The following is a 72,089-nucleotide window of genomic DNA, read 5'->3' as shown; positions in this document are numbered from 1 at the left end:
CTGGGCTGATTTTTTGAGATACCAGTGAATGTCAGTATCTGTAGGTCTTTTCTTTGAGATAGTAGATTTAAACATAGAAAGATTCACAGTCTCCTGCCTGGGGCTGGGGGTGGTGCATAAATCCTGCTGCAGAAGTGAGGGAGCTGTGTTGGTGGAGGGGACTGCATTCTCCCCTCATTTCATTCACCTGTTTACCGTCTGGAATTCCCCTCCCGCTATCCTTGGTTGCTCCCCGTGCTGATGAATTCAGAGCTTCTCTGTTTCAATCTCTTTAGAGAGGGAAACTAGTCTTCTGCCAGGCTGAAAGAAGGTATTTGGGCATCTAATTATCCCTCATAAAGACTTTCAATTGAATCTCTTATTTTCAGCTCCAACTTCATCTCCCTTTAAGAGGGTTACTGATTCTTCTAATTCTTAGATTTCTCAGGGGCTCTGAAACCCAATTAACCTATCTATAATCTTCCCCAACAATTCGTCTGGGTTTCAGCTTTCCTCAGTATTTTGTCAGGTACCATTTGATTGTCTACTCACCAATTTTCGATAGTGACGATTTACTCCTCTTCTATTCTATTTGTGAGTTTGTGCCTGAAAAAATTATCTTACTTTTGTATTAGTGTGACTTCCAGGGAGAGTGACTCAGTCTTCCATGTTTAACTAGAAGTCACAGGGGAAATTATTTGGTCTTTCATAACTAGGAAACTCAAGCTCACAGGATGTGAGTTATGCAAAGGCACACAAGTGAAGGGACTTAAACCTAGATCAAGTTCTTGTGCTGTTTCTACAATACCACATTTGTGTGACCACACTGCAGTCATTTCCCCAGTGAACATTTGACATAAGACAAGTTTGTATAGCAGGATTTACTGAAGGTTCAAGGGGATCCTGGAGCCAGGGCTACATCACACTGAGTATTTGATGTTTAATACACAGTAATGCCCTCCACTGGCACCCATGTCTCTCAGGTTATCTGTCCTTTCCCCATTTCTCTCCACATTCAGGTGATGTCATTCCTCCCCCTCTCTCAAGCTGTCCACGAAAACTCATAGTTTCTCTCACAATTTTCTGCAGAACAAGAGTTTTCTTCTGAGCTCTTTTCCTATCATGGAAGGTAGGGGATGGGGAGGAATTGATTTTGACTCATCAAGAATTACATTATATTAGGGTAAAAGGATAAATTACTGGGAAAAAACACTTCAAAAATCCGTGTGACCAAAAACAATTAATTTATGTCATTTAAGGAGAGTGAATGGGGGGTGGGGGTGGGCCTCTGCTCCAACCAATCTTTCAGGAAACCAGGCTGATGGGAGTTTTGCCATCTTAAGCATTGACCTCCAAGGATGTTACAGTCCTTAACACCTCAGTCAGCTGAAGGAATGTGGACAGGTGGGCCAGTGGAGACGTGGCTCAGGCTTGGCAGTAGTGTGTATTACTTCTTCTCAGATTCACTGTGAGACTGGTCTTGTGGCCTTGCCTTGGGGCAAGGGGAACTGGAGAGTGTAGTTTAAGGCTGGTATCTGCTTCCCAGATAGGACTATCACTGTGGAGGAAAATTGCATTTTGATAGATAGCTAATAGTTTTTGCTATAGCTATCAAGATATTATTAGCCAAAATGAAAATTATCTTGCTAAACGGAATGACACCCTCAGGCAGGCAAAGTGACTCAAACCATAGCTGTATTTTTGAAATATCTTTTTTTCTTTTTGGTATTTTTACCCATCCATCCATCTATTCACCCACCTACCCTTTCTATATCTGCACTAGCTCTTAAAACATGGGAAGGAAGCCATTAGTCAACCAGGAAATTACTGGGTAGAATTGAATGTTGTGTTTCTCAATATCTTTGCCCTTGCCAAGTTTCCCTATCCTACCATCTATGTATTGCCTGTCAAGAAGATTTTGTCGAGTTTTGCTCTAACTTTATGTGAATTCAAGACTTGAATATTCCCTTTCCTATTGTATATGCTCCATCCCCAACTCCTCTCTTCCTCTCCCCACGTGTTTTCTGCTAGGTTCCCTTAGGAGGCAAGACTCTTGGGGTTTGAGAATTATTAGGATTGTGGGAGGTGTAGCAAGCTTATGTCTTCTATGGGAAGGTTACCCAAGAGATCTAGAAAATACCCAAGCTTAGAGCAAAGAGATAGAGTTGAGGGCTAGTTATGAAACAATTGGGATGCTGCTGTGGATTCTGGTAGAGATGGAGAGAGGGCAGGAATTTCAACCCCACAAATGATTTTCAAAGATGAGGCAGGTGCCCGTGCTGAAAAAGACTGGCTAAGGCCAGGGGCTGCAGCCTGCACTTGCTGGGAATATCTTTGACTTCGTTGTTTTAGTTAAGCAAGGGGTGCAGTGACTCAGGCCACCTTAGGGCACCACAGTGACCATCAGAACAGAAACTTCTTTGCATGAATTCCTTGCTCCTCACCCAGTGCATCCTCCTGCAAATGGAAGCTGCCCTTCACCCAAATCTAGGAGAAGAAAGCAGAGAAAATATCTGTTTTATCTGGGACTAAGCAATTTGAATGGGAGCCAATGCATAAGCAACTGTTGACAGGCTCTGTTAGAAATCTTAGTCCTGGACAAATATATATACCCTTGGTATGAGCAAGCAATACGCCAGACACATAAACTTATTCAGCAACTCTAAATAAAACCTCCACTAAGAAAAATAAGAAAATAGATGTTCCTATGAAACAAATTTACTCCATTAAAAAAAGAAATCTCTGCATTCCTATCCCCAGTGAGATGAAGGAAGGATGCCATGAAATCAGGATCCAGCAGTAACTGAATCTACTTTTGAGATTTTTGGTCATGAATAACATAAGTTTTCTTTTCTGGTAGAGCCCAGATACTCAAGAATCTGTCTCCTGTCATCTTTCAGCTCTGGGTTACTTTGGTTTGGCTTCTTTCTCAGGTGGTGATCTGAGAAAGTCCACGTGGTGACCTAGTTGGTCAGCAGCAGCTCCAAGGCTTCTGTTTTCTAATAGTTCAGCAAAACCCACTCTTATTGGCCTAACATTAGCCATTGTCCACCACAGGATCAATCACAGGGCCAGGAGAGTGCCATGCTCTCATTGTTACCTATCTGTCCACCCTTGGGTTCTGGGCATGGTGCCTCTCCACCCAGTGAACCCACATGAACAAAGAATGGGGGAGGATGGTTCCCAAAAGTAAGCGATGGATGTTGGGCCAGCAAACAAAGCAAAACAAAGCAACTGCTCACTTACTCAGTCTAGTAACCTAATTATTATTCATGTGGAAGGTACACAGAGATAGTCTCAGATATATTAGAATTCAGAAAGTAAACAATTCATCCTGAAAAATTGCTTGAGGAAATAAAACTGAGAAATAAATCAAGGTAAGAGCACCCGTATGGAAGATGTGCTGTAAAATAAATGGTGGCAAAAAGTAAAACCGTAAAACTTAAGTGTTAATGTATAAATTATTGCTGGTAACATAGTTAGAAATTTAATTTTTAAAAATCCAACTCTTTAGAGAGCTAACCAAGGCAAAAAGAAATTTGTAGTAGTAGCCTCAACCAAAACTCTCTGGTTACTCCAATGAAACTGCCCAGATTAGGAGAAGGGAAGGGAGAGGGACGTGAAGTAGGGGAGAGTAAGGGCCAATGAGAGCTCACCAGGACAAACAGGAATCTGCGCCTGTCTCTTGCTGCCTGTAATAAACCGGTGCTCATGCAAGAGGACATGATTCTGAGAAGCAGGAGACTCAGTTGGAGCTGAGGGCCTGGTTGCTGCCCACACCAGCAGGGTCAACCAATAGATGCTCAACAACTGGTAAACTGAGGTCTGCAGTACCTGGCCCTGTAATGACCTTTGATTAAAAATAAATAAATAAGACTGTTCCTTCACTTCTGCCTTACAGATCTCATGTCAATTTCCCTTGGAGCCAACTTTAACCAGCAACCAAAGAAGGAAGGGAATTCTGTGAAATATAGTTTTTCAAGCTTAGCTCAGTGGTCCAAGTACAAAGCCATCACAATAATTGAATAAGAGCAAATGAAAACAAAATTTATCCAACAGTTAACTTAAAAAATTAGAGAAGAGTAACGAAATAAGTCTAGTGAAAACAAACAAAAAATTAATGAAGACAAAAGCAAAGCCTGATGAATTAGAAAATGAAGACTTAATAGACTTATTAAACAAGCCACTGTTTGTGTAAAGGCTAATAAGAAAACCTTTAGCAGTTCTAATAAAACAAAAAAGGGCAACACATAAAATATTATAAATAAGAAACAGCATAGGACCCTAGAAAAAATTCTAAAGAAAAAGATAGTGATAAACAATTGAAAATGGAAATTAAAAAAATACCCATTGCAAGAGCATTACAACCTTAAAATAATCGAGGATAAATATAGCAAATTATGGACAAGGCCTGTACACTGAAAATTATATTCTCTCTGCCGAGAGAAATTTAATGCAACTGAAATAAAAAGAAACATATACCATGTGCATTAATTAGAGAACTCAGTATTAAGATTTCAGTTGTCTTCTGCATGCTCTATAGATTGAAAGCAACCCAAATTAAAATCCCGGCACATTCTTGGGGAGATGGGAGAAGAGGAAGTAGAATAACAAGCTGATTCTAAAATTTATACAGAAATGCAAAAGACCTAAAATACCCCAAACAATTTTGTGAAAAAGGATAAAGTTAGAGGACTTAAACTATTTGATTTCGTGACTGTAAAGCTGTAATAGTCAAGATAGTATAGTGTTAATATGAGGATAAACACAGATCAATGTAACATATATGGTCTGTTAACTTTCCACAAAAGTGCCAAGGTAATTAAGTGGAGATACTTTTTCCGATACATGGAATTGAAACAATTGGATATTCATATGCAAAAAGTGAAATTTGATCCTTAATTCACATCACCACAGAAAAATTAATGTGAAATAGATTATAGACCTAAATGTAAGAGATACAACTCTAAAGATCCTAAAAGAAAGCTTGAAAGAAAATTCTTGTGATGTTGAGTTAGGGAGATTTCTTAGGACTTTAAGGCACAAAGTGTAAAAGAAAAAATATTAAATTGAAATTCATTAAAATTAGTAATCTGGCTATTTGAAAGACATTGTTAAGAAATTGAAAAGACATGCTATAGTCTGGGAAAATATATTTGCAAACATATCTGCTATATGAATAATTCTTATACCTCAATAATAAGGTAAACAACTAAGGAAGCAGATAAAAGATTTAAATAAACACTTCATCAGAGAAGATGTATGAATGAGAAAAAATGGCCAGCATCATTAGGTAACAGAGATATGTGAATTGTAAGTGTAATGAGATATCACTGGGCACAAACTAGAATGGCTAAAATTGTGAAAAGAAAAATCATTCCAAGCACTGTGACTTGAATGTTTGTGTTCCCTCCAAAATTCATGCTGAAACTTAATTCCCAGTGCAACAGTATTAAGAGATATGGCCTTTGGGGAGTGATGAGATCATGAGGGCTCTGACTTTATGACTAGATTAGTGCTCTTATAAAAGAACTGGGAGGAACTAGTTATGTCCTTTTTCACATAGCATTCAATGTGTCATTTTGGTAGCAGATACCAGGCCCTTACTAGGACCAAATAAGCTGATGCTTGATCTTGGATCACCAAATAAGCCTCCAGAACAGTGAGAGATAAATTTCTATTATTTATAAATTACCCAGTTTCATATTTTAAATTATCGAACGGACTAAAACACCAAGTATTATTAAGAATGTGGAACAATAATAACATTTATATATTGCTTTGAAAAACAGTCAATTTCTTATGTAAATTTAAACATATATCCCAACAATCTCATTATTATTTTTCCAAGAGAAATGAATACTATGTCCACACATAGACAAAGGTTTATAGTGGCTTTATTTGTAATAACCCCTGACTTAGTTTCCTGATGTTGCTATAACAACTTACCACAGACCTGATGACTTAAAACAACTTAAACTTATTCTCTCACTGTTCTGGAGACCAGAAGTCAAAAAGCAGCTTCACTGGGCTGAAATCAGGGTGTTGGGGTGGCTGTGTTTCTTCTAAGGCTCTAGAGTAGAACCCGTTCCTTGCTCTTTTAGCTTCTGGCATCCCCTGACTTGTGACTCTATCACTCCAGCATTTTCAAATTTCTCTCTGATTGATCTTCACATTATCTTCTCTGTGTGTTGCCAAGTCTCTTTCGCTTTCCTCTCATACAGATCCATGTGATTGCATTTAGGGCCACTCTGATAGTCCAGGATCAGTTCCTCATCTCAAGATCCTTTAATCTAATCACCTCTGCAAAGGTGCTTTTTGCATGTAAAATAACATTTACAGGTTCCAAAGATTTGTATCTGAATATCTTTGGGGGGGGGTCCATATTTTTTAGCCTACCATAGCTTCAAACAGAAAGTAATCCAAATGTTCATCAACTGGTGAATGAATAAACAAATCTGGTATATCCATACAATATACTACTACTCAGTAAAAAAGCGGCAAACTACTGAGACGTGCATGGATAAATCTCAAAAACATTACTCTATGCAAAAGAAGTCAGACACAAAAGACAAATTCTGTGAGATTTTATTCATAGGAAATTTTAGAAAAGGCACAGCTATGGTGATAGAAAGCAAACTAGTAGTTGCCTGGGACAGAGGTGGGAGGATGATATTGATTGTAAAGAAAACTTTTTGGCCTGATTCTAAAACTAAAAATTACTCTATATTTTCAGTGGAGGTTACAGGAATATGTTAATGTGTTAAAACTCATTGACTGTACACGTAAAATGGATACATTTTAAAATGTAAATTATACTTTAGCAAAGCTATTTTAAAAGACTGTGATGGGGCATTGGAAAATTGAGGTGAATTGGTTGTTTTTTGAGAAATGTGTAACTACAATAGATTCAAAAGGAATAAGAAGTCTGACTATAGCAATAAATATAAAATAAATTGAGAAGTCTGTGAAGACATTTGCTACCCCTTTCCATCTTCTCGGGAGTAAGGGGACAGAAAGTAGATCTGTTTGCATGTGATTTATTTCAAACCTGTGAGAATTTTTATGCAACTTAAATTGCTGTAGTGTTCAGATAAGGAAAAGTTTTCAATTTATGTAATAAAATCTATTTAACACCAGTACAAAAACTTGATGAAACAGCACAAAATGGAAAGTCAATGAATAATATGCTTATGAATAAGCCATCAGTAAAACATTAGCAAATCAAGAGCATTCTTATGTGAAAAGAATAATACACTCTGCTAAAATAGAGTTTATTCCAGAAATGCAAGGTAAGTCTGAGGCTCTAAGAAAAACAGGTAGAAGCGAATGAACTTTGGACATTTGTTTTCCCAACCCTCCTTCTCCAAGTCCCCAGGGCAGGTGAGTTATATTGGGTGGGGAGGGATGGGGTCTTCTCACAATGAAGCTTCTTTCTGGAATCCAAAGGGTGAATGAAGCCCTGTCCTAAAGAGTTGTTTTCTGGAGTGACCAATGATTGAAATGAGTTTCTGGTCCTGACCTCACCCATTATAAGCTTGACCTGTTGGGCATTTATAAAATCCTACACCCAAAAATGCGAAAGTACACATTTTTCTCAAGCATACCAGAAATATTTATAGTTTGAAATAATATATATGATACAGATGTATCATATATATGACCCCTTTCACAGTGAATTTAAGTTAATAACAAAAATGTAAGAAATCAAGCGTATTAGAAATTTGAAAAATACACGCTGATTAGGTCATAGATGAAGAAGAAATCATGATAGAAATTTTTAAGTACCTAGATCTGTATAATCATGATATATAAATACCAGAACTTGTGGAGCTTTTTTTTTTAAAGTATACCTTTAAATATGTATGAGAAAAAAAGCCTCAAAGTGATGAGTTATGTGCCTAGCTTAAGAATGTGAGAAAAGCACAATAAAATAAAACAAGAGAAAGATGAAACAAGTACAAATAAGAATAAAAACAATGCTAGCTGGGCATGGTGGTATGCGCCTATACTCCCAGCTACGAGAGGCTAAGGTGCGAGTATCTCTTGAGTCCAGGAGTTCAAAGCTGCAGTGAGCTATGATCACACCATTGCACTCCAGCCTGGAAGACAAAGCAAGACCTTATCTCAAATAAATAAATAAATAAATAAATGAAATGAAATTGGAAAGAAAGATACAATGAAGAGTATCAACATAACCTAAAGTTGGTTCTTGGAATGATCTAAGAAGATAAATCTCTAACAGACTAACCAAAAGAAAAAAAAAAGACAAATATAAACACAAACGAAGGAAGGGAAGTAATCTCAACTGGAGATTTAAAAATAAGAGGATACCCTCAGCAAATATATGCCAATCATTTGAAAAATGTGGACAGAATGGATAAGTTTCTAGAAACCTGCAACTTCAAGCACTGCCCGAAAAATAATTCAAACAGTTGTTCAAAATCTTCCCACAAAGAAAGCATCAGTCCCAGACAGTTTTCAGGTGAGTTTTGCGATACCTTCAAAGACTTCATCATTCCATTTTATGCAACTCTTCCAGCAGTGGAAGAAAGGTTGTAACTTACTCTGTACTATGCTGTGCCAACTCCAGACAAAGACAGATTGAGGAAAGAAAGAAGGAAAGAAAAAAGAGAGACCGGGAGAAGGAAGAAAAGAAGGAAGGAAGAAAAGAAAAGCCCTGGTCATATATTACTAAAGAGCACGAATGCAAAAATTCTAAAGAAAATATTATTGAAAAGTGGCCAAAAGAATCCAACATTATTTTAAGAAGTTTTACACACCACTGCTAAGTTGGATTATTCTTAGGTGAACAAAGATGGCTTAATATGATAAAAATCTATAAACATTAACAGATGAAAAATACATACTCATTCCAAAAGATGCAAAGTCATTTGATAAACTCATTTAGGATAAAACTTACAATAAATAACATTCAAAAGGAAATTTTCAAGCCTCATAAAGAGTACATACAAAAAACCTAGAGCAGATGTCATCCAGAATACAGAAATTAGTGGGTCAAAATATACATAGAATGAACAAAACTAATGATCCAATGTACACATAGGGATTATAGTTAATAACATTGTATTATAGCTGGGATTTTGGTTAAATAAGTTGATTTTAGGTACTCTTGTCACAAAAAAGCCAGTGGATGAAATGATAAATATGTTAATTTGCTTCACTGTAGTAACTATTTTATTATCTATATATGTATCCAATATGCATATAGATTTACACAATAAAATGTATTGTATAGGCCAGGCTTGATGGCTCAGCCTGTAATCCCAGCACTTTGGGAGGCCGAGGCAAGTGGACTGCCTGAACCCACGATTTTGAGACCAGCCCGGGCAACTTGGTGAGACCGCGTCTCTACAATAAAATCAAAACTTAGCCAGGCATGATAACGCACGCTGTAGTTCTGGCTACTTGGAAGTCTGAGGCAGAGGGATCGCTGGAGCCCAGCAGGGAGACAGTGGGGTGGCTGTGAGTGTGCCGCTGCATCCAGCCTGGAGGGCAGAATGAGACTCCAACTCAAAAAAAAAAATGTATTGTGTAAAATCATTTCCCCCAACTGAGGAAACAATTTATTTATAGCCAAGAACAAGACAAAGTTGTCAATAATGTCCAGGAATAGAAATTAGAGGCATAAACTAGGTGCAGTGGCTTACATCTGTCAACCCAGTACTTTGGGAGGCCGAGGTGAGAGAATTTTCTGAGTCCAGGAGTTTGAGACCAGCCTGGGCAACGTGGCCAGACCTCATTTCTACAAAAAATCAAAAAAAGTTAGCCAGGCATGGTGACACACGCCTGTAGTTCCAGTTACTCGGAAAGCTGAAGTGGAAGGATTGTCTGAACCCAGCAAGTCAAGGCTGCAGTAGCCGTGAACACACACACACACACACACACACACACAGACACACACACACACACACACACACACACACACACACACACACACACACACACACCCCAAAGACATAGTAAGGATTAAAAAAGAGAAATTTAAACCGTCATTATTTGTGGATGATCTTGTCATTACACAAAAATATCACTGTTTACAATATTATCAGAAAATGACAAATATCTAGGTATAAGCCTAACAAATAATGTCTAAGACTTCTATAGGGATAATTACAGCACTTTCTAAAGAGAATTTTAAAAGATAAATATATGGAGAGATACATTGTTCAAGAATAATAAAATAATAGTGAAGCTGTCAATTCTCCCCCAAATAATTTATAGATTCAATGTAATTCCAAAAAGAATTCCAACAGCACTTTTTCTTTTTGTTTGAATTGAAACTTAATAAAATAATAAGTTTTATTTGTCAAAGTAAAGGGTCAAGAATAGCCAGGACACTTCTGAAAATGGCGAGCAAAGAGGGGGATAATTGCTCTACCAAATATGAAAACATTGCAGCTATAGCAATTGGGGTTGTGCGATATTGGTGCAGGAACAGCCTCGTTTACTAATGGAACCGATTAGGGAGCCCAACTCCAGCCCAGATGTGTGGAATTTGGGTACAAGGAGGAAGGGGCATGTCAGATCAGCAAGGAAGTGAGCATAGCTAGAAAATAATGGTTATCCATGTGGAAGAAGATGAAATTGGAATCCTACCTTTTATTACATATAGGAATTAATTCAAGATGCTCTGAGGACTTATGCATTAATATACACAATTTAAAACTTCTAGTAGAAAAATATTTCTTAAACAAGACACGAAAAGAATTGATTCTAAGGGAAAAGATCAATAGATTTGTCCATATTAAAATTAAGAAATGTAGTTGCCTAAAAGACATATAAGAGAAAGTATAAAGACAAGGTAGAAACCGAGGGGAGACATTTTCAATATCTACAGATGATAATAGATTTATGCTAAGAACATATAAGGAACATTCACAGATTAACAAGGAAAGCATATGTAGCCCAATAGAAAATTGTCTAACGCTGTAAATGAACATTACACATATGAGAAAACACTTCTGCCCATAAACACATGAAAAGATGTTCAGCATCATTAGTGATCAGAAATGCAAGTTAAGACCACAGCAGAATATTACTTAATACACATCCAGTAGGTAAGAATTTAAAAATCTTACAGTACCAAAAGTTGAAGAGAATATGCATCCAAAGGATCTGTTTCTTATATTTTGCTGGTGGGAATTTAAATGGATATAACGAATGTGTAGAATAGCATCACCTCCTAAAATCTATACCGCCTTTTGAGCTAGCAGTTCTAGTCCTGCATGTATACCTCATGTACACCTAAGAGAAACCTGCACACGTACAACAGGAAGCATGTATGAGAATGTTTGTAGCAGTATTGTTGCAGTATCAAAAGTTTACATGTCCTCAATGGAAGAGTGAATGGATGCATTTTTTTGTGACATAGTCACATAATGAGATATTACATAGCAGACAAATGACCTAAAATGACATACAAACAAACTGGCAAATCATAGTGATATGATATGAAGTGAAATATATTAATTTCCAAAAGATTTCATTCAGTATGATACCATTTTTATGAAGCTAAAATAAAAATATGTAAAATTTTAATGAATAGGAAAGAAGGCATTAAAAAAATTTTTTTTAATGTTGAATAAAGGCCAGGTGTGGTAACTCATGCCTATAATCCCAGCACTTTGGGAGACTGAGGCAGGTGTTCAAGATCAGCCTGGGCAACATTGTAAAACCTTGTCTTTACCAAGGAAAAAAAAAAAAAGAAAACTAGCCAGGTGTGGTGGCATGTGTCTGTCATTCCAGCTATGTGGAAGACTGATGCAGGAGGATCACTTAAGCCCAGGAATTGGAGGCTGCGGTGAGTCATGAGCCATGATTGTGCCATTGCACTGCCACCTGAGTGATAGAGTAAGCCCCTGACTGAAAAAAAAAAAGATGATGAATACAGGATTATGGATGATTACTAACTTGAGTTGGGACAGACAGGGAAATAGGATGGAGGGAGATCATATGTTTAGATGCAATTTATTGTCATTGGGTGGTGGCTTCATAGATGTTTATGTAATTGCTAACACTAAAACTATCCATTTCAATTATTTATTGCCGCATAACAAGCTACCCCAAGCTGAATGACTTAAAATAACTTTTGTTGTCACTATACCTCATGATTCTTTGGAGTTTAGACAGGGCACAGATGGACTTATTTCTGTTCCACAATGTCTGGAGTCTTGGTAGGGATGAGTCTAATAGCTGGGCACCGGAACAGCTGGGGGCTTGTCAGGCATTTCTCCCTTTCTCTTCATGGGGCTAACTTAGGCTTCTTCATGGCGTGGCAGCCTCAGAGTAGCTGAACCTCTTACATGGTGGCTCAGGACTCTATGAGTGACTGCACTGAGAGGCCCAGGTGGGAGCTGCAGACCTAGTCTCAGAAATTGAGGTAAGGGGAGAAGTAGGCTCCACTTCTTGAAGGATGAAAGATACGTAATCCAAGAAAGGGAAGGATGATGGCAACCATCTTGGAAACAAGCTACCACACAACCTACCTAACATACATATAAACAGGTCATGTGTGGACCAATGAGAGTGAGTCATAAACTAACAGTATTGATTAATTCCATTCTCTGAACCCAAGTTCCACTGAGACAATGAAAAAAACAATTTTACAAAAAAAAAAAAAATCTCAAGTGCTATTATGTTGAAACATATAAAACTTCAGTTTTTGTGGGTCCAAAATGTTGACATCAGCAGTTTTATATAACTCAAACTAATAGTAATGATAGATATCCCACATTTAATTTCTACATGGGAAGACTGTGTCATAAATAGATAAATTTTTCCCAAATAAATATTTCAAATTCTTCCCTATTAATTAAATAGAACTTCCACTAAAACTCAGTGATTTTTTTCAATCTAAAAATATATTCTAAAGTTTATGGAAAGATTCAGTATGAAAGAATAGTCAACAAAATTATGACCAAGAAAAGTAATGAGAAGAGACTTGTTCTACCAGATAATAAAATATATAGTATTTTAAAACTATAATAAATAAAAGAGTGTGGTACCAACATCAGAATACAAAAATGTAAAAGCAGATGTAAATAGAAAATTCAAGACAAGTACAAGTGTTTATAATTATTTAGTATAAGGTAAAGATGAGATTTGCTGTCAGAAGGGTAAGCTAGCTGATAAATGCTATTTGCATAATTGGCTTTTTTTTTAAAGAAAAAATGATTGGATTTTCTTTTTCCCTTACAAAAATAAATGTAATAGTGATTACATATTTAAATGAAAATATTGTCATTAATATGTTAAAAGATAATATAGTGTATTTCTTCTACTGTCTCAGGATGGGGAATCCTTTCTAATTTTTTTTTTTTAATTTTTAGTTAGGGTCTCACTCTGTTGCCCAGGCTGGAGTTCAGTGGCACAGTCATGGTTCACTGCAGCATCCATGTCTTGAGCTCAGCTGATCCTTCCACCTCAGCCTTTTGAGCAGCTAGGTCTACAGGTGAATGCCACCATGCCTGACTAATTTTTTAATTTTATTGTAGAGGTAAGGTCTTCCTATATTGCCCAGGCTGGTCTGGAACTCATGGGCTCAAGTGATTCTCCTGCCTCGGCCTCTCAAACTGTTGGGATTACAGGTGTGAGTCACAACTCCTGGCCTTTTTTCTACTCTTGACAGCAAAGCAAAAGAAATAAAGTAACCTACTGATAAATTTGGCTACACAAAAAGTATAAATTCATACCATGAAAATTATTATGATAAAAAATTAAAAGATGAAAATGTCAAGGTGGGAATGTTTTTGAAATAAAAATATAGGAGTCATCATTCTCTGTATAAAGTACTCAAAAAAATCAGTAAGAATATGAATGTCACAGTTGTAAGAACTTGCAAATTGCATGATCAGGCAATTCATAAAACTAAAATGCAATAAATATATGAAAATATTAATATTTCTGTGGTAAAATTAAATAAAAAATGAGGTGTGTTTTTTCTCCTTAACAGATTTGCAAAGATGAAAAGGAATAATACTCCACAATGCTTGTGATGTGTTTTGAAGAACTAGTTTTTGGTTTTATTTATTTTTTTCTGTTGTTTTTCCGTTTTCTTTTTCTTCTTTTGTTTAAGAGACGAGGTCTTACTATGTTTCTTTCCCAGGTTTGTCTCAAACTTCCGGGCTAAGTAATCTTGCCGCGTTGGCCTCCCAAAGTACTGGGATTACAGGCATGAGCTTTATTTCCTTTTTAAAAATTGATTCCTGCTCATAATTATTTTCTTCTTTTTTCTTATTTAGGGTTTAATTTGTGTCTTTGTTTAGTTTCTTAGGTGGAAGCTTTAACCAATTAGTTTATAATCTTTCCCACCAATATATAAGCATTTAATGCTACAAATTTTCCTTGATGCGTTTGCTTTTTCTGTGACCCACTCATTTTGGTTGATTCCGCTTTCACATTTATTCAGTTCAAACGATGTTTTTATTTCAATTGCGACTTTTTGAAGTACGGATTATTTAGAAATGTATTGTTTTGTTTCCAATTATTTGGAGATTTCCCAGACATCTTTCTGTTTTATTTCTAGCTTAATTCTTTTGTGATAAAAGAATTTTGCATTATTTCAATACTCCTAAATTTACCAAGATTTGTTTATGGCCCAGAATATGTTCTCTCTTGGTCAATATTCCATATGTACTTGAAAATAATTTGTCTTTTGTTGTGGTTGGATTGTGTGATCTATAAATGTTTATTAAGTCAAGTTGGTTGATAGTGTTATTCAAGATTTCTATATTCTTACTGAGTTTCTGTCTATTTGTTCTGCCAATTACTGGAAAACATGTGCTGAAATCTCCAATTATAATAATATATTTGTCTATTTCTTTGTTTGATTTTATGTTTTTACTTCATATACTTTGAGTCTCTGCTATTAGGTGCATACACATTTAAAATAGCTACATCCTCTTGATAACTTTACCCCTCTATTCTATTTTTATCCTTGATAATATTCCTTGTTCTGTAGTCTACTGTATATGATATTAAAATAGCCTCTCCAGCATTTTAATGCATAGTGTTTGCATGATATCTCTTTTTCATGATTTTATTTTTAACCTATCAGTCTTTACATTTAATGTAGGTTTCTTCTAGGGAATATATTAGTTGGTCTTGCTTTTGAAAAACAATATAATATAACATTCTTTTCCTTTTAATTTGTGTGCTTAAACCATTTACATTTAATGAATATTTCAATATTTTTCAGTTTAAATCTACCAACTTGCTATTTGTTTTCTTTTTGTTTCATCTGCTCTTTGTTTTCTTCTTTCGCTTTACTTCCTTCTTTTGGGTTAATTTTTAAAAATTCCATTTTACCTCCACTATTGGCTTATTAGTGGCATGTCATTATTTTACTTTTTGTTTATTGTCCATGGACAATGGATGTTAACTATAAACAGTCTAATTTAAAATATCACATTATATATAGTTGTACGAATATTGAAACAGTATACTGCCATTTCCCCCTCCATCCTTTGTACTGTTTTGCTTACATTTCCTTCTACATATGTATAGACTCATAAATTCAGTTATGTTATTGTGATTTTTACTTTAAACAATATGCTGTACTCTCAAGAGATAAAATGTGATTTTTGCCCTTTATATTGTTCTTCATTCTTTTTGTGGATCCATTTTACTGGTATCATTTTCCTGCTGTCTATAATCTTCCTTTAACTTTCTTTATAATGCAGGCCTGCTGGCAATACATTCTCCTAACTTTTGGTCTGAAAAAATTATTTTCTTTTCATTTAAAAAAAATGCTCTCTGGGTAAAAATCTTAGATTGAGAAATTTTCACTTAATAATATCTCTCTGCTGTCTTCTGTCTTACATAGCTTCCAACAAGAAGTCAGTGAACTGGTAAAATAATAGTGCTCGTTTTGTTTTTCTCCCTTCTGTCAGTTATTAACGTTCTGTGCTGCTTCTTGTTCAAAATAAATATTTTTTCGTGGTGTATGTGGTGTCTTGCACCTAAATTGCAGCACTTTAGAAGGCCAAGACAGAAGGATTGCTTGAAGCCAGGAGCTGGAGACCAACCTGGGCAACATAGTGAAACCTTGTCTCAACAAAAAATAAAAAAAATTCGTTGGGAGTGGTGGTACATGTCTGTAGTCCCAGCTTCTTGGGAGGCTGACTTCTTGGGAAGGATCACTTGAGCCCAGAAGGCCAAGGCTTCGGTGAATCATGAATCGTTCACTGCACTGCAGCCTGGGCAACAGAGTGAGACACTGACTCAAAAAGCAAAGTAAAGGAAAACAAAACAACAGCAAACCCACATTGTTTTTATATATTTGTCTGGTTTTCTGACTGTGTAAGGTGATAAGGTAGATCTTGTCATTGTTACTCCATATTGGCTAAAACCTAAACTCTACTGCTCTGACCATTTTTAAGTTTCTATTATGATTTTTTTCTGAGCCATTAATTAGAAATGTTTCTACAAAATTTTTGTTATTGAGTTTTTTTTTTCTTTTTTCTTTTTTTATTACAAAGATGTGGGGTACAATTCAGGGTTAGGTATACAAACATTGACTATGCAGGTACCCTTGTTGATGTTCTATTTCACTTGCATTGTAATCAGAGATTGTTTTTGAAATGATAGCGATTCTTTGAATTGTGTTAAGGCTTACCATTTGTTCTGATGTATAATCTGTTTTTGTAAATTATTCATGTGTACTTAAGTAGTAAATGCATTTTCTATTGGCCTAGACAGAGCATTTATGGTGAAGACACAAAAAGTAATTGCAACAGAATCAAAAATAGGCATTTGGGACTTAGTTAAATGAAAAAAATTATTTCTTTTAGACAGTAAAATAAATAAGCAATAGAGTGAACGAAAATTGATGGAACTGGAAAAAATGTTTGCAAATTATGCCTCAGACAAAAGACTAATACCCAGAATCTTACAAGGAACTCAAACAACTGAACATAAAAAAACTTTACCCATCAAAAAGTGGGCAAAGGACATGAATAGACACTTCTCAAAAGAAGATCCACAAATGACCAACAAATGTGTGAAAAAATACTCAACATCACTAATCATCAGATAAACGCAAATTAAAACCACAGTGACATATCTTATTACACCAGTTAGAATGGCTTTTATAAAAAAGTCAAAGAACAACAGATGTTGGCGTGGTTGCAGAGAAAAGGGAAAGCTCACACACTGTTGGTGGGATTGTACACTAGTTCAGCTTCTATGGAAAACAGTATGGAGATTTCTTAAAGAACTAAAAATAGAATTATTGTTTGACCCAGGAATCCCACTATTAGGGATCTACCCAAAGGAAAAGAAATCATAACATAAAAAAGACACTTGCATATATTCATTGCAGCATTGTTCACAACAGCAAAATCATGGAACAAACTTAAGTGCCCACCAGTGATTGACTGGATAAAGAAAAAGTGGCATTATACACCATATAGTACTACACAGTCAAAAAAAATTGTATCATGTCTTCTGCAGCAACATGATGCAGCTGGGGAATATCATCCTAAATAAACTAACTCAGAAAACCAAACACCGCATGTTCTCATGTCTATGTAGGAGCTAAATGGCCACAAAGATGGAAATAATAGACACTGGGGACACTAAAAAGGAAGGAGGCAGGAAGAGTTCCAAAATTACCTATTGGGTATAACAGTCACTATCTGGGCACGGGGTCACCTGGTGCCCAATCCCTACCCCTACACAGTCTGTACATGTAATAAACATGCACTTGTACTCCCTGAATCTAAAACAAAACAGAATTATATTTAAAAAAAGAAGTAAATGTATTTTCCAATATAATGGAGTACTAAGTTCTAGAAATATCCATTAAATCAAGCTTCTTCAGTATGTTGTTCAAATCCTATATATCTTTATTGATTTTTATTCTCTTTGTTGTGTTGAAATTGCTCATTATGAGAATAGATTTGTTCCTTTCTCCCTGGATTTATCTTAGTTGCAAACAAGGTTGTAATTATTATATCTTCCCAGTACATAAAACTTTTTCTCATAATGCAGTTACTCTTTTTATCCTTAATAATGTTTTCATCTTAAATTGATTTTCTCTTCTATTGATATAGATCCCCAGCTATTTTTTCTTTGTATTTGCTTACAGCATCTTTTCCCCATAATTTTACTTTCATGTTTTATGTGTGTCATTTTACAAGAGCACATAGATAATCTTTAAAAAATCCAATCTGACCATATCCATCACTTAATAGGTGAATTTGGTCTGTTTAACTCTATGACTATTATTGATTTCTTTAATAGTCATAGATTTCCTTGTGCTTTATGTTTTCCCTATGCTTCTTTCTTTCTTTCTTTCTTTCTTTCTTTCTTTCTTTCTTTCTTTCTTTCTTTCTTTCTTTCTTTCTAGTTTTTTGTTAGTTCATGTCTTTTATTAACTCATACACAATTCTCTTCTGTCTTATGCTTGTTCTTCTTGGGAGTTGTATAAGACTTCTTCTCCCTTTTCTTAGTACCACCACGAAGTCTCAACACAAGATGAAGAGTAGACTCCTTTTGAATGTTGTAGTCAGACAGAGTATGTCCATCTTCCAGTTTCTTGCCAGCAAAGATCAGTCTTTGCTGATCAGGAGGAGTTCTTTCCTTATCCTGGATCTTAGCCTTCAAATTTTCTATTGTATCCAAGGCTTCAACCTCAAGAGTGATGGTCTTCCCCGAAAGGGTTTTCAGAAAAATGTGCATCTTGGCAGTGGTCCCACAGCAGATGGCAGATCGAAAAGGATGCTTTTTTTTTCTTAAACTGAGTTTTGTGGTCGATTTCTTTGTTTTTCTCCCATAGTGCTAATATTGGCATTTTCCCCCAGGTTCCCATATTCTTTCATATTTTTAAATATTTCACCTCCTATAGTTTCCTTTTCTTTTTCAGGTTCTTTTTTTTTCTGATTGTTTCATTTGCTCTTGGATTTTTTTTAAACCTAGAAGTAGATTTTGTCTTATTTTTTAATCCCTAGAAATTATTTTTCAGTATACTTTAAGGATGAGGTGAATAGGATTTTGTGTTAACGCAAGACAGCAGAATCTGTTAGGTAAGTCTGACACACAATCCCAATTAGAAGTCATTGATTTGGTGGAAATGTGTATGTTTTTATTGATAGGTAATAGAAGGAAAATTAATTATAATCCCCATTGATTATAATATGAAGTAACCAATAGACATTTTGAGGTTTTCATTTGAGTGACTTGGCAGACAAGGTAAATTTAAAGGCAAATTAGTCTACGATCTTACCATCATACTACCCTGAACTCATCCAATCTTGTCTAAAGGCAAATTAAAGAACATGGGGCTCTTTTCTTTATCCGTATTATTTTGTTGTGAGTTTAAAAATATCGATGCCTGACTTGGGACACTTAATATTGTTCAGATGTCAAAACTATCCAAGGCAATCTATAGACTCAATGCAATTCTTACCAAAATTCCATGGACTTTTTCTGCAGAAATAGAAATATACATCCTAAAATTTATACAGAATCTCAAGGGACACAGAAGTCAAAACAATCCTGAAAACGAAGAACAATTTGAAGATCTAATGCTTGCTGATTTCAAAACTTCCCACAAAGCCACATTAACAAAAACAGTGTAGTATTGGCATAAGGACAGACATATATACCAATGGAATATAATAAAGAGGCCAAGGGGAAGAAAAACACTTAAATATATGGTCAAATGGACTTCAAAAAGGGTGCCAAGTCTATTCAATGGTAAAAGAACAGTGTTTTCAACAAATGGTTCTGGGAAAACTGGATATCCTCATGTAACAGAATGAAGGTGAACCCTTATCTTACGCTGTATACACAAATCAATTAAAAATTAAGCAAAGGTCTAAACATAAGAGTTAAAACTATAAAACTCTTAGAAGAACACCTGGAATGAAAGCAACAGGACATTAAATTTGACAATACTTTTTTTGCATATGTCTTCAAAAGGATAGGCAACAAAAGAAAAAGTAGATGAATTGGATTTCATCAAAATTAAAAACTTTAGGCTAGGTGCAGTCACACATCTATAATCTAGTACTTTGGGAGAGCAAGGAGAGAGGATTGCTTGAGGCCAGGAGTTATAGACCAGCCTGGGCAATATAGCAAGACCTTGTCTCTAAAAAAAAAAAAAAAAAAATAGCCAGGTGTGATGGTACATACCTGTAGTTCTGCTACTCAGGAGGCTGAGGCAGAAGAATCACCTGAGCCCAAGAGGTCAAGGCTGAAGCGAGCCATGATTGTGCCACTGCACCTCAACCTGGAGACCTCAACTCAAAAAAAAAAAAAAAAATTAAAAACTTTAATGTGTTAAAGGATACTATCAACAGAGTGAAAAGGTGACTTATGAAATGGAAGAAAACATTTACAAATCAGATGCATAATAAGGAATAGCTATCCAGAATATATAAAGAACTCTTATAATTCAACAACCTAAAACAAAGAACCTGATTAAAAACAGGTAAGGTACTTAAATAGACATTTCTTTAAAGAAGATATACAATGGCAGGCACAGTGGCTCAAGCCTGTAATCCCAGCACTTTGGGAGGCCAAGGTGAGAGGATTGCCTAAGCTCAGGGGTTTGAGACTAACCTGGGCAACTTGGTAAGTGCTTGTCTCTACAATGAACCAAAAGATAAGCCAGGCATCGTAGCATGTGCCTGTAGTTCCAGCTACTTAGAAGGCTGAGGTGGAAGGATCACCTGAACCCAGCGGGTTGAGTCTTTAGTGGCCATGAACATGCCACTGCACTCAAGCCTGGGCAATACAGTGAGACTCAAACTGGAAAGAAAAAAAGAGGAAGATATACAAATGACCAATAAGCACATGAAAAGATATTCAGCATCATTGATGTTTAGGAAAATACAAATTAAAACCACAAAGAGATACCACTTCACATTCATTAGAATGGCTATTATTTTAAAAACAAACACACAAAAAAACCCTCAAGTCAACCAACAAACATAATTCAACAAGCAAAGTAACTAGAGCAGTCAAATTTATAGAGATGAAAAGTAGTAGTTGCAAGGGACTGCAGAAGGGAGGAATGAGCAGTTGGTGTTTAATGGGCAAAATTCAACTTGGAAAATGAAAAACTTCTGGAATTGGATGGTGGCAATATTTGCACAACAATGTAAATTTGCTTAAAGTCACTGAACTAGAATAGTTAAGATGGTGAATTTTATGTATATATATTTTACCACAATAAAATTTGCAGTACTCTATATCTGCCCAGGAACAATTTCTCACACACACACAAAAATCGATGCCAATTCCCACTGCAGACCAATTAAATTAGATTTTGAGGTATCAATATTTGTTTAAAGCTCTACAGCTGATTCTAATAATAAAGGCAGAGTTGGGAACACCTGACCTAAATTATACATCTCAGTGATGGAATAATGGTTTTCTAGCTTGGTTATTTTGATTTTCCTTATGTTTTTGAGTATGGCTACAAAATAGAAATTGTATATGAGTTAGTTTTTTTTAATAGAATCTGGCTATATTTTAGCAGGAGTGCTCTTTGAAGCACTTAGGATTTTATACCCAGCCAAACTATCAGTAAATCTTGAGCATAGAATAAAAGCATTTTCAGACATCTAATTTTTCAAAAATGGTTTCTTCCATTGTTTTCAGGAAACTACTGGAGGTTAGGTTCCAACAAAATAATGAAATAAACTAAGAAAATGAAAACAGGGAAGCCAAGAAACAGGATAGCCAACACAAAATAAAAGTAAAATGAACTCACAAGTTGTTAATGACAGTAGTATTAGAAGAACAGTGGCATGGAGTATTAGAGAGCCAGACCAGACCAGATGGGAGCAGCAGCTATATAGTTTTTATCATAGCTACATAAGGAAATCTAAGGAAAAAATGGAAGATTACTTGAGATGTTGATCTTATTTGTTGTTGTTGTTGATCTTATTTAGAGAAGTTCTGTGGTTCTTTCAGAAAGTTTGGAAAGAATTAGCAATAAGTATTGAGAAAGATAGATAAATAAAATGAGGCACTTAGTAAATAACTAAACATTGTACAGGAAAATGCTTTAACTCAAGTCTATTAGGAGTTCAGGCAGAAGTGCAATGTTTGTGGGTCACAGCCATCTTCCATAGTAGGAAGTCAATATATGATGTTTAAATTTGACTAATCAAGAAAGCAGAATATAAACAAATTATTTGAATGTTTGAAGTTAAATACTAGAAAAATTACTAAAGAATTTGCAAGTGCCTTAGAGAAGCAGGGGAAGTGTGTCAGGGCACCATTAATTGTCATCATAAGTTTTTTTAAAAACTTTTCAACTTATGTTTAAAGGATTTCTCTGGCTGAAGAAATGTTTTTAATGTATGCAAGTGTGTAAAGATGTATTGTAAGGATGTTCATCACAACATTATTTATGACAGTGGAAAAATTACTATCTACTTGAGGAGATAATTTGAATATGTATCTTATATGCAATCACTCTACAAATGAAAATAACAGTCTAAGAAGACAATAGAAAGAATGCTCATGATTGCTGACCAAATGTATTACTAACTCACATTGTGGCAGGAATTTGGAGGAGGGAGAGAGCTTTCTGGTTAGGACTGGCTATGGGGAGGAGGTGAAGGCTGTACTTGGCTGGTAAGATTGGGCTCTGGAAGCTCTGAAGCTGGAACAGGGGCCCTGAGAGGGACGGGAGCCTGGAGCCAGGAAAGAGAAGGCAAACTTGCCTGGCATGCAGGGAGAGGGGATGGTGGAGAGGAGAAGTGATGCAACTGTGGAAGGCACTAGGGCTATGCTAGAAAAAACCAAGGGCTTCTCATGGCATTTGTAACCCTCAATGTGCAGCCAAATGCAATTCTGCCAAGCCCTTCGGCTGTGTGCTTTGTGGTGATGGTGTGGGGAGAGGCTCTCCAGAAACATCTATTTGGTCTTTTCTTGTACCTTTTGAGATAGAGACATATAGTTTTGAGGTGGCCAATAGCCAAGATTAGGCGCAGTGTAGCTGGAGTTGGGATTAAGGGTGAGTCCGAGGACAGGTTTAACAGTGAGTCTGTGGCCAAGGTTAAAGTTCAGCCTGAGGTCATGTTTAGAGTTCAGTCTGTGATCAGGATTAGGGTTTGTCTGCACATACTGGCTTCTGATTGAATCCCATTTTTTGTGCGTGTTAATACATTTTGCTGAAGTAGGAATGAATAGCAAAGTTTGGCTAGCTAGTCTTCTCAAAGCCCGTCGGCCCCAGCCTTCCTTGGTCCCTTCTTCCATGTCCTCTCTCCCTCTTCCCATACCATACTCGCAGGAAGCTTTCCAAGACCTCCCTAGGCCCAGCCTTCTCTAAGTCACCACCCAGCACCTCACCTGATTCTTACTAGCTGGGGTCTGAACCCTCAGGCAATGGCTATCTGGGCTGTGAGGAAGGAGCTGCGTGGTGGTAGGAGGTGATGGAGAGGCAGCTGGGCTCCCTGTCCCCCTGCTCACCTCACACAAACCAGCGGCCAGTACCTCTTCTCAACTCATCCATGCTGGGATGGCTGCCTTACTCAGTGCCCAGGAATCCTGGCCCATACAATGCCTGGGCACTTTCGAGGCAGGTTACTGAAACTTTAATCCCAGTTTTCCTTTTGTTTCTGACTCCCCCCCCATCAGGTGCCATGGTCTTAGTTGGGCCACTCCTTTTCCCTGTCCCCAGCAAGTGCCTGAGTCAAGCCTTGGGGAAGGACTCCCCATCCATCCCAGCTCAGCCAATCAGGTACAGGAGTGTCCCTTGGCTAGGTTAGTGTGTGTGCGCACGCGCACGCGCGAGCACGCGCTGGGGTGTGATGGTGGGGCCACGGGACAGCGCAGCATCTCATCACTGCCACCTTCCTGGGTGCACACCTATCCGGCAGCTGGTTCTTGGCTGCCTTCCAGCTTGGCTGCCTTCCTCCCAGCCTTCAAGCCCCAACATGCGGGAGTTTCAGGAGTGGCTTTGAGGATGCAGAGCCCAGCCTGACTTGGAGGCAGCTGGTGGGGAGGGGCTCACTCCCCCGCGGCCTTCTGCCTCTCTCAGCTTTTGCTGGCCTTCCTCTCTCCCCTTCTGTCCTCTTCTCTTGCTCGTCTCTCTGCCTCCCTGTCTGTCTTTGCATGCATCTTGCCCCCTCTTTCCCTGGCCCTGTGACTATCTGTCCCTGTCCCTGTTGCTCCCTCGCCACATCTCTGCTTCCACCTCTACCCGTCTCCATCCGATGTCTTGTTGCTTCTCTCCTTTTCTGTTTGCAGCTCTTGATGGCAGAGTTTGCATCGTCATCACAGACTGGAGGAGCAAGTCTCCTCCCCAGTTACTTTGCAACAAAGACAGACAGAACAGATTTATGGCTGATGAATAGTGATTCGGAAGAGGGACCCTTCCCTCAACCGACCCCCCACCCAAGGACCTCTGTATAGGAAATTTTAGCAGTGAATCACTCCTTGGAGCAAAGGCAATTCAAAACCACGGAACCTCCTCTGAGCTCCTTCAGGCAGGTGCCAGCACTGTGCTAGGTGCCTGGAATGTGTGAGTAAGACAGATCTCCATCCTCCAAGAGTTCATGGTAGAGTGGAGGGGCAGGGGCAAGGACACAAATGCCAAAAAGACGAATGACAGCATAAGATGAAACAAACTGTCCGAGGAAATTATTGAGACTGATTGAACGTGCGGTCAAATCTCCCCCACTGTTCTGAGGATTAAGGAGCTGTCAAGGGCTGAGGAGCTGGAAGTCTGTGAGAGGAGACCCAGCTGTGGAGAGATGGGTGGGGTTTGTAGGTGAGGTGAGTGGGGAATGGGCTGGCCCTTCCAGGAGGGGAAACAGCATGAGCAATGTTGTGGAGAGGGGGATGTCTAGAGCCCTGTGAGGTCAGTCTGCTGGGGCCTTGGTACTGGTGTTTGTGAACAAATGGGAAAAGGTTGAGAGGTTACTTGAGCCCAGAGGGTGGACTTGGATTTGACCTGTTGGGCACTAGGAAGCCCCTGACAGCTTCTTGAGCATGGGAATGATGGGTTTCAAGTGGTGTTTCAGGAGACAACTCCAGGCCACAGGGTGTGCCTCGCTTCCTTTCCTGACACGCAGGCACTAGAAGACTTGGCCCATGTTCACGAAGGCAGCTGCAACAGATTCTGGCCTCCACTGAGGACCAGACTCAAGGCTGCAGCATCTTTCTGCAGGAGTGGCAATTACTGGGCTTATGCTCAGGGAGAGGAGGACTTGAGGTGGCTGTGTCTGTCGCTCTGTGCCAAAGCACTCGGACATGTTCCTGGGGCACAGCTTGGAATCAACACTGAGGTCTGCAGGCCCTGCATGGGCTGGAGCCTGTGTCCCACTGTGTCTCCCCCCACTGCGGGGTCTTCCCGGTGGGCTTTGATTGCCTCCTCACACCCTCTCACTCATCCTGCTCCTTCTCACCCTTGGAGGCTGTGCTGAGGGTTTTCTAGAATGGTCTTCAATGCCCACAGCAGATGAGGTTTGGTTCTGCAGATGAGGTCACACTCAGGGAGCCCTGGCTGTTTGGCAGGTACCCTCAGCTGGGGCACTTGGCTTCTAATTGGTGCCTGTAAAGCATTTGAAAGCATAAAAGATGACACTAGTGAGGAACACAGCTGCTAATCTCAGTCTCCTGAGTCAGAAGAGCTGGGGAGGGGACAGCTCCACGAAGCTCCTGGACCAGTCTCCTTCCCATTCCTAGGAGTCTACACCCACTGGGAGGGCTCAGAGGCCCCCTCTCTGGAAGCTCCCTGAGCAGACCGTCTGGTGGCTTCCATCTCTCAGGACCAGCTGGAAAGAGGCCCATCTGAGGCCAGGCGACCTGGGCTCTGATTTCCAGAATGGCTGGGAGGTCAGGAAAAGTCAAGTCTTGTACCTGGGGACCCACAGGAATGAGCAACTGAGGGCCCACCTTAATGCAGCTTTAAAAAGATGGGGTTATCTTCCCACACAGCAGAGTCCCAACTCAGGGTGATTTGGGGCAGACTGATCCAGCAAGCCAACAGTCCCTGAGGAGCCAAAAGTTCCTCATGGGCCTGGGAACTTTCCATCATTCCTCTGTTTACCACAGCAGTTGGCAGTGTCTCCCTCAGGGAGATTGTGATAAAACACCTGACTAAAACAAAGAAAAAAGAAAGAAAGAAAGAAAAGTGAGGCAGGTCCCTCTCCTCTCAATAATAAGAAAAATTTCCCCAAAGCCCTCCAGGTCCCTTTGACCAAGATAGGGTGGCATGCTCAGACAAAGGGAGGAGACTCTGTCATCAGCTTATACCACAGGCTCTCAGAGGAAAGCCGAGACCCCGTCATCGGAGGGAGGAGACCATTTTTCTCTCAGGGAAAAGCTGTGGGCACATTGTGATTGTCGTGGTGGTGGGGATGCTGTGGTACTTGGAGGTGACTGGGGGAGCGAGAATTTTGAATGTCTTGCAATGCGTGAGATGGTTTGTCCCCTCCATGACCTTTAATGTCATGTTGGCCATTTGTGCAGGTAAGAAACCTGCTTTTTATTATCCAAGCCTAGGCCCTAACTCTATTTTATAGACATGTTCTTGCCCGATATTTACCAGGTAAATTGAGGGAAAATCCTCCGTGGTTTTCTTTGGAACTTGCCAGAGAGCCGCTCACCACTTCTGAAGTTCCCAAAACCTCGGTGGTGTGGCTCCTTGGGCGTGAGCGACCACAGCGCCTCGGCAGTCTGCATTCACCACCATCAGAGGGCGGTCTCTGGAGTGGACCTGTGTGACCATCGACTTGCCAAAACACCAGTCTCTGATTAGAAATTACTTTCCTTGTATTTCTCCTTTGCATTAGTTAAGGCTGTGTTGATCTCTTTCTTTGAAATTATAACATCCATGGATTTCACTTCAGGATAGTAAGGAGGATGGCTCAAAATACTTGCTATCAAAAGGAGATTGGGTTTGAAAGGGACGGAGCCATTGACCTTGGCTTATAGGGTTAGTCCTGTGGCTGGGCAGTGGGGGAGAGGCATCCACCGGGGATGATGAACTTCAGGCAGATTTAGGGGTTACCAGCAACAGAGAAGGGAGTGAGTGGAATGTCTGCTGAGGAGCCACCAACACATCTGCTATGCTTATCCCATGAGGGCCTCAATGTACTTATCTGTGAAAAAGGTTGATTAACTTAGCTCTGGTCCTCTCCTCTCTGTGGGGCTCCCCTGAAGGTAACTGTGAAAGTGCCTGGAATAGGTTACTTGCTGATCAGTGTGATGCCCCTGGGACTCTGTATCCCTTAACTGTCTTTAGAGCTCCTCATTCTTGCCCTCAGTAACCCATGTCCTGATAGTTCTGTATTTTGGCCCCAAATTCTTGAACGCTATTAACATCAAATAGAAATGCAGTTCCCAAAGTATCCCACAACGCTGCCAAAGTATGACATTTCTCAACCCACGTTTCTGGGAGGTAAGCTCACCCTACTAGGCACCCCTCCCAGGCACACCGCCTGCTGAAAGGCCCGGTGTCGAATAAAAGAGAAACCAGTGGAGATGGTAGCATTTCAGGGATCAAGAAAGGTGGAGCGATGCTAAGGCTGTCTGGAGTTCACCCAGCTCCAAAGACCCAACTTGCTGCGGCCTGGAATTCCATCCCTAGGGAACTAGACCCTGGCTTTATGTTTCTTTTAGGAAGAAGTAGTAGGTGGGGTGCGGGAGACCTTTGTCAAGGGTACAGCTTGCGTGAGTGAGATGAGGGTGGGGGTTAGTCTTGTCTTGCTCTTAAATCATATTGTGGTTCAGAGCAAGGCTTGGATTTAAGTGCCAGAGTCAGGTATTGAACTGCCCTGAGCTTCCGTTTCCTCGTCTTTAAAATGAGCAATAATGCATCCTTGGGTCAAAAGAAACAGTGTATATACAGCTTGAGAACTGCGCCTGGCTCATGGTTGAGGCCCAGTGCGATTTAGACATTAACTCACTCATTCTTGTTGACATGTGAGGCTCTGGGGCTGGGAGCAGCGTGCTGGGGTACCCCGGTTCTCTGCTGGGCCCAGTAGCTGCAGACTTAGGGATCATGACTCACAGGTGCTCTGGGGGAGCCGCCTCGGAACCTCAGCCTCCCCTCCCAGGCCTGGGGTGGCTGGGCCCACGGAATGACCTCAGCCAGGAGGAATGAGGGGCGCGGAGTCTATAGGGCTGAGTGAAGGCCCCTGCCTACCCCTGGAGCCTTCCCGGCCCCACCTTGCTCCCTCTCCCGAGCAAATGACCCACAGGAAGTAGAACTCCAGGGGTCATCCCAGTGACTCACTATGACCTCTTGATCCAGACCCAGTGTGTGGGATCTCCCAGCCTCTCCCTTCAACAGCCTGCTTCTCAAAGGTGGATCCCAACCCCATGAACCCTGACCTCTAGCTGAGACCTCAAGCTGGCCTCTGACTAATGCATGACCCTGACTTTTGACCTCTGACCCTGGCCACAACCTGACTCTGGGTCAGACACAGTTCCAGTTCTGCCGCTGGCTGGGCTCTGACCCTGGCTGCAGATGAACCTATTGCACAGACATGTAAGGTACTCTGGGGGTTTCTGGCTGACATCCCTCTCAGCACATCTGCCTCCTTTGCTGGGAGTGGCCATATGGAGAGAGGCTCTGACTTTAGAGGAGGAGATGCTGCTAGATTCTGCTGGCTTTATCCCTTGAGTTCACTTCTCAGTGACACCCATTGAGAAGGATCCCTCCTCCTGCCCCTTTTGGCTACAGTGACCGGATGAAAGGCACCCTCAACCCCACCATTAGCCATTATCCCAGGGTCTTCCTAAGAGCAACAACAGAGCTCCCCAGTTGAACCTGGTTTCTTAAGGACAGAAAGAGGGGCAGTCTCCAAGGAAGGGATAAGAGCAGCTTGGGTGCTGGAGTTGAGTAAACTTGGATTCAAGTCTCGGCTCCATTATTTCCTAGCTGTGTGTCCCTCGTATATCAGAGGCTCCACAGGGCAAGGCAGCTCAGCGAGGCTAAGCCCTTTGCTCCCACAGAACCAGGTTTTTCTCACTGAGGAGGAGTCAGTGGCAGCATCTAAGCTGGCCTGCCTCCCCACCCTTGTCCCATGTGTCTTCTCAGGGCCTCTGGGCCCTCTGGGCTCAGCCCCATCTCTCCTCAGAGCTCCTCTCTGCCCTTCACCATAAGAAGGCCCTCCTCCCTGGCCTTACCTTCCTATGTCTACTCAACCTTCCTGGGTTGCCAGGCCCAGCCCACTTCCCTCCAGGAAGCCTCCCTGAGTGACGTCTGCTAGGGCCTGGCTCTCTATGGCTAAGTCACAAAAGCCAGGGCTGATCCTCCGCCACGGATGGCCTTGCTGTGATCCCTGGCTGCCTGCTTCTCCAGAGACAGTGAGGATCCAGGGCCCAGCCTGCTGTGCCACGTGGACCTGAAGGTGGGACGAGTCTCCTGAACCAGACTCACCCTGCCAGGGGCATCTCCATAGCACTCATTGCCCAAGCAGATTCCCAAACTGCCCTTAGAAGGGTTTGTTTTTTCACCCCTCTCTTTTCAATTAATTAAACCAATTAAGTCATCTTGAATCACTCCCGTTGGCCACTTGGAGCTTTCTCCTTAGTGAAGCCTGATTCATTAAGGCAACAGGACAGATGCCAAAGTCAGCCATGACTTCATGAGCCAGGGGCACGCTTCCTGTGGGCGGGAGAGAAGAGTGACTGCAGGCACCCCCAGGCATGCCCTAGGACTGACCTCTGGGGAGGGGCCCAGAGAGTGAGGATATGGGTCCCCACGGGGTCACTGGCCGAAGCAGAGAATGAACTCAGGCTGCCACCCATGAGCCTCAAGCAGTTTCATTGGTGTCCTAGGACCCTTGAAAAGATGAAAAGGCTGAAAGGATGGTTCAGTGCCTTCCAGAGACGCCCTTTTGATCTTGGCTACTGAGAGCTCAGGTAGAAATTGAACCCTTAATCGCACAATCTGTCAGTTTCTATATTTGAGTCCTCCTCTTGACTTTTTATTTATTATTATTTGTTGTTAGTAGCAGCATTATATACATGCATGTTATTGTAAGGCACCTCATAACCTCTTTGGACGTGCATGGAGTATAAATCATAACAAAAATAGTGGGTCCAGAGGAGCTCACAGACTGTCAGTGGGAACTCGTGGAAATATCCCATACCTTCCCTCCTGGTTGGAGGTAACCTCAAGCTACAGGATATGGAAAGGCGAATCTTCTGGGGCCTGAAGACCTGGAAGCAAATTGTAGCTGCGGCCTTCCATTGGATAGACAGGGAGTGGCAGGGCCTTGGCTCACAGTGTGGCTCTCTGTGGAGAAAACTGGCTTGGATTTAGAGGCTCATCCCTGACTCCTGGCTCTGGCTCACCTCTGCCTGGTAGTGGGGCCTTGGAAAGATTCTCTTGCCCCTGTGGGCCTCAGTTTATTTGAGTGTTAAATGGATTTGGTGAGGGGCCTGATTGTGACCCTCTGGGGGCTCCTTCAAGGTTCCCCTGAGCCAAAGGGTGGATTTTAATGATTTAACATCTTTGATCAGGGCTGGTTTGCCACAGCTCTTACTGTTCAGAGAAGGGACTGGGAGAGTTTGCTCTGACTCTAGGTCTGGAAGGCCACCTCCTCCTTCTAGCTCCTAGAAGAAAAAATCTACGTATTCTAAAAATGGTTGTCCCTGGGCTCTAGAGAGACCCGTATTCCCTATCTGAGATCCTACATCCTCTGGCTCCTGCTCCTCTGCTGGCCTGGGTTCCTCCATGTCATACTGCCATCATCCAGTGGTGACTGACCACGTATATCAGAACCAGTTCTGATTTCCTTGAAGCAGGACCCTGCGAGGGGTGCCGTCTTTAAGCTCTGGGTAGGAAGAGCCTACTGAATGTGCTGAGATAAGTTTTCCAGGAGCACCTCTTGACTGGGAAATGGGCTCAGGGGCCCTGATCCATCTGCCTCCTAGTGATGCTGTGCAGATAGCATCATGCTCAAAGTCAACATTTATTGAGCACGTATTAATCCATGCTGCAGCCCCATGAGTCAGGTAGCATTATTAGCTTAACTTTACAAATAAGGCAACTGAGGCACAAACAGATTATGTCACACAATTAGGAAATGACAGATGACCCAAGTTCTCCTCATCATTGCAATCTACTGATGCTCGTTCCTTTATTCAACCCACAGATATTTATTGAGTGCGTAATATGTGCCGGACGTGAACGAAGCAGACAAAAAGGTCTGCCCACCTGGAGCTGACATTCTAGAGGGGGGAGAGAGACAATAGACAGCAAACATGACAGGTAATCATGGAGCATGTGAGCAGGCCATATGTGGTACAGGAGAAAAACAAGGGAGCATAAAGCAGAAGGAGGACATTGTAGGGAGAGGGTGTTATGATTCAAGTGGGGGGGGGGCAGGGAGGCCTGGTTCAGCCAAGACTTGCTGATGATGAGGGAGGAAGCGTGTCACTGCCTGGGAGAACGACACGCCTGGGCCCCGATAGAGGAGCTGAGGACAGTGAAGCATGCTTTTGGCTGGAGTGGAGGGTAATGGAGGGCAGGGCATAGGCCCTGTTTGCCATTTAAGGCCTTTTGATTTGTCTTGTTTTTTTCAAACTGAGCTGTTCGTTGTAAGCCTAGGAGGATGGCTGCACAGTGGAGGCTTTGGCTTTTACTCTGGCCTGCAGGCAGACTCTGCTGAGGCTCCAGCCCCTAGGAACCAGATATGACTTTGCGTCTGCAAAGGATCCCTCTGCCTGCAACAGGGAATGCTGATGGCTGGGGATGAGAGACCCTGAGGGGCTCCTGAGATGGCCCCGGGGCCACCGGGCCTAGACCAGAGAGGGACAAGAGGTAGTGAGAAACGGGGGGATTCCGGATCCGTTTGAAGGTAGCACTAGAGAATTCCATGTGGATTGGATGTGGGTGGGGGAGAAAGAAAGGAGCCTAAATGTTTGACCTGAGCCACCAGGAGGATGGGGTGTCTTTCACTGAGGTAATGAATGAGTGAGGAGGTTCTCTGTGGCGTCTGGGAGTGATCGGAGTTCAGTCTTGGGTGTGTGGAGTCTGAGCTGCCCAGTGTGTGTCCCCAGCAGAGTTCTAGGACCCTCAGCTGGCCTTGTGGGTGTGGGTGCAGGGAGAGGACCTAGCTGAGAATCTGACTTGGGTCCCACTCCTGTCCGAGCGGGACAGGCCCTTGGGGATCACTGAGGAAAAGGAGCAGCAAGACATCAGGCCATGTGATTTGTGAGTGGCAGGGCTGGGGCTCGGGTGCTGTTCCCCAGGGGCTCTTGTCTCTTGCATCCAGGGGCTCCCCTCCAGAGCCAGGACAGGAGGATCTAGGGCTAGTGGAGTCTACTGCCCCATAGGAGGGCGCCCGTGGGATTGCCTGGGCACACAAGGACAAGTAGCAGAACTAGAACCCAGGCCTCCCTGACTCGGGGTTCAGAGATTTTGCAGGACAAGATAGCACTCGTGAAGGTGCCCCGACAGGTCTGGAATGTGGGAGTGAGTGCGGTGGTGATTATTATTGCACCCCATTGGTTGGCCAGGGGTGCATTTTGGCAGGATTGCCCTCTCACCCAGTGAGTGTTAGGGACAGGCTCACGTTCTTCCTGCTGGGAGAGGCCCGGGCACCTGGGTGGGGGCCCCCACACTCAGTCCCTGCCTCCCTGATTCATTCCAGCTTCCCTGGAGGCCTGAGTCACTTTCTTTCCAGGTGAGAGCTGCCTGGTTGGCAAATTCCTGGATTCCAGAGGGGAGGAATAGGAACTCCTGCACAGGGTTGGTCCTGTGCACAGGTGAGGCAGGCAGCAATGCACACCTGCCCCAAATCACTGCTCTGGCCTGGAATTCACTCACTAGTCTGTCTATCCAACCTTCCAGCTATTCCTGAGTGAGGATCTCTAGTCAGGTATGATATTCAGTATTTCAAACCACTTTCCAATACAGGTGGTCCTATTTTGCAGATGAGAAGACTGAGGCTCAGAGAGGGGAAAGGCTGGTTCGAGAGTGCCCAGCTAGTAGATAGGGAGCCAGGAAGCTGCCCCAGACTTGTCCAGCACCAGGAGCTTTTCCATTTACAGTCACTACTATCTCCGCACCTGGTTGCCATTTTCCACTGCCACCACTCTGCTTTAGGGAAGGAAGTTGTGACCTTTGAGAAGTTTGATGAGGCCCCTTGTACTGGGAGCAATGGGAGAAGGAGACGCAAACACTGAGAAACAGCTTCGTGAATGGCAGTGAGCCAGAGTTTTGGAGAGGAGCTGTGGGAGAAGTCTCCACTGGTTTGGGTGCTTAGCAGCCGCTCTGCAGGAGCCATCAAAAGAATATCAGAGAAGCAGGTTGGGTAGAAGGTGTTCTGGGCAGGGATAGAGCCAGAGGAATGGAATGAGTTTGTGTTCAGGGGCCAGAAACATAGTGTGTATATATGGGGTGGAGAGGTAGGTCAGATTGCAGAAGTTTCTGAATGCCCACGGAATACTCTGGGCAGTACTGGTGAGGGGTCCAGGGCTGCTGCCTCTTCCTCAAGGAAGCCTTCCTGCACTAACTGCTATGGTTCCTCAGCCCTGGCTGGCTCTCCTTCTCCAGCACAGCTTGTACTGCAGAAGGAAAGTTCAAGACTTCCTGGGTCATGCTCTCTCTCTCCCAGGGAACAGGGGATCGGGCAGCTTACAGGATGTTTACCCTACTTATAGTGTCCGTGAGATGTCAGAAAGCCCAGAGACTTTCCCAAGAGGGATCAGAGCTGAGAAGGAGGGTTGACCCCACAGACAGGAGGGCTGTGTGTTACTTGAGGTGTACGCAGAAGTCTTCTCTCCAAAGAGCTCTGACTGTATGTTCTGATGCCTGGAGTTCTAGCAGAGGTCGATCCCCCTTGTGGACTGAGGTTCCTCCCCTTATTAAAGACACGTTTCTTTGGAAGGGTATTGCTGCACTCATCACTATAAATACCATAAACAGTTTCTTGCTGGGTAGGGTGTCTGGGGGTAGGGAACACAGAGAAAACGAGGGTGATCTGAGAACCTCATGAAAAAGTGGGTTGGAGAGGCAGCTTGGGCCTCTTCATACTTGTGCTGTAGGAGGACTGGTCTATTATTTGTAGCCTTCACAATCATCTATCCCCATGTCTTACCAACGCCCCAACAGCTATTTCAAATTCGCCCTCTTTCAATAAAATTCCTGGTAGGTTTGGGGCTTCCTAGTAAAGGGGGTGTAGGGGCTGATTTAGGGGGACCATGAAGAGGGGTCTTGGAGTCCAGTTCTCTTTGGCAGGAAGAACATAATTCAGGGAAAGCCAACCTGAGCAACTGACCACCTGAGACGAGGTGGTTGGTCTGTAGAAGGCACTAACAATTCAAACCGGAAATATGGTGCCACATAACTCAGGTTTCACCTGTGACCCCATCTGTAACTGACAAAATGCAAATTAGCTGCACTCCCACTGAAGTAGACAGTGCCCTTAAGTAGAATTTTAAAAAATCAAACAAACATTGTGCCGACCTATCTCGATTGTGTATTTCTGCAATAAGTGTGTGCATGTTGTATGATACATTACGTGCCACACCTCTCACCTGAGATCCAGAGTCAAAGCTGCCTTCAGCCAAAATCCTGCAACGTAACAATGCCTGGTGCATGTGGCACTGTTCATTGAGAAGGAGTGATTTGCCTTATTACAGAGAGTTAAAAGTCATTGACATGACTCTCAGAAACAGATCCAGTTTAGGGAAACAAAGACCAAGATCTTGAGGCATCAACAGTGAATGGCCATGAACCAGAATAAAACAATTTCAAAATATATTGTAAATGAGTCTTAGTAATACTATGTTTATAAGTTAGGAGATGTGGTTAAAAGTGAACAGTTTTTTTTAAAAAATGGGAAGATTGTGAAATAAAGACAATTTTAGGTGAATTAAAATGTATTACATTTATTGTAAGTTCCTTATTCTGAACATTTAAAAATTATGTGATTCATATTAGTTTATTTTATATTTGTAGTATATATAGTATATAAACCATACTAGTTTATATTAGTTAATTATTCATTTCTACTAAATGAAAAATGAACAAACAAGTTTCAGTGGTTGGTTGGGATCACCAGTTTTAGCCTTCATGGGTTAAGCCTTCATGGGTTAAGCAGCTGCTGCCTTGTTCTTCCCTGATGAGAATGGCTGGTGGGGTCTAGGCTGCTCCAGGGGGACAGAAAAGCCATCAGGTGGAGCTGATGCAGCTTCAGGTTTGTGACATAGTAGTATGTGCTTCTCATTAGTGGTTTAAATAACAGGACCTAGCAGCAGGTCTCATAATTGTAATATCAGTGTAGGGATAAGCATTTTTGATATTTCAAGATATCTTCCCAATTGTAACGATATGAAAATATCTAATTTTTGCTGGTGACAATAGAAAGTCACAGGTATTTTATATGCTTGTGTGGTTTGTTGCCTGTCTGCATAATTGAAAGAAAATTCAGTGAGGGGTTGGTGAAAACAACAGCGTATTTTTCTCCCCATCCAATTCCCCAACTCTACATTTCGTCCTTTGATTTGCAAGGAGTTAAGGGAGCCTGGGTCAGGGGGCCTCTGAGGCTCACCGCAGTCCCCGCCCTCAGGGCAGATGTCTCAGGTGGGAGCTCTGGGGCTGAATTTCCCATGGAGGCATCTGTCTCTCTGACCTCTTGTTTAGTGCTCACTCACATCTGGTCTACTGTTGTGTCCTGCCTTTCCACACTCTCCCTTGGTGGCTGCTACTTCATGGCTCCCCACTCTGTCCACTCCTGTCTGTTTCCATGCTTCTTCAAGCGAGGGCCTCTGGCCTGCCCTACTGCCAGAGCCTCCTGATGGTCTCCTGGATCCTCTTCAGGGGCCTCCCATTGGGCCTCCACATGGTAGGGACATTAAGGTGTAAAGTTCATCATGTCACCCTCTGCTTAAAATTTTGCAGTGGTTCCTTATTTTCCTTAGCAGAGTCATACTAGAAGTAAACTGTGTCCCAATATCTGTACAAAAAAAAAGTGGATTGGTTAAATAAATTACTATTTTTTCTTTAAAATCATAGCAATTAACATTTGCTGGCATGGAAAAACATAGTAAAGAAAAAATCCGTTTTTAAAATTTGAGTTTTAATATAATCTTATTTTGTTCACATATGAAGCAAGAGAAAACGTTTAAAGAATGCCTGGTAAATCTTAGTAGTGTTCATCTCTTTGTGGCAAAGTAATAGGTTATTTCAATATTTATTTTTATTTATTTATTTTTGAGTTGGAGTCTCACCCCGTCACCCAGACTAGAATGCAGTGGCCACTCCCGGCCACCACAACCTCGACCTGCTGGGCTCCAGCGATCCTTTCTCCCCAGCCTTTCAAATAGACAGAACTACAGGTGCGTGCCACCACGCCCAGCTAATTTTTTATTTTATTGTAGAGGCAAGGTCTCGCCAAGCTGCCAGGGTGGGTCTCGAACCCGTGGGCTCAAGCAATCCACTTGTCTTGGTCTCCCAAAGTGCTGGGATTACAGGCTGAGCCTCCAAGCCCGGCCTATTTTGATTTTTTAATTTTTCTATAATAAATATGCAGTGTTTATAAAATGTGTATTTTAAATGTAATATTTTGATAAAACTCCAGGTGGACTCTTCTGAATTAATTTTTTCCAGTTTTTTTCAATAACGTGGTCTGGGTCTTTTGACTTAGAATATTTGCTATTTTTTCTGACAATCCTTGTGACAAGTAGTACTTGAAGGGTAGTGTCACATTTGTAAATTCACACTATAGATAAAGATGGTTTTAATTTAACAGAACTTTATTAGTGTACTATGAAAGAAGAAAAGCCTCCCTTGTGGTACCTAAAACTGAATAATGAGTGGTTCACAAAGTGTAAGGGTTGCCAATACAGTTAAATTCAAAAGTCCCATGGTCCATTACTTGTCTAAATCTCTAAACTGACTAGTCCAATCATGAAAAACTCCAGAATTGCTTTTTCACAAGTAAAATGAAGGGCAGTGAATGTGTTAATTTTGTATTTTACGATTCTGAGAAAGGAGACAGCTAGAAATCTGATAGACAGTCAGGGCAGTCCCCAGTAATAGATTTCCTGCAAGTCCCACAAACTGGAGTGAACATACCCACTTCCAAGTCGGTGAACTTAATTTTTCACTTGCTTTTTCCTGATTGGCCCTTCCTAACCCTCTCTTGATTGGTGAATTCCAAGACCGCACCCTGGTGCTGCTAACTGATTGCTGCTAAGTGCTAACCTATTAGCTCACTACTAGGTCTACACAAACGGCCTGGACCCTCGACTGGCAACCTTTTGAGATCTCTCCTGCTGCTGGTAGCTTTCCTATATTCTCAATAAATTCCTACTTATCCACCAAAAAAACAAAAACAAACAAAAAAAACCAAAGCCAGACCTTGGTCCCCAAGGGCCAGCCCAGGCTGTGTCCAAGAACCCTGGCCACCTTGCCCTTCCTGGCTTCTGCCATGCGCCTATCTGACATACCCTTGGCGCTGGCTGTTTCCCCCACCCCCTGCCTGCTCTGCTCCATACCCTGTGAACTCTCAGTTTTTACACAGGTATCACTTTCTCCAGAAGTCATCCCACTCTTTGTGGAGCCCCTGTTCCACACCTACTGCTCTACTTGAAGCTGGTTAATTGTCCTCAAATTAGGGATAGCTGGAAGCCCTTTGACATTGCAAAGGAGCTGAGATGGAGGACACTGTGAGCATCCGACCACCAGGTAGGCCTAACCAGCACGGGGAGAAGAGAACTCTGGCTCGAGGCTTGTGCTAACTTCAGGAGCTTTGAGGGCCTAGAAGGCGATGCTGACACAGCGTGTTAGGCCTGTGACTGGGGCGGAGGCAAGCTGCCCTCCCGTGGGTAACAGAGCAGACGCTACCTGTGTGGCTTATCTTGGGGCCACTAACTTTTGGTTTAAAGACTCTAGTGCCATTGCATTTTTACTTTTTTGTTTGTTTGTTTGTTTCTGAGTTGGAGTCTCACTCTGTCGCCCAGACTGGAGTGCAGTGGCCGCTCCCAGCCACCGCAGCCTCGACCCGCTGGGCTCCGGCGATCCTTCCGCCTCAGCCTTCCGAGTAGCCGGAATTACAGGCATGCGCCACCACGCCCGGCTGATTTTTTGATTTATTGCAGAGATGAGGTCTTGCTGCCCAGGCGGGTCTCAACCCCGCAGGCCCAGGCGATCTACTCACCTCAGCCTCCCAAAGGCGCAGGATTACAGGTTGAGCCACCGACCCCGGCTGCATTTTTACTTTTTTAAAAAAATTATTATTAACATCAGATTTCTATTGGACTACATGTTCCAAAGAGGCAAAGTTGGTATCAGTGCTCAGCATCTAGCATATGCCAGCACATAGTAGGTATTTAGCAGTTGCTATTATGGAGTGATGGAGTTCTGTCTTCCTCACTAACAGAAAAGCCCTGCAGCTCCCATGTCTCCTCTCCTTGTCTCCCCTTGCCTCTTGTCTACGCTCCCTTGCCTGGGTTTTGTGGTATTTCCCCACTAATTGGCTAAGTCATCCCGTACCCGTTTTGCAGGAGGGTTGCTGGTGACTCAGACTTGGTATGACTGGGCCTGCCTCTGAGGGAGCTCCCGGGAGACTGAGTAGGTGCTCAACAAACATGTGCTGAGTTGAATGTCAGCCAAGCTTGGAGGCAGAGGGATGGACAGGATGACCTGGTTGGAGAAGGGTGCACCCTTGCAGGAGGGAACAGACAGACCAGGAGCCTGAGAACAAGGTTCGATTCCAGGTCATGTAGCTCTGAGGAAGGTGTTGGGGTGTCTGGGGAACACCACACCCGCGATCTGGGCTCCAGATAGGATCCTGGCACACCCCCAGCGGCCTGCCCCCACTTGCTCCTGGGGTGGGGGCAGCAGGTGGGGCCCACTTATCGCCAACCAGGCCAGCAGGTGGAGCCAGCCTGGCTCTGGGAAGATGGCAATCACACCAGCACTCCTGAGTGGAAAATCCCTGCGCCGCACAGCCCCTTCCTGGGAATGGGAGCAGAAAGGCCTGGGAGCTACGGACCAGAGGGCTACCACCTAGTACATGGGCCTCTGGAAGGAATTCAGGCTCCCTTCAAACTGGAGAAGGCAGGTGGGCTTCCCTCTGAGGGCCAAGTGGCCAGTACTCAGACTGGGTGAGCTGAGGATCAGTCGTTGGTCCCATGGATCTAGGTCATCCAGGTCTTTGAGAAGCACGTGCAGCCTCCTTCTAGGCCCTTCCAGGCCCTTGGGGTTTCTAATCACAACTGGCAGGCCTGGACTCACTCTAGTCATGTTCTTATGAGGTCTCCCTCCTTGGCAAGGGCCAGCTTGAGGAATGAGTGCTCCAGACACTTTTTTTATGGGGGCTGTGGACACTGGCCCCCTTATGGTCAAAGTGTGTAGGCTGAGAAGCATCTGTGTTACTTGCTGATTGCTTTGCTCAAAGACAAAGATCTGCACATAAGACATAAGTGCACATACTCAGAGTACACCCTGCATATGTTTTCACACCCATGTCTACAAGTAGAGACAGTTTTTCACATAACCACGGACATAACTGGGCCCCAGTATGCACCAATGCACAGAGACCCACACACAGAGATGACTGGCCATGTCTCAGACGCATAACAGTCTCCATGTGTGGGCTTAGCGATCCCATTCTGTCCTGGAATATGAGGAGTCATGCATATTTCCTTCCAGACCTTTTTCTATGCATTTAAGAACCATACTTTGCCATTGAACTGTTAGTACAATTTTGTATCTTGTGGCGTGTCATGAAACACTCTTTGTCATCAGCCTTTTAAATCATTGCATAATGTACTGTCATATGGGTGGACTGTAATTTATTTGACCAATCCCCTGTTGTTGGACATGTAAGTTGTATTCCATTTTTCACAACACCGCACATAAATCTTTATCCACCTATTTGATGATTTCCTTGGGCTGGACTCCCAGAAGCCGCCATATTGAGTCAAAGTGTAAGACTCTTTGAAGGCCTTTGATTCATATCACCAAATTCACTGAGATGATCAATTTATACTCCCATCAGCAGTGCTCATTTTCTTGTTCCCTAAGTCTGAATACTTTTATTTTAAAGACTATTTATTAATTTCATGTGCAAAGTTATCACTGTTTTAAATTTGCATTTGTGGGTTATTAATGATTATAAACAGTCTTACTTTTTTGTTAGTCGCTTATATTTCATCTTTTTCTATTTAAATTCTTTTGTTATGTATCTGCTTTGGTTCTAGGATTTTTTTCATATTGATTTGTAAAATCTCTTTGTATATTAAGAATATTACCTCTCCCTTTAATGGCCACGTTTGTTTCAAATATTGTTTTCATGTTTCCTACGTAATTTTATATTCTGCTTTTTTTTGACAGAGAGAATGTTTACATTCTAAGTAATCAAATTGAAAATATTTTCCTTTACAACTGCTCCATGCACTTTTAAGTTAAGAAAACTCAGCTCTTCTTTTTCTAGTTGTTGAATATCACGTGTGTGTGTGTGTGTGTGTGTGTGTGTGTGTGTGTGTGTGTGTGTGTGTGTGTGTTTGTTCATTTTACATTCAGCTTTATAGTCACCTGGGGAAAAAGGAAAAGACACTACTCCTTCCCTCAAGGATTTTTTGGGAAACAGCAGAGGAAACACTGAGGGAGAGTTGTCATGCTCTCATTGTGTGCCAGAGATCAGATATGCAGACAGGGGTTCAGTGAAAGGGGAAGGAAGCCCCCTGGAGGAGACAGAACTCCATGGAGTGCTCAAGGTTGCACTGGGCTGGGAGAGGTTTTATTTATTTAGCAAACATGTACACAGGCTTATTATGTGGCAGGCATTGCTTTAAGTGCATTATAAATTTGAACTCATTCAATCCTTATGCAAGTTACTGAGTTACTATCCCCATTTCACAGATGAGGAAACTGAGCCATAAAGAATATAATCAACTTACTCAAGGTAGTACATGGAAGGGCCAGGATTTGAACCCAGGAATTCTGGTTGGTTGAGGGTAAAGCAGGGGGTGCTTATGGGTAAGGGACTTGAATGCTCAAGGGAGGCATTTAGACCAACAGTTGGCAAACATTTCCTGGAAAGGGCCAAACATTAAATATTTTGGACCTTGAACACTAAGGGGAAAAACTGAGGATACTATAGACACATATAATAAGAGAGAAAACATATTTTTTAGCAATGAAATTTAAAATATAATAGAGCACATTTAAATAATAATATCGGTCTACTAATGGGAAAATAAAGTTTTAGAGAGGGAAGGGTGTAACATTTTGCTTAATTGGGGTTTAAAGTTAGTGGTGTCTGTTACCACACTGATTGCAGGTGTTCACCTGCAAAACTCTCACAGCTTATGGGGCCTTTGGGAAACAGGCAGTGAGCTGGATTTGGCTTATGGGCCTCCCGTAGCCTGCTGACTTCGATTTAGACCTACTGTCGGAAGGCAGAGCTGTATAGAGGGGCAGCGCTGTGGCATCCAGTGAAGAAGAGGTAGGAAGCTACTGCAGAGGCCAGAAGAGGCCAGGAGGGTCTACCTCAGGGCCAGGGAGCATGGGTGGAGAGGCTGGATGGACTTGCTAGGCTTTTCTGAGGCTGGTGATTAGGTGTGGGGTTGTAGGCATGACCCACACAGTCCCTGCTTCCATGGGGGAGGGGAGTCAGCAACAGCTTAAGCACTTGTCTTTCTCTCAGATACTCAAGGGGAACCCACTTGGAAGCCTTGGTGCAGGCCTAAGACATTAAGGAAGATAAAGGCATTACTTCTGCTACAGTTTGATCGGGGCTTGCTTCTACAGGGTGCCAGGACAACCCTGCAGCCAGAGCTAGTCCCCATGTTTGCTGTTACAAGGCCAGTGACCCCACTAGGCCATTGTTGTCTCTTGGGAATGAGCATCGCCCTTACCTTATCAAGCTAAAAAGTTTTTGCACAGCAAAAGAAACCATCAAAAGAGTAAAGAGACAACCCAAAGAGCTGGAAAAAATATTTGCAAGCTATGCATCTGACAAAGGCCTAACATGCAGGATCTATAAGGAATTCAAATGGATTGATAGGAAAAAGCAAACAACCCCATTAAAAAGTGCACAAAGGACATGAACAGGTACTTCTCAAAGGAAGACATCCACGCAGCCAACAAACATGAAAAAATGCTCAGTCTCACTAATTATCAGAGAAATGTAAGTCAAAACTATAGCTAGATACCATCTCACACTGGTCAGGATGGCTATCATTAAAGTCAAAACACAACATGTGCTGGTGAGGTTGTGGAAAAAAGGGAATGCTTCTACACTGTTTTGGGAATGTAAGCTAGTTCAACCTTTGTGGAAAGCAGGGTGGCATTTTCTCAAAGAACTAAAAATGGAGGTGCCATATGACCCAGCAATCCCACTTCTGGAAACATACCCAGAGGAATGTAAATCACTGTACCCAAAAGACACCTCCATGTGTTTTTTCACTGCAGCACTACTCACAATAGCAAAAGCATGGAACCAATCCAGATGTCCATCAAAAATGGACTGAGACCGGGATCAGTGGCTCAGCCTATAATCCCAGTGCATTGGGAGGCTGAGGTAAGTGGATTGCCTGAGCCCACAGGTTCGAGACCAGCCCAGGTCACTTGGCGAGACCTCGTCTCTATAATAAATTTTAAAAAAACCATTAACTGGGCATAGTAGTGCGTGCCTGTAGTTCTGGATACTTGGAAGGTTGAGGTGGAAGGATTGCTGGAGCCCAGCAGGTTGACACTGGGGTGGCCATGAGTGTGTCACTGCACTCCAGCCTGGGCAACATGAGACTCCAACTTCAAAAAAAAAAGTGGACTGGATTAAGAAAATGTGGTAAATATGCACGATGGAATACTATGTAGCCATAATCATGTCCCTTGCAGCAACATGGATGCAGCAAGACAAAAACTGAAACAAAAAACTGAATACCACATGTTTTCACTCATAAGCAGGTCCTAAACATTTGGCATGCAAACACATAGGTGGGAACAATGGAGGCTGGGCACTGCTAATGAGGGGAGGGAGGACAGAGGGCACACAACCACCCTCTGGATACCATGCTCACAATTGGGGGAGAGGGGCTTGCTGGAGGCCCAAACCTCACCTGCATGCCATTTACTTGTGTAGCAAATCCTCTAAAAAAAAAAAAAGCATTGCCCTTTTCAGATTCCTTTCATAGGATATTCAGACTTTCCCTTTTGGGGTGAAGGAAGGAATCAGGCTGAAACAAAGGAGTGGGGAACACAGAAAGGGGAGTGAGAGGCGCCTGAGAAAATGCAGCCACCTTGGTGGTCACAGTTTCACCGAGACTGATGTCTCCCAGGCTGTGCTATTGGGAAACGCCCCTTGATTTCTCTCGATGATACCTCCTAGTAGAGCACAAACCAGCCCCCCTTCCCTGTCCCATGTGGGGGCGGAAAGTGGCCACTTGATTTGGTCGGGCTCTCTGTAATTAAGTCTGTAGCAATGGGCGGGGTATTGGACAGATCTTGTCCCAGAGTTGTTCTTGCTGTCAATGGGCTTAAACCCAGGAAGGTGGCTTGCGACATGTTCCTGGGAAATTGTCCTGGGTGAGCCCAAGTTGCACCAGATGCAAATGGTCCTGAGGGACAAACACAGGGCATCTCTGCTATGGATGTGGTCACCCCTCCTGTCTACAATCCAGGGGACTGAGGAGAGCAGGGTTAGAAGTTGTGTGAACCAGGCCAGGTCGGAGGCTGATACCTTCACAGTGAGTGGCACTGGGCTGAGCGTCATTCCCTCTTTCAGGTCAGTCCCTTGACCCTGACCACAGGGTGACCCTGTTCTAGCCTCAGACAGAGTTTTAAACCTGCCCCTAGGCTGACCTTCCAACCTTACTCATCATCCTACAAAATAAGCATTCTTTTTTCCAAGGGAGGTTGAGCATAGCAGTGTGGGCAGCTTCCTAGGGTCCAGCTCACAGCCTGAGGGAAGGTCACTGGCGTGAGAATCAGACATAGCCTCTTTACCTGACTCCTGCTCTACTGGACAACTTTGGGTAGCTCTCTTCACTAAAGTGAGATTTGAGTGCTCAGAGAGATTTACTCATCTGCCCAGTGGGTATAATGATACCCAAGTTCTTGCCCTTCCCACTGCTTAATGTAGGTGTGAAGGTTCAATGCGGAGGAGCAGAAGTGATTTGGAAACTGTGTGGCATTATTATCCAAGCTCGTAGTATTAAAATGAGGCTTGCACACGGATTAAAATGAGGCTTGCCTGTTTCCAAATGTTGCCACCCATGGTGACCTGGCCAGAGTATCCACCTCCCTAGACTTTTCTGCTCTCGCCATTGTTTTTTTTTATCTTTGAATTTTCATTGAGAAAAATTCCAAACATACTCAAAAGTAGAAAGAATCATTGAATGAGCCTCCATGTAATGACAAGAGAGTGCGCTTTGCAGATCTCCGGCTGCGGGTGCCCTGGTGGGCATCGGGTCCAGCTGCTGGACTTTGAGTCCTTGCCCTGGTTGTGTGGAGGCACATTTCCCCAGGGCTGGACCTCACTGGTGTGGCAGGGTTTCTAAGGCCAGCCCCAACATGGGAGATGTGGGACTCTCCATCAGTCTTTCACTCAAGGGCACCCCAACTGTGCATAGATCCAAGGGATGCCACAGCTGTCCGGGGTGTACCTGTCCAGCCTCCCCTCCCTCCTTCCTTTCCTCGGGTCAAATTCTGTTTAGAATGAAGGCTAGCTCTCCCAGACTTTCTGGCTCCTTCCCTGTTTCTTTTCTCACAGGCATTTCTTCTAAGGAAATAACACCTTTAATCTCATCTCGGTCCCTAGCTTCCTAAAAGACCCAAAGCAACAAGCTGCCTGCCCACATACCCATCATCTGCTGTCCACAGTTCGCAACATTTTCGGACATTTGCTTTATATAGCCTTTCCTCATCCTTTTTTTTCTTTCCCCACTGAAATGATTTAGGCAGTCATCATGTCATTTTATTAACTACAGCCCATTCTCATTATTCATGGATTTTGTATTTGCAAATTCGCCTACTTTTAAAATTTACTTGCAATGCCAAAATCAACACAGTGTTTCCTTGGTCACTCACAGACATGCCCAGATCGGTGAAGGATGTGAGTTGCCTGGTGCGTAGGCTCCCAGCTGAGGTCCGGCTGCCTCCTGTTTCACCTTTCATACTGTAAACAAGTATCCTTTTCATGCTGTGTTCAGTGCCACGTTTTTCATACTTTTGCTCTTTAAAATGGTCCCTGAGCATAGTGCTAAAGTGCTTTCTGGTGTTCCTAAGCTCAGGAAGGCCTTACAGTGGAGACTACAATGCTGCTGGCCATGAACCCGCTGCGAATGAATCTACAGTACACATTCAATAAGGCACTTTTAAACAGAAACACACATAAATCAAAGTTATATATTGATCAGTTGACACAAATATTGTGATCAGAGGCTCATAGGAACCTAATCCTGTAATTCCTCTGGGAGCAATGACTCAGTATTCGCTAATTTCGTGTTTTGGTAACTATATAACAAAACCAGGCCAGACATGGTGGCTCATTCCTGTAATGAGCATTTTGGGAGGTTGAAGCAGAGGATCACTTTAGGCCAGGAGATTAGCTTGAACAACATAGCAAGAATCCTATATATACATATATATACATTTTTTTTTTTGAGTTGGAGTCTCACTCTGTCACCTAGGCTGGAGTGCAGTGGCATACTCATGGCCACCACAACCTTGACCTGCTGGGCTTAGGTGACCCTTCCACCTCAGCCTTCCAAGTAGCTGGAAATACAGACACACACCACCATGCCCAGCTATCCTCCATAAAAATTTTAGAAAAATTATCCAGGCACAGTGGCTTGCACCTCTAGTCCCTGCTACTCAGGAGGCTGAGGCAGGAAGATCACTTGAGCCCAGGAGGTTGAGGCTGTAGAGAGCTATTATCATGTCATTGCACTCTAATCTGGGTGACAGAACAAGATCCTCTCTTAAAAACAAAAATAAACAAAAAACCCAACAACAACAACAAAATCATTGTGAACAAGGATCAACTGTACTTCTGTATTATGAGCACTTCCTTACAGGACCGCAATGCCATTGTCACCGCAAACAAAATTAACACTAATTCCTTGGTATCATTTAATACTCAGCCCATTGTCAAACTATCTCAACTGTCTCAAAAATGTCTTTTTATAGCTAATTTATTCAAGCAGGGCTGTATCCAAACAAGAGCCACATTTCGTATTGAGTTGTTGTTTCTTAGGTTTCTAATCTAGAGCATTTCTTTCTCCCCTTTTTTATACCATTGACTTGTTGCAGAAACCAGATAAGTTGCCCTGTGCAATGTCGCCCCATTCCGGATTTGTCCGTTTGCATCCTTCTGGTATTTACTTTGTTCCCTGATCCCCTATATTTTTTTGGCAATGGAACTTATCTATAGAGGAGTCTATTACTGGGGAGAGGGTCTCAGTGTATAAAAGTGGATGGTGCTGAGAGCTGGGGTTGGAATATGGGTTATATTGTGGAGGGTGGCATTAGGGTTAGATTAGAATTTGAATTCAGGGCAGATCTGGATGCATTTGGCAGGATGATCCGGTGGTTAACAGTGAAGACCAGGATTTCTAGGTTCAAGTCATGGTTCTATCACTTGTAGGCTGTTGATTTTGAACAAGTTATGCAACCTTTTTCTGTCTTGGTTTCCTCATATGTGAAATGAGAATAACAAGAAATCTTACCACCTAGGGTTGTTGTGAACCTTAAATTAGTTAATATATGTAAAGCATTTGGGCAGGTGCTTGGTACATAGTAATTGCTGTGTGTTTGTTACTCTATTGTTATTGGATTTAGACTGAAATTGGGGCTGGGTTAGTTGCAGGGTAAGGGTAACTCTAGTTCATTATTTCACCCACTATGGGTGCTTCTGTCTCATGGTCAGAGGGGATCTGGGGGTGGAGAGTTCACGGCTCACCTACCCCTTGAAATGACCTGCCCTTATTCTCTCTCTGGAGACCAAGTAGGGACTGAATGGTGGTAGGCACTCTGTCTCACTTTCCTTTGAAAGCCTCTCCATTCTTCAACCAGTTTTGTCTCTGACTCTTTCCCTTCCTTGCTTGTATGCTATCAGGACTGTGGAAATTCTTTGATACAACCACAGTCCTGAGTGGGGTTTTAGAAGCATGAGGGGAACTGGGTCTTGGCCTCTAATTCACTACTGATAAAGAGATTTTGCTGGGTTAAGATATCCTTGTGGGCATCGGGATCAGTTTCATGGAGAATGGAGAAGGGCTGAAACAACTCCAACCCAAAAATAAGGTCAACCCTATGGTGGCCACCAGGGATGTTGATGGAAATGAGTGTAGTGTTTATCCATCCATACACCATCCATCCATCCATCCATCCTTCTGTATCTCATTCTCCGCACCCATCAATCACCATGAGACATGCTGAGCACCCACTCTGAGTCAGGCACACCGTCCCTGCACTGAAGCTGCTCATTATCTAGTGAAAGAGGTGTGTATTTAATTGTCACACACTGTGGTAGTATGGGAATGTACAATATGTGATGAGAGGATGGATCTGGAGAGGGTGGATCCATATATGGCTGGGGCAGGGCTGGAAAGGAAGCCTCTGTTGACCTTCCCTGAGTCTGACTCTTCCATCCTGGTGGCAACCCTCATCCTAGGGCTGGGTCCAGTGGCGGGCTAATTTTCCAGTTTCCTGTTTCTAAATCACTAGGTTTAACTTGAGAAGAGACCCGTTCTTTCTGGGAAGGAATTCTGGAGTTACCGAATAGCTCCATCACACCTGGTCAGGCCTCCTAAGGTCATGGACAAGTACTTTACTTTGGAGACAGGCTCATTTTCTTATGAAGACTCCTTCAGGGTGACCTGAGCACAGAGTATCCAGGCACCTCCATCTGCTGGGTTGACAAGATGCATGAATGTGGCACTGTTGTGCCCAGTTTGGAGCTATCTTCACTCCCTCTTACTTGAGGCAGTGGACGATGGACCAGAAGCTTCTCTTATACCTGCTACTCTGCTACCCTTGTCCCTACCTCATCACTTGGTCCTTGGTTTATGTGTCTTTTTCCTTTTTTTGTTTTTGAGTCAGGATATTACTCTGTTGCCCAGGCTGGAGTGGCTCACTGCAGTCTAGACCTCCTGGGGCTCAAATGATCCTTCTGCCTCAGCCCTTCCCTCCTGGAGTAACTTGGACTACAGGTGTGTGCTGCCACATCCAGCTAATTTTTTTACTTTTTTGTAGAGATGAGGTCTCGCTACGTTGCCTAGGCTGGTCTCAAACTCCTGAGTTCAAGCAATCCTCCTACTTCAGTCTCCCAAAGTGCTGGGATTACTGGCATGAGTCATTGTGCCCGGCCTAGGTGTCTTGATAATGGCTCCTGATCGCAGGTGTCTGAATGGGGAACATTTTACCTTTCTAACCAATTGCCGGCTCCAAGAGTCAGAGTGCTGGACATGTGAATCCCTTAAATAGGACCAGGCTCCTCGGGGCTGCTGGATGTTGGGGACTGCCTTTGCCAAAAGCCCAGGGTCAGATGGCAGGGGCTGTGTCTGCCCCTCAGCCTAGGGCAGAGACTGTCTCTCCCCAGCTCCAGATCAGGAAAGAGCCTGTGGAGTCTCTCAGGCTGGCCTGTTTACAAGAGAACCTGGCCCGGGCCTTAGGTGGTTTCAGCAGATTCTCCCTCCCTCCATCTGTCTGACTAATGTTCCCATCTGTAAGCTCTAGGTGAGAGTCGGCAGTATCTCCTGCTACTGCTTTGACCAGTGAGCGGCTGTGTCTGCGGTGTGACAGCCTGACGGTATCTCAGAGGGTGGTGTGGGTGAGTTGTCTCTTAGGAGTGTCTGTCTGATGTTTGCCTCGGCCCCCACCAACCCCCACTCCAGCTCCTGCCCGGCCACATTGCATTATTCACAGAACCATAGGATCTGCTCCTCTGCCTGCAGCACCATGGGAGACCCTTGCCTGACTGATACTGGGGTGTAACGTGTGTGTTTTAGGGAAGGGGGTCTTCTCTGCACCTCCTCTTGAACTAGCCCTCAGGATTTCCTCCCTGACATACTTCTGAGTGAAACTTTGGGGACATCATTGCTGCCAAGGTTTCTCCAGAGATGGGAGGCCCAGTTCTATCTTCTAGCTCACAGATCCCAGCGATGGGCCCTGAGTTCTGGCCCCCCATTTCTAACTGCCCTCAGAAGAGTAAATATCCTCTTCTGTCCCAGTGGGCCCCAGTGTCTCATTCTGGGAGATTTCCTTTTTGCTCCTTCCTGCTGACAAGGGCTTTTTCCTGGTCCCGGGTCACTTCCACGGGATGAGCAGACTAGGGATGATGCCATCAAATACCAGTTGGTTGCTAGTCTGGTTTGACCTCTACCCCCACCAACCCACCTCTCCCACTGTGCTTTAGTTTCCTAACCTGTAAAATGGGACTAAGTCTTATGAGTTTCTTGTGGGATTAAGTGCAATCATCTATGCAAAAGTGCTGGGACACAGGAGCCCAGTGTCTGAACATTCTCCCTTCCTTGTCCTGACCTCTGTCCCCTCAATCTTGTATTCCCCAAGGACTGACTCTTGGTCACGAAGCACATATGGAGTGTATGAAAGGGGAAGCAAAAACACGAGAAGTGGGAGAAGAAGGGCCCCACCCTTTGAGATCCTCTGAGTTGATGGGAGTGATATGCTCTCTGCCTCGGGGAGCTCCCAGTGTGTTTGTGTCTGTGTTTGTGTGTTTGTGCATGTGTGTGGTGTGGAGGGGGTGTGTTGCCCAATCAGGGGAGGCGAGCCCAGATGTGTGTATCCAGGCTAGGACAACTACTCTAATGTCTTTTTAGCAGGCAAGAGCAATCAACAAATTCATTAAGTACCTGTTTACACATCTATTGTCAAAGCTAATAATTTGATTTAACTAAGCTGATTACCTTAATTAAAAACCATTAGTTCCCATAAGCAAATGTTCCTGTGTTTGCATTTTCATAATTATGTTGACGTTTCACAACTTGCATGTCTATGCTCAAACTCCTCCTCATCCGCCCCGGCCCACAGGGCTCTCTATGCTGACCTCATTCTGGGCCCTGTGCTGGGTGTCAGGAGACCATGGAGAACAAGACAGGTCTGGTGGGCCTTGGCCTGCACCCCATGCCCTGTGCTGCCTCTGGTGTCTCGTGCCTGGATGGCATTACAAGCTGTCTGTGGAAAGGGCCGCCTTCAGGGAAGGAGAAGGAATCAGTGTTAGTTGAATGTCCACAGGTACCAGGTGCTGGCACAGTGGCTCTCTTCAATCCTTCCAGGAACATGTTGACATCTCCATTTTACACATGATGAAACCAAGGCTCAGATAAGTTACCCAAGTCCACACGGACCCTGAGACGAAACTCAGAGTTCTGAGCCTCCGCTTAGAGCAGTGGGAGCCCCCCACCTCTCCAGTCAGCCCCTGGTGGGTTTTCCCTGGAACAAAGGCTGGGATCTGGACCCAGGGAAATATATAGAGAGTACCCCCTGGGAGGGCTCCAAACGAGCAAAGTGTCTAGGCTTTGCAATTACACCCAGAGTTGACAGTTATTGAGCAGTGGCTGTGTGTTCAGTTCCTGTGCCAAGCACTTTGTCATTGACAGGCAGGGAGAGTTGCCTCTTGGAACCTCAGTCTCCCCATCTATGGAACGAATAGAAGAATCCCTGCCCCTCCTGCCAGTCTCCCAAGGGCTTGGCATCTGTTGGGGAAGTATTCAGGAGGTTCTGTCCCAGCAGGCCTGGCACTAGGATTTCTCAAAACTGTGGAAGCATCCTTGCTTCCTTCCTGATTATGATGGATGGAAGAGTTGTGCCTGCTGGGGCTCCCCTACTGGCCAGTGGTGGTGGTGGTGGTGGTGGGGGTGGAGAATCTAAGCCTGGAGGAAGAAAGGGTCCTTTCACAAAGGTGGGGCTTGATCTAGGGTGGGGGGGGACATCAGGGACCCCAAGGGCCATCAGAGAGAGGGAACCTCCCCTGTTCTTCCCTTTCTTCCCTTCCTCCTATGTCCCTGGCTTTCTGTGGAAGTCACCTCCCCACTGCCGCTCCCCTTCCCCCTCTCTCTATCCCACTTCCCCCTGCCCTCATTCTGGGGCAGCTCTGCTGTGGGAAGCTGCAGGACCACCTGGAAATGCCCGGGTACCAGAAACCAGTCCCACCCCTGCCCCTTTGCACAGCACTGTCCCTTCCTGGGGACCGTGTGGTCTGTTCTTCTCTCCCTCACCTCACTTCCTGTTCTTCCCCCTCTTCCTTTACCCCATTCTCCCATCTCCCAACCCCCCCTTCCTGCCTCCATAGGCTGTCTTCCTGACCATAAACACCCCCCTCCCCTTCTCCTCTCTCTCCCCATCTCACATTCCTGCTAACTGACTGTCTTCTTGCCTCCCTTCTAGGTCCTCTCCCTCCTTCCGTCAAACATGTCTCCTTCTTGCATCTCTGCCCGAGTCTCACTGCCTCCTCCCCACTCCTTTTCTGCCTTAGCCCCTGTCCTGGGCCCTGGATACCACTGTCTCTCTATCTCTAGACCTGAGGCAGGGACATCTTCTATCCCTGCAAGATACGGAAACTTCTAGACCCAAAATGGGAGGAAGCTGAGGGCCTGGACAAGACAGGTCAGCAGCTGCAAGTCTTGACCTTCCAGAGAAGCCAGGTGCATTCATCAGCAGAAACACATATTGCTCAGAAACCCAAGACAACCTGTGGTACCTTCTTTGAAGTGTGTACCTAAAATAACTCTCCCTTATTTGAGGACAGAATTGACCTTCAAAAAAAAACCACTGCCGGGAGTGGTGGCATGCACCTGTAGTGTCATCTACTCAGGAGGCTGAGGAGGGAGGATCCCTTGAGTCCAGGAGCTTGAGGTTGCAATGAGCTGCCATGATTGCATCACTGTTCAAGTGTATTGAGTCCTACTGCACTCCAGCCCAGGTGACAGAGCGAGACCCTGTGTCTAAATGAAGGAAAGAAAGGAAATTAATACTTTTTTTTTTCGAGTCAGAGTCTCACCTGTCTCCCAGGTTGGAGTGCAGTAGCACACTCATGGCCACTGCAGCCTCAACCTGCTGAGCTCAGGTGACCCTTCTGCCTCAGCCTTCCAAGTAGCTGGAACCACAGGCATGCACCATCATGCCCGGCTAATTTTTCTTGATTTATTGTAGAGACGAGGTCTCACCAAGTTGCCCAGGTGGGTCTCAAACCCCTGGGCTCAGACAATCTTCTTTCTTCAGCCTCCCAAAGTTCCAGGATTACAGGCTGGAGCCACTGTGCACAGCCAATTAATACATTTTTAAAGCATAACATTATTGTGATCCAGCTGGCATGTAAGGTGAGTTAGAGAGAACAATCTGGGGTAGAAAGATGGGCATGGCGGAAATGGAAGGCTCTGCTTTTGTATGCCTGGTCAGTCCAGTCAGCTAATCTCCATGAACATCTGTCAGAGTGTCACAAAGAACAAAACACCCTGCCTGGTTATAGGAGGGTCAAGGGACCCAGCCACCTGTCCGCCTAAGATCATGTCCAGTGAATGGGTTTCCTGGAGGGCTTCTGGATATGAGGGAGTAATTCAGTCCTTGCTATGGAGTATGAGAAGTCATCCCAAAGAGATGTCTGTTGCTGGGACAAGACGACTTGGGAGTTTAGAGTCAAGGTGCAGAAAGCAGGCCTGGGGCCCCCTGATTTAAATTCCGGCTCCAGCACTTTCTAGCTGTGTAAGAATGGGTGGCTCTCTGAGGCTTAGTTTTCTCATCTTTAAAATGGGGATAATTTTCATACTAATTTCATAGTGTTAGTATGAGGCTTAAATGACTGAGACCCAAAGGACTCAATACACTTGAACTTTCTTTTTTTAAAAAGGTCAATTCTAAAAAGTTTTCCAATTTATTTTATTTTAATATTTTTATTTTATTTATTAGTTTATTTATTTTTGAAAGTGAGAAAGCAGGATTTATTGAGAGGACAGAAAGACTCCCACAGTGGGAGGGGAAATATTTTTATTTTAAAGATATGAGGTACAAATCAAGATTAGGTATATAAGTGGCCATTGTACAGGTAAAGTTTGGGCCTCCCTTTGGTCCCCACTTTGCCTGGTTTGAGATCACGTACGCTTATTGATGTTATGTACGTGCCCCTCCTTCCCTGCCCCCTCCGCCCAGCAGTGTCTTACTACTGCCAATCCTTTCTTATAGTATTAAAGCTTTAAAAAAAAAAGCACTCCATTTTAAAAACTTTTCTTTTTAATTGAAGTCTCACTCTGTCTCACCCAGGCTGGAGTGCAATGGTACAATCATGGCTCATTCCAGCCTTGACTCTTGGGTTCAGGCAATCCTTCTGCCTCAGCATCCTCCTGCCTCCCCCCGCTCCAGTAGCTGGGACAACAGGCATGCACCACCGTGCCCAGCTTGTTTTTTATTTTTTGTAGAAACGAGGTCTCACTATGCTACCCAGGCTGGTCTTAAACTCCAGGGCTCAAGCAATCCTTCCACTTCAGTCTTCCAAAGTGCTGGTATAACAGGCATGAACTATGGCACACAGTCACAAAAGTCACAAAAATATTTTCTTTTGGGTTGTAATCTCAGTATCACCCAGGCTGGAGTGCAGTGGCACGCTCACAGCCACTGCAGCCTTGACTTGCTGGGCTCTGGCAATTCTTCCACCTCAGCCTTCCAAGTAGCTGGAACCACAGGAGCATGCCACCATGACCTGCTAATTTTTTGATTTATTGTAGAGATGAGGTCTTGCCAGATTTCCCAGGCTGATCTTGAACCCCTGGACTCAGGCAATCCTCTCGCCTCAGCCTCCTAAAGTGCTGGGATTACAGGTGTGAGCCACCATGCCTGGCACAAAAACAGTTTTAAGTGAAGCATGAGCAACCTCCTAAATGCTTGTACAAGAATCTGTTTTTTGTATCCCAGAATGGGAATGCTAGATTTCACCTTGTATAAGGCTGTGTGCTTTTGGGCAAAGCACCTGCCTCTCTGAGCCTTAATGTTCGCTTCTCTGAGATGGACAGAATTCATAGATGTAATGGATGTTTCTAAAGTTCCTGCAGGTTTGACATGATTTCCTCAAGAATCCATTGCTCCTCCTCCCCCAACTGGTCTGAGGCAGTAGGGATGGTCAACTGGTTGCTGAGGTTGGGGGAAGGAGCCTCTTTCTCTGGGTGGCCTTTAATTAAAAAAAAGAGAAAAAGAAAGAAAGAAAGAGAGAGAGAGAGAAAGAAAGAGAGAGAGAAAGAGAGAGAGAAAGAAAAAAGACCCGGGTGGGAGCACTCTGGCCTTGAGTCAACCTCTAGAAGGAAATAGTGTCAGTGCATGCCTGGAGCCCCAAACTCAGTGTCTGGAGACGTCTACTGCTCGGGTGCGGTAGGGCTGAGTCACTCAGCTGGGGAAAAACTTGGGAAAACATTTCTCTTGTCCTCCTCCCTTCCTCTCCTGGTGCTCACAAGCAGGGAGGCTGAGCAGAACCAAAGCCATGCATGCCTCCCAAGGTTGGCATGTTTCAGCCCTGGGCAAGCTGGGGGGATAGCTGCTGTGAGCGGAGCAGTAAGTGCACTTGCACACCCAGGCACACACTGGCTCCCTCACCACCACCCGGCAGTGGTTTTAATGAGCCCCTTGCAAAGCTGCAGCTCTTTAAACAGGATCACATCCATCCATGTCGGAAAAAAAGCATTAATAATTTGCCCTGGGCACCCGGTAATGATTGTGAGTAACTGTGAACCTAGGTACACCAGGGCACTGCAACTTGAAAGGGAACATTTCCCAAAGGGAGGTGATAGGTCTTGATAATTGTTATAATAACAGCTCGACAGGCCTGGGTTGGTTCCTTTCATCCCGTGAGGTCATAAATAGCTTTCTCTCCTGGAGAAAGGACAGGGCCTCCACCCACCACAAACACTCTCTTGCCTGTGTTCACCCAGCTGGGGATTTGCCTAACTGTGATTTCTGAGCTAGAGAAACTTCAGGATTGTTAAAACAAGGTGAGCTAATCATACCTGTGTGTGTCAGTCTCCCAAGATGGGAGTGGAAGCTCCACTTGTCAAGTAGGTTCTGGAATCCTCTGCCAGGGAACCTGTCCCCATGCATCAGCCCAGTTTCTCCTCACTGTCTCGCACATAAACTTGTGGTCTGCAGTGTGGTTTATGATTGATTTGCTGCGTGAGTGGCCCCCAAATGCATGGCTGATTTATTTTATTCCTCTCTTCCAGGGTGTTTATACTTGAAAAGTTGACAGTTGTGTCTTGACGGTTGAAGCTTTAAACACGACTCCGATTAATCTAACAAGGCCAACAGCCAAAGGGTAGACTGGCAATTAGGGCACCAACAATGGGCCTTGCAGATGTTGTGCAGATCATACACTGATGGAAGACCATTTGTCCTCTACCCACTTGTATTTATTTACGCATTTATGTATTATTTGTATTATTTATGTATTTATTTATGACAGGGTCTTGCTATGTTGTCCAGGTTGGAGTGCAGTGGTGTGATCATAGATCCCTGCAGCCTCGAACTTCTGGGTTCAAGTGATCTCCCTGCCTCAACCTCCTGAGTGACTAGGACTGCAGGCATAGGCCACCACATTTGGCTAATTTTTATTTTTGTAGAGATGATGTCTCATTATGTTGTGCAGGCTGGTCTTGAACTTCTGGGGCTCAAGCAATTCTCCTGCCTTGACCTTCTCAAGTACTGGGATTACAGGCGTGAGTCACCATTCTGGACCCCTGCTTTCTTTTAAGTATGAGATGGCGGAATCACAACAGCATTGGCTATGGTGCCAACCTGTGACCATGTCACCATGGAACCCTCCCCCTTGCCCGGCTAATTTTCCTGCAGAGGAGGTGGCCTCGCTCAGGGTTCCCTGGTTTGCGGGATAATAGTGCGAATCTCCATGTTGCCCCTGTCACTGGCCCTGTTTGAAGCTGCCTGGCCTACTTCCAGCATCTCCCAGCCCTCAGGTCTGGCTGGAGTCCCCTCCCCAGCCCTCCACAGAGGCACCTGTAGGGTCTGCAGCCTCAGGATCTCTGTCCTTTGCTGAGCAGCCACAGCCTCCCACATGTACCTAGTAGAAACCACACCCCCCCGGCTTCCCTGTAAATTGTTGGTGTTCAATGTTCAACCCTTTGTCAGGTGCCATTTAGAATCTAGAAAAATGGCCCCTTGATTGTATTCCACGCCAAACTTCATCACATACGCCGATGCCTTGCAGTGCCTCTGATGTTTAGGAAATGGTTGGAGGCTGATCTCACGTTGAGTTCTTGTTCTGACTGCACAGACCTGGGCATATACAGCGTGTCTGGGAGATGCTGCTGGGACTGAAGTGCAGAATATGCAGAGATGGACAGGTCTGTGGCGCACATAGGACCACACTCTCAGATGGCAACCCTACCACCTACTCGTCATACGATTTGGGGCGAGTTATTTGCCTTTGTTCCTTAGCTTCTTCAACTGTAGAATGGAGACAATATGTGTGAAGATTGTGTGAAGATGAGATGAACTGATGTCTGAAGAGCATTGGGAACTGTGCCTGGAACGTAGACTGCCCACTGCTGTTGGGGTAGTAATTATTTTTATTGCTGTGAAAATGGTAGAGGGACTAACTCCTGACCTTTCCAAGTCCCATTCAAAGGAAGCTAAGGGTCCACAGTTCCCAAGTATGGAGTGGGACACAGCAGCAGCAAACAGGGGTCTTGTTAAAAGCCCTCAGGGCAAAGGATTCTAAGAGCATCCTTAACTCTTACAAGAACTTCAAACATCCCCTATAAGAAATCTCCCCCTTAAGTCAAACTTGTAGCTTGCTTACTGCAGTCAAACCACATCTCTGTACATCCCTTATGCTTAATGCTGAGAGGAGAATGGTCTGGTTTCCAAGACTACAAGGTATCCCAGTGACCAGAGTCCAAAAGATGGGGAGATGCCAGGGCAGTACCTGGGCATGCCAGCCTTCTAGCCCAATACCTGTGAGGCTGGTTCCTTGGACTCAGCCCTGAGAACAAGAGCAGCCACTCAGAACCCAAATGGAGTGTCCATAAAGGTCTTATGTACACGTCTTCAGTGTATTCCTGCCTCCCCAGAACAGCCTCCGACCACAGCTGTTCCTCCAACATGGCTTTTATTCTGTCACCTCTGGCTTAAGGAGTATATGTCCCCCTAACCACCAATTCATGGCCCATGCTGGTGCCACTACAGAGGGTGTTCTCTTTGTTCTGCATCAACTTCTATCCACTCTTCGAGGGTCAGATCACATGCCACCTCTACCAGGAAGTCTTCTCTGACCCTTCAGTCCACATAAGTCTGAATTCTTCTGGTCCTTGGTATGAATATGAAGTAGGCCAACAGTTGACTATTAGGGCCCATCCCACCCTCCCACCCCATTCTCCTGCGATGGCTGAAGTCTGGCCAGGGTGAGGAGGCAGAGTATGACAAAGTCTTTTCAGAGGCTAAGAGCAGACCTGCTTTGCTGCCCTGTGGAAGACTGTGATGGCCTCTTGGCCACACTTGCTTCTGGAGGGATGATGGGAAGAGTCACTGGCTTCACTTTGAACTTGCCATGGGATGCTCACAGCATTAGAAGTTCAAGGTTGGGTCAGGAGAGGAGAGACTGAACTTTCACAGTCGGATATGGAGGTCAAGTGCCAAGAGAAAGCTATTAGGGAAACGCTGGTGTCTTGGTAAACACTGCTCTGCAGCTGACACATCCCACCCAGCCCCCTCAGTTTTCTTTGGATCTCTCTTTGCCCGTGCTTCTGTCTCTTGGTCTCTGGGTCATGATTTCTGCTTTCTGCTTAAGGCAGGCTCACAAAAGCGCTGAGAGGAAAACTTCTCACATATTAACCAGAGGAGTGTATAGACATGGCTTGGCACGGAGTGTTTTGCTCCTCTTTGCAGCCAGACCCCCACCTACGACTGTAATCAACTCATTGCCAGGGCAGAAGGTTGGTCAGCAGACTCTCAGGTAAGCACTTTCCAGGTCCTGCTAGCGTCAGCTGTAAGCTGGTCTTGAAATGCCAACCTGCCATCGTTCCCTCACAGCTGAATTCTGCTATAACAAAACATACCTGGCTTGGAGGTGATTTTTTTTTTTTTTTTTTTTTTGCCTGGGATTATCTATATCAGAGAGAGAGAGAGAGAGAGAGAGAGAAGGAGAGGGGAGTGAAAACTGCCCCCCATAAGAGGGAAATCAGGAATCAGGAGGTCCAAGACCAGGAATGACTGTGTCCCTCCTCAGGGGTGGCAGATCCCCCAGCCAGGTGTGTCCTCCAACTTCCCAGGCAACAGGTGGAGTGAAGAAACCACGTTGGGTAGCCATGCAGGGTGGTGCGACAGTGGGTGGAAAGGGATTCCCCAGGTCCTCAGGAAAACAAAGGTCAAAGGTCAGGTGAGGCATGTCCAGGTCCAGACAGCCACAGTCTGGGGAGGACTCCGTTCCCAGATCCAGACACGTCATCTTTGCTTCTTGGCTGGACACACCTTGCCTCTCTCCCTCTCTGGGGCTAGTCCTTCTGCCCGAGGAGTTTTCGCACACAATGGTTGGCAGACTTTGGAATTTATTTTCATCGCCATTTTAAAGGTGATGGCATTTGTCACATTCCTTCCTGGCTGGCTTTGATGTGGGGTGATTTCCCACTCCCTAATGACAGGTGAGGAGCTGGCCAGCTAACACCCAGCACCTCTGGGCGGCTGAGCTATCCCTGCCAGGTCTGGTTCCCACAGCTGCTGCTTGTTTTGAGTCTCTATTTCGGGGACCTTAATTAAGATCCTCTTTAATGACGGAGAGGAACTTCTCCAGCGGTTACCTCCTCACTTTTACAGCTCTCTCAGACTCCTTCCCTCTCCCTCCTCCTCCTCCTCGACTCCCAGAGTCTCCACCCCTCACCCTGAGAGAGACAGGCAGAGGATACAGCTTCTCTGGAGGACTTGGGGTTCGGGTGGATAATGTCCCCCCAGAAACTCCAGCAATGATCAAGTACATCTGGTGATAACATGTCAGAGCATTTTAAAGCCTGTGCCCTAGACAAATAGTAAAACCACAGTATCTGGCACATAAGAGGAATTTGATCAGTGTGTGTTTGATGAGTGAAGTGAACCAAAAGAGCATGTGGATGAGTCGAGTATTGAACACAAAATGCTGATGTTTGGAGCAGGATCCCTCTGACACCTGACTGGAAACAGTCCTTGAGTCCCAGACTCCATTCGTGAGCTAAGCATTTGTAATCATCTGTCCAGAGACGCAGGATCTGGTCATGGGGGGTATGTTGGGGCCAAGCGCTACCAACAAGAGGAGAAAGCATGAGCCCAGACCCTGAAATGCCTGCTTCTGTTGCAGCTCTGCCCTGACGTCACTTCTCCGGCCTCGGTTTTCTAGTTTGCAAAATAAGAATATTAATCCCAATGGCACAGGTAAGTTGTGGAGTGGCAAGGAGGCCCTGTGTGTAAAGATGTCTGGCAAGAACCTTTCAAGGTTGGTACAAGTTGGAGATGGCCCTCGGCTCTTCCAGCTAGAGGAAGAAGGGACCGGACGTTCTAGACTCCAGCCCTGGGCTGGGCTGCAGCCTCACGGAGCCCAAATGGGCCTTGACCTGCTCTCAGTCCTCTCAGTGGCCTGACGCATCGCATCCTGCTCTTCCTTCTGGGAGTCTTGCCTCTTCCTGCCCCTTTCCCAGCAGGTTCCCGGCCTCCACCTCCAGCGCAATCCGACACTCACCTCATCAGTTCTGCACCTCCGTGGTTCCCACCTCACCCGGCCACAGCTCGTCTGTTTGAGAAGAGTGCTACTTTTCTGAGGGAAGTCCTGGAATCCTAGGGTGACCACTGAGGCCAGAGAGACTGAGCAGCTCCTTCAGGTCAACTTCTCTGTGGAAAAAGCTGAAAACAGACCCTCAAAGGTAAAAGGAAAGGTTAAGGTCACCCAGAGTGTCAGCTGGCAAACTGGGGCTGGAAGGAAGGGCTGCTGATGCCTCATCCCCTGCTCTTTTCAGAAGTCCTTGGGGTCAGCCTTGTCCAGAGCAGCTTAGATGCATAGGAGGTGGAAGGGAAGGTGTGTGCGTAGTGTGTGCAGCCAAGAGAGAAAACTGACCCCAGAGTCCTCACCTAGGAGTCCTGGTGTCTGGCTCCAGTCATGGAGTGGGCACTCTACCAGGGAGCCCTCCCTGTCCCTGAGCCTCAGTTTCCCTATCTGTAAATGAAAGTTGCAATGGGGAAACTTGGGTTTCCCCAGGTGTGGGTTCCCTTTGGCTGGGTCAATCATTGGTACCATGAAGCAGAAGATACGGAGGTAATGGGGTTCCAGAGACCCCTCTCCAGCCTCTTGCTTCATGGCCCCCTCACACACATACCTCACACTGTGTGCTTTGGCCACCTTCATTGGGCAAGGATGACTCGCCCTGGGTCAGGCTGCTGGTTTGGGGACAGAGACAGGTGTGGTGACTCACAGCCTGGGAGCCTGAAGTTTTGAACTCTGCTCCCTACCTGGACACTCACTGTGGTCCGGCTGTGGGAAAACCATGGGATGATTCTGAACGTGTTCCTTTTTTGTAAAATTGAGATAATAATTAACCTCCAACCACCCACCTCCTTGTGGTTGTGGGGTAGATCTAAGGTGATCTCCTGCCCTGCTGTCGTGAGGGGTTATTATGACTAAGCCCAAAGAGCAAGCGAGAGGGTGAGAACGTGGAGAGAGGACAGCCAGATCAAAGCTGGGAGGGCCAAAGAGGCTGGGGGATGGAGCCTACAGGGCTGGACTGAGCTCTCTCTCTTTCTGAGCCCATCCTGCTACGGGGACCAGTGTGGGAAGAGAAACAGGTGTGAGGAGTGCAGGGGAGTTCGGAGGTTGCGAGGTGGTTCACAGAGCAAGGAAGCTGCTAAGTGGCCAGGATGAAGGCAGGGGACTTCTTGGGGGGTTGAGATACTCTGTACTGTGGTCATAGAATGTACTCACTATTTATGGATTTGACAGGATGTTTTAGTCTGTTCCAAAAATAATTTAGGAGCCAGGTATGCTGGCTCATGCCTGTGATCCTAGCACTTGGGGAGCCTGAGGTGAGAGGATCACTTGAACCCAGCCTGGGCAACATAGTGAGACCCTATCTCTCCCCCAAAAATAAATAAATAAAACTGTTGGGTGTGGTCGTGTGTGCCTGTAGTCCCAGCTACTTGGGAGGCCGAGGTGAGCCCAGGAATCTGAGGCTGTGGTGAGGTGTGATCACGCCACTGCACCCTAGCCTGGGGGACATAGTGAGACCCCTGACTCAAAAAAAAAAAAAAAAGAAAGAAAGAAAGAAAAAGAATTTAGAGAAGATTCTCAGAAAGACTACCAACCCATTTCTTTGACCTGGTTAAAGAGCTGAGATCCTAATTTTAGGGTTCTGGTGGGGTGTGGGGGAACTGGGAGGCCCAGAGCCTGCCCTGCAATTCCAGTCTTCCAGGTACTCTTTGCCCCATGCCATGGTTTTTATTTTCCTAGCACCTTCCTTCCCAGGATCTCAGAGGAGGGGCACTTTGTTATCTTGGAGGCGTTCAACACCAGGGGAGGCAGGGAGGCAGATGGGATCCTTATCAGGGGTGGGGAGCGGGGCTGGGGAGGGGCCACCCGGCCGGCTCTGCCCTGTGTTTTGTAGGCCTGCAGTCTGGATTTTCTGGGGCTGCTCGATCTCAGTCTTCAGTCCCAGGATGCAGCTGGCCCTGCTGTCTAATTATTGCCAGAAAGACTTCAGATCAAATACTCTATCAGCACAGTCATTATTTTTGGTAGTTGTCTCTGGGCTTTTAACGACAGTCCATTATCCCACACAGGTCTCCTCTCAGTTAACTCGGCATGTGTTTCACAAATAGTTTATCTTGGAAGGTACAGCAGGAAGAAGACATTACTCACAGACACACACACACAAATTAGGTAGGTGTTTGCCTAGATCTGCTTTCAAATGTTCCCAAGCTAGAGGCATGTGCACTATATTTCATTGGGCTCATCATTATTTCCTGGGAAGGATCTTGGTCCTGTCTGAGAGAGGGGACAAGTCCTCTTTGGGCCGCCTTGATTTTTACAAGGGGTTATCCAAACTTGCTGCAGTTTGGCATCTGATGGCTTGTTGGGTCTCATACAAAGCTTTGTCACCTAGAATAGCTTCAGTCAAAGTGCCAGTCATGGGATCTACAGTCCCCCAACATATGCTCGAAGGTCAGCCCAGAGACGCTCTCCTTAGGAAGTGGGAATCAAGGATGAACAGACCACACCCTCCACCAGGTGCTCAGGGACCCATGTGGTAGGACTGCGCCCCACACTGCCAGCTCCCCAAAGAACTACATTTCACGTTAGGCAGACTTCCCATCAGCCTGACTGAGAAGTGTAAGGAACAAGGCTCATGGCTGTGCCTGCTAAAAAGATGCCTCTGAGCACATTGCTCGCTGTCTTGTCCCTTGTCGTCTCTGGGAAGTTGAGGAGCCATTTCTTTCTGTTCTCTGGGACATCAGGAATGTCTGTGTTTCTCCTGAGCAAGTGATTTCCTTTAATCTTGAGGATCCTGGGAATTGTGCAGCTGATCATGTTTCATCTTGGCACGGCTGTTAGAAATTTTAGAGCCAAATTTGTGGCCCACCCCTAGCAAATGGATAAAAGTTTATGGTATGTTTATTTTGTATTAGTCCCATCCTTGGCTCCATTTTATGGCTTTCCTTTTGCTTTCCCCATTTTTTTCTTTCTCACCTGCTTCTAATTTATGTTGTCTTGCAGAGTGGTACGCATCTTTGTATGCTGCCCTAAATCCTTTTGTGAAACAAAGAGGTGAATACACAAACAGACCAACAAACAAATGAATATTCTGTCTCATTACTAGACACATATCATAATTTTTGTCTTGGAAAATGGGGTCCACATAGCCCATGAGTCCCCTCTGGGCCACTGTTCTTCTACAAGACCAGCCAAACAGATCAACTGTGAGCAGAGCCATACATCTACTCTCCAAGGACCGGGAAGACAAAAAGCAAACCAGTAACTACACAGCAAGGCAGGTGGTGTGAAGGGCTGTGATGAAATTAAAGTGGGTTGAGGAGGAGCAGGAACAGACAGCCTGACCACGGAGACTCACGCTGAGAGGGTGGGCTTGAGAGAGCACAAGCGAGAGAAGGAGTCAGGGAAACGATGCGAGGAGAGCATTTTAGGCAAAGCTGTGAGGTGAGCTGAAGGTGCAGGAAGAAGCCAAGGAGGGCAGTACAGCTGGAGCAGCATCTGGGAAGTGGAAAGTGGGAGTGGGAGCAGAACCCGATAGGGCCTTGAAGGTCCGGGGGTAAGACCTGAGGACGTGATCGGAACTGACTTAAGTTTCAGAATAATCCCAGTGGCTATTGCAGGCGAGGACGAAGCAGAGTCCAGACAGGAGCTGATGAGGGCTTGAACTACACTATAGCGGTAGAGGAGGTGAGATGTGGTTAGACTCCAGATCTTCCTCCATATGGCATCACCAAAGGAGAAGTCTGTTTTGCCTACTCTTGCTGCCTACATGTCCCTGTCCTTTTCACACCTCTAAAGTGCAAGCTGACTGCCGCCAGCACCTCTTCGTCAACAACTCCTCTGCATGACGTGGTGCTTGTGGGACCCTCACCTCTGTCACCCCATGACCCAGCTCTCTGGCAGATATCTCCTCCCACCTGGCACTGGGCTCCGTCACAGCCTTCCGGGATTTCTCTTGCCTTCCCCACCCCTCTGAGTTTGGTGCCTGCGTTTGTCTTTGTCCTTCTTACTCTTAGAAACTGCCACATCATTTGCAGGGCCCAGTGGAAAAGAAAACACGGGCCCTAGTTCAAAAATTGCTAAGAAATTCAAGATGGTGACAGTAGAGCTTTAAACCAAGCATGGGCTCTCTCTGAGCGTGGGTCTTGTGTGGTAGCATGCCCATAAAGCAGCCTTTCTCACTCGACATGCTCCTGGGACAATCTCATTCATGTTGGTGTCAACACTGTTGACTCGCAGGTGCATCTTCTTTCTCGAGCCCCAGACCCAAATCATGGCCAAGCCTACTGACATCAACACTTTGTCATTTTTGCAGACAACTTGAAAGCAATAAATTCAAGACTGAATGCATTGTCTTCCCACAGACCTGCTTCTCCTCTGTATTCTTAATGAACAGAAACATAATCCTCTGAGTTGCCCAAACCAGAAACCTCTGAGTCATCCCTGACTCTTTCCTTTCCTTATCCCCATGTCCAGTAGGTCCCTGGGTTCGAGTGACTATAATTCTTGGTTATTTCTGGAATCCATCGCCTCCTTTCCGTCTCCCAGTCCGTGCCTGGGTACTGAGGCTCAGCAGCTCCTGCTTCTCCCGGGGCAGTGGTCTCTTCTTCTGACCTCCAGCTTCCTAGCATCCATGCACCCTCCCTCACCCTGTCACCATAGTGATGTTTCTAAAACACTAACCCAATTACCTCACTCCCATTTCTATAACTCTCCAAGTCTGCAGAACAAAGTTCAAACTCTCTGGCATGGCAGGCTGGTTCTTCATGCTTAGCGTCCGCCCACCAGGGCCTCCCCACCCTAACCCAAGCCACACCTTCTATTACCTGCTAATGACACTCAGGGTTCTGCTGTCCTTGTCTCCGCCCTGTCAGCCCATGTGCTTTCCTATCACTTCTCTCTGTGCTTCCTGTTCTCCTGGCCCCGGTGCCCATGTCCTAGCTCCCTCTGAGTGCTGCTGCCTTCTGGACCTTCCTGTGCCATGTCTGGGGGGCAAGTTGAGTATCTCCTGCTTCCCAAAGATCCACTAAAATGACCGAGAAGAACAAAGTTAGAGTAAGTCCATAGCAGCACTGACAAAGAGGGGAAGCTGCATAAGAAGAGAAGGCATTCATAGGAACTTCTGGAAGAAATTAATAGATAGGGTCAGATTGCAGAAACAGCTGATCAGCACACAATGAACATGCAATATACATGAAGAGGGAACCCCTGAAAGTGAGGGCAGGGGCCAGTCCTACAAAGTCAAAAAGGATCCAACACTTGGAGCAATAGGGACAACTAAGGAGGGCGGGTGATGGGGCAGTCCCAGTTGGTGAATTGAAAGGACATGAACTGGAAACTGACACATGCCCCGATGACAGTGACGGTTTCATTTTGTGTGTGTTTCTTTCTAAGTCTTAGGGAGGACTGAAGAATGAAGTGGGCTGGGAGCAGTGCCCCAGCTAACTTGGAGCAGCACCCACAAATATGGAGAATGGAAAGAAATCCCAAGGGGGGATGGTTCCTCAAGACCCTCCACATCCATGCCAGCAACTGCCCCTTTCCTTCTTCTTGTTGACATTGTCCTATAGGCATCAACGACTTTGCTAGAGATACACATGTACCTAAAGTCTCTAAGTGGGAGACCAGAAAACCATTAGCAGGGGAACGATCAGATGGTCTTTCAGGACTTGCTCAGAGCCCCTTGCCCCAGCAGTTGGCTAAAGGGCTCTCTAGCCCCCTGGGCTACTGCCAGGAGCAGACTACACACCAGCTGAGAATAAGACTGTCAGCCCTCCCTGTCACGAGCCTTTTACTGGGGACTCTGGCCTGCTGCTCTGTTCTCAGCCCACCCTCCCTGGAAGGAAGCGCCCTCGTCCATGTGTTTTAACTCAGTCTCCACCCCAGGGTGGCCTCACCCCAGAGCCTGGCAGCCATCACTTACCTATCTATTCTGATAGTGGCCTAGAAATCTATACCTGCCCAACTGATATGTGAGAGCTGGAGGAAGATACTTCTAGAACACATAAGCCACAAGACAGGTATACCCTTTCTGAATAAGGGGTGGAGGTGGAGATGGAGGGAGGAGGCTACGGAGACATGAACCAAAAAAATTAATCAGTAAAACAAGTTCAAGTAAAGGGAGGATCCAGCATAGAAGAAACAGTTTAATCTAAATAAATGTGTCAGCAATGAGATTTTGAAATTTAATGCAAGTATTTTTGAAAGAGTATAACAAAGAAGCAAGACATAATGTAAAAATGTGGGAAGTGGGGAAAATAGGGAGGAGACTATCTAAAAAACATGTTAAAATATTCCTCATTCTGTCAGAAGTCACATCCCAGCTCTCCACTCCAACACGGACTCAGCAAATCAGAAACTTGTTAAGACCCATTCAACTTCCAGGCTGCTCTTTCTGGGAGGGTAATTCAGCCCTGTAGCCCTAGACCTAGAATGTGGGATCAGGAAGAAGGGAAACAGGGGTGACAGGAGTCACTTCCCAAAAAGTCATCATCATCATCACCATCATCATCATCTTCCTGATCATCAACATCATAGCCTGCAGGTTTCCAATCTGAAATTTTAGATGAAAGGAAATTTTGCAAGCACATAAAACTCCAAATTTAGAAGAGTCATAAATAAATAAAACTCTCCTGAAAAAAAAAGTTCCTCATTTTGCGAGATAGTGTTTATTTATTGATGTAAATATTTTGTTCAGATTTATTTGCAAAAGATTAAAGATAATCAATAGTAGGATGGAAATAGAATGAAGGATTTTGAAACAAACTTGAAAATTTTTAAAAAATGTATCCGGTAAAACTTAGGGGAAAAATAGGAAGCCAAGCAAAAACCAGAAGATAAAAATATCAGGGATGAAATCAAACAAAAGTGACAACAGGCTGGACTTGGTGGCTTATACCTGTAATCCCAATGCTTTGAGAGGCCAAGTCAGGAGGATTGCCTAAGGCCAGGAGTTCTAGACTAGCCTGGGAAAGATTGTGAGTAACTGTCTCCACATTAAAAAAAAATGTAGTCAGGTGTGGTGGCAGAACATGTAGTCCTAGCTACTCCAGAGGCTGAGGTGAGAGGATAGCTTGAGCCCAGTAGTTCAAGGTTGCAGTGAGCTGTGATTGTGCCATTGTATTCCAGCCTAAGTGACAAAACAAGATTCTGTCTCAAAGAAGAAGAAGAAGGAGAAGGAGAAGGAGAAGGAGAAGGAGAAGGAGAAGGAGAAGGAGAAGGGAAGGAGAAGGGAAGAAAGAAGAAGAAGAAGAAGAAGGTGACGACAATAAATGCAACTGAGTTAAATTCTCTATAAAAGTAGAAGAATCTCAGACTGACTAATAAAAGCCAAAACCAGCATTGTGCTGTCTAAAAGAGAAACACATAAGCCAAATTGATACAAAATGTGAAAAATGATGGTATAAGCAAAGGTATATTGGGAACTGTATGCACATGAGACAAACAGAGACAGAATTAAGAGAAAAAAATTGAACCAGAGACAGCAATGCTGAAATCAGAATAAGTAGAATTCAAGACAAAAATTACAAAGATAATTTATATTTATAAACATTGTAACCAACTAAAATATACAATATTAATGAAATTTTATGAATTTAAAGGTAAGTATAGAAATATATAAACTGAAATTCTAGCGCTTAATGATACCACAGTAATAGTGGGAGGTTTTAGCATACCACTCTTAGAATTGGACAGGTACTCTAAAGTACTTAGAAAATACAATGATTAAGTTTGGGGTCAGGAGCAGTGGCTCATGCTGTAATCACAGCATTTAAGGAGGCCAAGGCAAGAAGATTGCATGAGGCTAGGAGTTCAAGACCAGTCTAGCAACACAGCAAGACCTTGTCTCTCCAAAAATTCAAAAAGTTAGCCAGGCATGGTAATGTGTGCCTATAGTCACAGCTACTCAGGAGTCTGAGGTGGGAGGATCACTTGCCTTCTTGAGGCTGTGGTGAACTGTGATCATGCCACTGCACTCCAGCCTGGGTGACAGAGTAAGACTCTGACTAAAAAAAAAAAAAAAAAAGTTATTAAATGTGATTTAATGTCTACAATAGAAATTCACACCCAATACATAGAAAAAATTTTCAAATTCTTATGAATTATTTATAAAAATCAGCCATATATAAGTATATAAACAAATTCTCAACAAAATTTTAAAACCTATCAGTGCAATAGAACTAGGAATAATAAATAAAATTAAATTTATCTACAAATAAAATCATTGCAAACAATTTTTAAAAAATAACTTCTACTTAAAAATTGATAATAAAGAAAACAAGATCTATGAGGTGAAGTCAAAGCTGCATTCAGACTTTTAAATTAAGTTATTTTTATTATAAGTAAGAGTTTAAAAAGAATTGGCTGAGAGTTTTATTCTAGAAACTAGAAAAGAAACAACAAAGCATCAAAAGAAAACACAGGGGAAAAAACTGAAGCATTAGAAAGAAAAAAATAGAGTTGATATAGAGAATTGAAACAAGACTCTATTGATTTACTCTTAAGTAAATATTTATTGTGTGACTAATATACATCCAGATACCACAAAGCCATGGAGGATGCTGAGTTGAACAAAGCAGAGGTGATCCTGTATTTTTGGAATTTCTTTGAAAAGATTGTTTTCTTTTTTTAAAAGGTCTTTTAAGACTGGCAAAAAAAGGAGTAAAAAAAAAGAATACAAACACACAATTCTGTAAATAAGAAAGTGGATCTAACTATGTATATACAGGGAAATTTTTAAGAATTTTATATTATGGCTGGGCTCGGTGGCTCAGCCTGTAATCCCAGCACTTTGGGAGGCCGAGGCAAGTGGATTGCCTGAGCCCACAGATTCGAGATCAGCTGGGGTGACTTGGTGAGACCTCGTCTCTACAATCAATCAAAAATTAGCCGGGCATGGTAATGCACTACTGTAGTTCCGGCTACTTGGAAAGCTGAGGCAGAAGGATTGCCAGAACCCAGCGGGTTGATACTGTGGCCGTGAGTGTGCCATGGCACTCCAGCCTGGGCAACAGAGTGAGAATACAACTCAAAAAAAAAAAAGAATTTAATATTATGTATAGATTTGTATCAGTAAATTTGTTAGATAAAATGAGCACTTTTCATGACTAATATAAATGGCAAAATAGGTTTAAGAGGGCACAAGACCTAAAAAAATCAGTAATCACAGACAAAAGTGCAAAAGTAGTAAAATATTTACCACCCAAAAGACCTCAGGCCTGATGGTTTTATGTCAATTCTATCATATAGCCAAAGGGCAAATATTTCTTATCTATACTTAGAGATAAAGTCCTTTCAAAATAATTTTATGAGACTCATTTAGCTCTGATACTAAAATCTGACAAAGATAACACCAAAATATAGGCCAATTTATGAAGTGTAAAAATTCTAAATAAATTATTGAAAATTTCCATGTGAAAATGTATTAAAAGATCAAAAAAAATACCATAACTATTTCAGTGTTAAACATCTGTTAATTTGTATTAATAGTTAAAGAAAAAACTATAATCTTAATAGATGCCAAAATGTTACTTGGAAAAATTCAAATTCTGTCCCTGATAAAAAAACTTTTAGTAAGTCATCAGAATAAGGAAAGTTTATTAACTTGAAAAAATTTTATGATAATAAAATCACTGAGCCATCCATCCTTAATGGTGAAATACTAGAAATGCCACTAAAATCAAGAACAAGACAAATTCTGCACTAATCACAACAGCAAAAACATAGGACCAATCTTACTGCCCAGTGAAAGTGGATTGGATAAAGAAAATGGATTGCCTGAGCCCGCGGGTTCGAGACCCGCCTGGGCAACTTGGTGAGACCTCATCTCTACAGTAAATCAAAAAATTAGCCGGGCGTGGTCGCGTGCGCCTGTAGTTCCAGCTACTTGGAAGGCTAAGGCGGAAGGATCGCCGGAGCCCAGTAGGTCGAGGCTGCGGTGGCCGGGAGCGGCCACTGCACTCCAGTCTGGGCGACAGAGTGAGACTCCAACTCAAAAAAAAAAAAGAGAATGTGATACACATACATGATGGACGATTACATGGCCATAAAGAAGAACAAAATCATGGACTTTGCAGCAAACTGAATGGAGTTGGAGATCAGCATATTAAGTGAACTATCACAGAAACAAATAACAGATTACCACACATTCTCACGCATAACATCAGTCATATTAGCACAAGGGTAGGCCTGGCAGCCGCTGGGCACTGCTAGGAGAGGGAGAAGGGAAGCAAATGGGGGCCATGATAATACAAAGGGTACCTGGTGCACTACCAAGAGGAGTGAAGGCCAGTTGGAAGCCCAAACTTCACCTGTATGCAGACTACTTATGTAGTGAGCCCTCACTTGTAACCTCTATAATAAAATAAAAATTTAAAAAGAACAAGACAAAGACATTCACCATCACTGCTGTTATTTATCATTGTTCTGAAGATTCTAGTGAAAACAATGACAGAACCAAGGAAAGAACTACATATAGTAAATACCAAGGGAAAAATTGCCATTATAGTGGATGATGTGAGGAACTGGAATATCCAAGAGAATCATCTATCAAGTATGTAAACATCAAGGGAGTTCTGTGAGGCAGCTAGATTAAATTTATATAAAAAACAAAAATCAGTAGGCTTCCTATCTACCAGCAAAAACCTATTAGAAAATGAAGCTAATAAAATCATTCAAAGAGCATGTTTAACTACAAAATAGCTAGTAATAATTTTTTTAAATGTACAAGCTATAAATTATATAATTTTTGTATAATTTTGGATGGGTAGATTCAATTGTGTAAAACATGTCAATTTCCAAATTGCTCCATTAATTTAATTTCAATAAAAAGTCCAATGAGATTTTAACATTTGAATGTGAAAAAAATCAGTTCCAATTTTGTAAAAGAATAATAATAAAAGGGAATTTATTCTACAAGATATCAAAAAGTATTATAAAGCCACAGTAATGAGAATTGTATGATAGAGGTACAGAAAAAGAAAAATTGATTAGTAGACAATCATAGAGGCGTAAAAATAGGTACATCTATGTATATTTGAGAACTAAGCATAAATAATCATAATTATAGGGGGAGGGTATCTTTTTAAATAAATGAGATCAGAATATTTGGATTGCCATTCACAAAAATTAGTATCTATAATTACTTGGCACCACATAAAAATTTCAGGCCAACTGAGTAATTAAATATAAAACATATTACCATAAAAACATTGGAGAAAATTTACATAATCTTTTCATTTGAACTACCTTTTAAAGCATAACTTAAAACCTAAAAGTTACAACATAAAGCATTGTTAAATCTTATTAAATCTGATTTTATTAATAACTTCTGTCTAGCAAAAGACCTAAATAAATGGAAAAAAAATACAAAACTATATTTGTAATATATGTACCTGAAAAACTCACTAATATTCACAACATATAAAGAACTTTTACAAAATATTGATCACTCACAGAAAAATGGGCAAAGATTATGATGAGCAATTCATAGAATTCAGTGCTCAATTTCATAAATAATTGAAGTTCAAATTCAGATACAAATTTATCAGTTTGACAGAAATGGTTAAGAGCACTATTATCCCATATTGCTGTGAGTTCAAGTATAAATGGAAACAAATTATTAAGGTGGATTAAGTTTACAGTGTCTATCCCTTCTACTCAGCAGTTTCATTCTGGGGAACTCAACCCATGAAAATATTTACACAAGTTCTCCCAAAGTCATATGTAAGAATGTTTGTTGCAGTATGGTTTGTAAAAATGAAAAATTGGAAACAATATAAGGTTCATCAGTTGGGGGCTGATTAAATTAATTACAGTAAGATGAAGCATCAAACTGTGCAAAAGGTTGTACAAGGAAGGTGAGAAATTGAGAGAAAAAAAATCTGGCAGCAGCATTAAGTCCTTAATTTTGTAGCCCAGAGGCCATGCTCCATTTGAATAGTAGGAAAGAACTTGGAGATCTTCTAAGTTTAGCTCATTTAATGGATGAGGGGTCTAATACCCGACCAGTGATGACAGTGATGGACAAATGATGGACAATTGTCCATCTACTCTTTGAAGCCCTTGGACAGAAACCCTGGCTATGAAGCTTCTTATGTACAGCAAATCTGATTCTGAAACCTACTAGCCATAAGAGAGCAGCTAAGGAGACAGGGAAAGATGGATGGGAGCCAGAGGAGGCAGAGTTCAGTGCAATGTAAAACACTTCAGGGTCACCAAAAGATGAATGAGGTTGCCCTTTCACTGAAGGGGCAACTGGTAGGATCACTGCTGGAGAAGTACTGCAGGAGGAATGTTTTATTAATAGGTGTGATTAAATAACTACCAAGGTCACATCCAGCAAGAAGATCTCATGAGTCTATGGTTCAGCTGTGGTTTGACCAATGTAGAATACAGTGAGATTTTGACTTTCCTTGTTTGGGACATAGAGTTCCTGTTTGTAAGGTCCTAAGATACTTTGTTAACAGCCATTTT

Source organism: Carlito syrichta, unplaced genomic scaffold (genome assembly GCF_000164805.1).
Source record: "Carlito syrichta isolate Samal-C Ts95f unplaced genomic scaffold, Tarsius_syrichta-2.0.1 Scaffold92612, whole genome shotgun sequence".
Classification (NCBI taxonomy): domain Eukaryota; kingdom Metazoa; phylum Chordata; class Mammalia; order Primates; family Tarsiidae; genus Carlito; species Carlito syrichta.
Note: the sequence above shows the minus strand (reverse complement) of the source record.